The sequence below is a fragment of the Syngnathus floridae genome, unplaced genomic scaffold (genome assembly GCF_059516105.1).
Source record: "Syngnathus floridae isolate MCC-2025c unplaced genomic scaffold, RoL_Sflo_1.0 HiC_scaffold_42, whole genome shotgun sequence".
Classification (NCBI taxonomy): Eukaryota; Metazoa; Chordata; class Actinopteri; order Syngnathiformes; family Syngnathidae; genus Syngnathus; species Syngnathus floridae.
In genome coordinates, this window is record NW_028284071.1 from 1 (window position 1) to 65037 (window position 65037).

Consider the following 65037-nt stretch of genomic DNA (forward strand, 5'->3'; position numbering starts at 1 on the left):
TATATCGGCAAACCCTATTGGTACTGTTTAATTGGGTTAGTCGTGCAACATTTAAATGTAAATTGAATTCACAATCTAAATCCAATCACATATTCAGGAATACATTCATCTACATAAATCGCGATTCCCCTAAGTCCCGCCCCCCGGAAACACTCAAACTCCTGTCAATCACTCTAGCGGCTGTTTTTTCTGTAAACCCCCTATCTTCCAAACCCTCCCATCGCCCCAATCAACGATCAATATGAAACAAAATTCTCCTAAAACCCCTGGTATTATTAAAGTGTATAACCCGATTCCCTTCATTCGTAAAAGTAATTTATAACATTAATACGATCGTATATTCGTAACCAAATCCCCGTAAGCGTATCGTAGCTAATGTTTTGAGCGTTAGCTGTGTTTCCTTTATTGATATCCGGTCCCATTCATCCGGCAATTTAATATTTTCTCTTTTCGTTCTCTTTTAGCTTAGCATACTCCCGCACATCCTATACCAATAAATTCCAGCATAGCGTAGTACCGCATAACGTAGCTTTAGCAATTAAAAAGAATCGGAAGAATCTTCCACCTTACCTGGAAAGAAGGTCTTCCCCAGTACCCCTCTCCTGAGTCACAGCGCTACCGCCGAACGCCATCCCCCCACGAGCCTCAGCGAATTAACTGACGGCTCTCGTCATCCCATCACGTTCCCACCTCTATCAGACAAGCCCTAAAACATTCGGTAAACCCTATTGGTACCGTTTAATTGGGTTAGTCATGAAACATTTAAATGTAAATTGAATTCATCCTCTAAATCGAATCATATATTTAGAAATACATTCCTCTAACTAAATTGCCATCCCCCTAAGTCCCGCCCCCCGGAAACACTCGTAAACTCCTGTCAATCACTCTGGCGGCTCTTTTTTCCGTAATCACCCTATCTTACAAAACCTCACAACGCCCAAATAAACGATCAATATGCAATAAAATTTTCCTAAATCCCCTGGTATTATTAAAGTGTGTAATCCGATCCCCTTCATTCGTAGAATTAATTTATAACATTACTACGATCGTATATTCGTAACAAAATCCCCGTAAACGTATCGTAGCTAATGTTATGAGCGTTAGCTGTGTTTCCTTTATTGATATCCGGTCCCATTCATCCGGCAATTTAATATTTTCTCTTTTCGTTCTCTTTTAGCTTAGCATACTCTCACATATCCTATGCCAATAAAGGCTAGCATAGCGTAGTACCGTATAATTTAGCTTTAGCGATTAAAAAGGGTTCACCTGTTTTTCTCAAAAAGAATAGGAAGAATCTTCCACAGTACCTGGAAAGAAGGACTTCCCCAGTGCCACTCTCCTGAGTCACAGCGCCACCGCCGAAAGCCAACCCTTCCTTTCTCTTTTCTTTTCTCTCCCACGAGCCTCAGCGAAGCAACTGACGGCTCTCGTCATCCAATCACGTTCCCACATCTAACTGATAAGCACTAAGACATTCGGTAAATCCTATTGGTACCATTTAATTAAGTTAGTCGTGAAACATTTAAGTGTAAATTGAATTCATCATCTAAATCAAATTATATATTTAGAAATACATTCATCTACGTAAATCGCGATCCCCCTAGGTCCCGCCCCCCGGAAGTACTCGTACGCTCCTGTCAATTACTCTGCCGGCTCTTTTTTTCTAATCCCCCTATTTTCCCAAACCTCCCCTCGTCCAAATAAATAATTCACATGGAATAAAATTCTCCTCCACCCCCTGGTATCATTAAAGTGTGTTACCCGATTCCATTAATTCGTAGAATACGATCGTATATTCGTAACGAAATCACTATAAGCGTATCGTGGCTAATGTTATGAGCATTAGCGATGCGGAAGTACCCATAAGCCCCAGCAAAGCCCAATGGCGTCTCCCCTAGCCACTAATAGTACCGAAGCCGTTCCATAATTCATAAGAATTAAATAAATTGTAATTCCACCGCTTGCCACCGTTCCTTTATTTATACCCGGTCCCATTGATCCACCAATTTAATAGCGATCATTGAAATAGTTACCTATTTGGGGCGATATCGTCCTGCGCGTACTGCAGCTAACAAGCATTAGCAACCCCGAAGTACCCATAAGCCTTTGCGAAAAGTCATGGCGGCCCCCTTAATACAATATTATTATTAAACTTGCCCCTCGCAATCACCATAATAAAATCCATTTAGATCAGTATTGTTTACTTGCACCACCCGGTCCCCTCCGTCCGTAAAAAAACACACTCACTCACCTTAATCCGACTTTGCATTCGGAGTCAGTAGCCCCGTGTACAACGTAGCTAGTCAATATTAGCCAAACCGGAAGTTTCACACTCCCCATTGCGTCATGGCAACCCTCCGTCAACCATTCTGCAAATCAAAGTATCCGTTAGAACAAACCAGATTAAAATCACGTCTAGAGTTGAAAAACCTTTCCATACCACTTAATAGTGTTTTCCAACGTATTCATTTCTGAATTTAAAGGGTATCATTAATCCCCTAATATTTGCGTCTAGCCGAGCCCTATTCGTACCACCGCGATTTAGTGTGCCAAGGGCGCCCTCAAGCGTCCCATCACGTACTATGTTTTCCTTTTATGTGTTTGAAGAGAAATCCTTCTTTTTTTTATATTTTTTTCTTTTTCTTTTAAAGTTTGCTTAAAATCCAAAATATAATTCGATTATAGTTCCCCCTTTTTTTTGTTTTGCAATTTAATTAAATTTAATCGTAAATTTTTAGATTTGGTAGGATTAAAATTCATTCTGGAATCTCATTGCATTTAGGATCAAAATAAGGTTCAGTTTAGACTAATTTTGTTGAAATTTGGTACAATTTCCTAATTAATTTAGAGTTAAGGGTTAGGGTCAGAGGTCAAGGGTAGAATTAGGGTTTGGGTTAGGTTTCCTTTCTGAATCTGAATTTATGTAAGTTTTGTGAATTGATTAAGTGTTAGGATTTAATGTTAGAGTAGAGTCCAAATAAGAATGAAGATTAGAATTTGGTGTCCGAGTTGGGCACTTTATCTATGTTGTCAGGAAAACCAGCCAACCAGAGTTAGACTCTTTGACTAAATGGAAAGTGTCAGGAGCCCCCGGATGTGACGTACAATGTCATACCTCTGTCAGGGCTAAGTTCCTCATTCACCTTCAGTCCCGGTCCAAACTCCTTTCAGCCGTCTCCCAACACATAAACCTCCCCCACAAGAACTTAAACCCAGGAACAATTATGATATTTTCCCTAATTTCTATATATCGTTTTGGGAGGGCATTCCCTTTAAATTTTCTTAAACGTGTAAACTCTAACCCTAGAATTTCCATTTTAACCCAGATATTCAAGTGTTTTCCGTTTCCGTTGTTGTTAAATTGAGTCCCAGTGGATATTTAGTTTTCAGCCGCTTGACCCATCTCATTTCCGCGTTTTCCCTATCCCTTTGTGTCCAGCCCGCACAGTTTTCCAAAATCCGTATTCTCAAGTTACGTAACCCGTGCAGGCGGAAATGGCGTACTACATGAGTGTTACGCTTCTGGTTATGTGTGATCCTATAGCGGTGCGAATGCAGTCTGCTTCTGACATCATTTCGAGTCTGTCCCACATACATAACTCCACACAACCGACAGCTCATACAGTAGACCGCATTCCGCGTAGACAAGGCCTTACCCGTCTGTGTGAAGAAATGTTCTTTCTTCTGAGAGTCTGTTATCACTCCTATTGATCTCCTGGCTGCACGAGAGGACCCACTTTTCATTTTAGTGCTAACCAACAAATCTTTTAAATTTGGATTCCTTTTGAAGGCTGAAACCACCTTATGTTTCGCCTTCAGGTCAGTCAGCGCCGACGCTTCCAAATTCTGTTTAATTTTTCTGTGAACATTGACTGTGTAAGAGTTGTAAGTCGAAATTAGAGGAAGTACCATCTTTTTAACCCCCTGAGTGTCCCCTCTTCTTCCTTTTTTCCTTGTCTGTAGCTTAATCGTGCGAAGAAATGACCGAGAATAACCTCGTTGTTGTAATGACCTGAACAAGACTTTGGTCGCTTCTTCCCTATCTTCTGTGCGAGTGCAAATCCTCCCGAATCTCAAGAGTTGTGAATAAACCAAACCCCCAAACGTGTGTCTAGGGTGAAAACTCTTTTTGTGTAGTAGCGCATGAGTATCTGTGGATTTAAAAAATACTCTGACATCAAGTACCCCTGTTGTATGAAATTCCGGTCCCTTATATGTAGTTGTGTCAAGAAAATTTATTTCCCTCTCGCTAATCTGTGCCGTCAGCTTAATTGAAGGGTGGTGGCCATTTACGGTTTTAAGAAACACGTCAAATTCTTCCCTAGAATCTCCCCAAATTCCCCAAATATCATCTAAGAACCTCAGGTAAGCTATAGGTTTCTTAGAGCACTGTGTCAAGGCGTTCTCCTCCCATTCAGCCATATAGATATTGGCATAGGCTGGAGAGAAACGTTTCCCCATTGCTGTCCCCTTGACCTGTAAAAAATACTCATTGTCAAATTGAAAATCATTCTTAGTCAGATTGAGTTCCAGCAATGCCAAAATGTGTTCATCCGGGCGGCCCACAATCGGATTACGTGCCAAAACATTGCGTACCGCCTCTAAACCCTTAGCAGTTTCAATATTAGTATACAAGTTTTCAACATCCATGGAAAACAACCAACAGGTCTGTGGCAAGGTCAAGGTCCGTACTTTTGAAACAAAATCCTTAGTATCTTTGATGTAACTCGGATGTAGAATTGACAAGGGATTCAAGTAATAATCTACTAGCTCAGCCGAGCCGTAGGATTCGCTACTACAATCTGATACGATGGGACGTCCTGGCGGCATTTCATAGGGCCAGGGCCACGATGCCGGGTCTTTATGAATCTTGGGTAGGAGATAAAAGTATCTCGGACGTGACGGGGACGCTCCTGTTAAATACAAGAATTGTTTTTTAGTAATGTGGTGCTCTTTTCTCATTTGATCTAATATTGTGTGGACTAACTTTTCTGTATCCGGATAAATCGGTTTTTGGATCGAATGGTAATACTCCGTATTGCGAAGTTGTCGATGAGCCTCTCTCACGTAATTTTTCCGGTCCATAATGACCACCGCTGACCCTTTATCTGCTGGCTTAATAATCAATTCCTCTGCCGAACTTAATTCGTTCAGGGCTCTTCTTTCGCCCTCTGTCAAATTTGGCATCTCTCTTGGGACTTCCACTTGTTTTAGGACCGCTCTGTCTTTGTGTATTAATGCTTTCATCTCCCTAGGTACTTCATCATCCTTGGGCTCCCACATTGAAGCCGACTGGAATTTGGGTGGTGCTGCCGTCGTTGAAGTTCCAAAATAAGAGTCTAGTTTTAACCTTCTATGGTACTGTCGCACATGGGCCTTGGTGATCTTTCTCTGATCCGTCATCATGGTTGCGGTGGGGACGAATGTAAGCCCCTTCCCCAGAAGCTCCCTATGATCTTTCGTCAAACTAAAGGAGGTCGACAGGTTGACCACTGGATCAGTCAGGGTTATCTCCTTGAGTGGGGGGAGGCTTCTTGGCATAAAAAAGGTTTTCCACAAGGTCCACATCTCTTCAGCCGTGTCCGTTGTCCAATGGATGTTGTCCGGTCCTGTGGTAAACAGTCTTGATGGTAAGCGTTGAATCGAATGGCCCGTTTCCTCTATTATATCATTCAGTTCCCTAAGGTTGGCTTGGATCTCCAAAGGAAGTGATTGGGAATAATTAATTTTAGGAATGAATATTTTAGCATAAGGAAAAGTGGCCTTAGCTGCTCCCAGCAATCTGGCTATCTCCTTGGATATGAATATTGGGATGACCCTACCTCTATTGTTAAGGCCAAAGGATAAAATGACCCCTAGCACGTTGGGAGAGGTCGCAGTTCTGTTTCTGAGTAGGTGAATCCCATGGCTGATTTTAGCTCCCGGATAACAGTCCACTTGTACTTCACGGTCTTCGATTTTCGGCAATTTGGCTAAGTTTGAATCACCTACAATCAACCATCTTCTCTGGGGAAACAAAAACCAATTTGCCCTCTTATTCCCTTCATGTTCGTGTCTGGTGTACATCGATTGTGGTTCGGTTTGTGTGTCACGTGACTGGAAGGATGTTGTTTCCAGTAATTTCGGTCGTGGTGTCTCACTTCTCCTACTTGGTGTTTCTGACGCGTTAGGACCAGTAGGTTCCTGGTATTTCCTCATTATTCCCTCAATGCGCTTCATTAGAGTCTCTGTCGTCGGTTCGTGGAAAGCTGTCGAGTTCTCCTCTTGAGTCGGTGAAGGTAAGTCCTCCATCTGCTCGTCAAGGTAAGTCGTTTGGGGCGCCCTCCCTTCCTCCATGTGTTGGGCATCCCTCTGTTCCCCTGAGTGGTGGGTGAGCTTCCTACTCCTCTTTTTCTTTTTCTTCATCTTCTTAACTTCACCTTGTTGAGTGTGGTGGGTGAGTGTCTTACTTCTCTTTCTCTTTTTCTTAATCTTCTTAATCTTCTTAACTTCACCTTGTTGAGTGTCTTTTTTTAGGTAACTTGGTTCAACTGCGGAGCTGGACTTCTCAGGTGCCCTCTTCCTGGGCCTCCTTACCCGGCGTCTCATCCGCCTCCTCCCAGGCAGCAATGGGAGAGGTCCTGTCATTCCCAGCGATTCCAGCACTTTCACTGTTGCTGACCCCACTTGCGGGTTGACCACCCGGTAGCGTCTGAGGACCCAACGTTGGGCAACTTGCCACGCTCTTGATCCATCCACCAAAGGAAGGGAGCCTATTCTCTTTCTCAGGGATTGCTCCCCTTGTTCATAGTGCTCCTGTAAAATCTGAGAAGCGGACTCACCCCAGGTACGTGCAATATCGGTCAAACGCTTGGCTGTGTCCGGCTTAGGTTGACTGGGGGTCACTGCTTTCTCAAGTCGGTCCTGTAGACGACTCAGGTGTTGAGTTGTAGTTGTTGTACCTCTCTGTTCACACCGATTCCATGTGTTCCACTGAAACTTGTAGAGGCTAAAGATGGCTCTAACCAGGCTCCCAAACTCGTCTCTCTGCGTCATTTTTATCCTAGCCAATAACAAGAAAGTGAGAATTAGAGAAATCTAAAAGAGAGGGACCATGGATAGGCACTGGGAAATGGAACCATTTCAACCAAAACCCTGGGGTTTCTGACCCCACACATGGTCCTCTCCCTCTCCGACCCTTGACAGAAGGGGAGGAGGGACGGGAGGGAGAAGCTGTTTACCAAGAAAGTAAGAGTTAGAGAAAATTTAAGAAAAGAGAGATACCACGGAAAGGCAATGGGAAATGCGAGCATCTCAACCAAAGCCCGCAAAGCATGCGACCCGATAATTTGGCTTAAGGTAATACTGGGATGTCCGAAGGGCACTGGCTGGTTAGGTATTTTGAGTTTTACTCGCTAAACCTTCCCCAAAGGGTCCGCCGACCCTGTCGGTTAGATAGAAGGCAACGGAAGGCACGGGCCTACGCATGTCTCACCAGTAAACCTCGCCGTACCAGGTCACATAAAATCTGGATTGGGTACGAAGGACGGCGAAGTGAGACTGCACTTCTGCCAGAACCTCCCCCGAGTAGCTGAGGCGCCACCCAGGTCTTCGGCCAGCAAGATGGAAAAAATGAGAGAAGAAGAAAAAAATGAGAGAAGAAAAAAAAGCAACCTAAAGTCCTACCCTTGGATTACATTATGTCTATTCACTTTGAATCATTGTTTACCTCATATCTTGTTTTTATATTCAACCAACCGCTTTCTTAGAAGTTAGGGGTTAGGGTCCGCTAAAGAGTTCCTCCCCCGAAGGAGAGGAGCAAAGGCACAGTCCTCCTATCCTTACCTGCCACCCATAACCGGCTCCAAAGTATCCTACCCATTGCGGACACGCCAGCCATGTTGGCCCGGACGACTTTGGGCTTGAGAAAGATATTTCTTTTACCTTGAACTTGTGTTTGTGCTTATTGTATGTTTGATTTTGACTGTACTTACCCGATCTGGTCACCTCTGAGGAAAAAAAACCTAATTTAAAGTCCTAGCCTTGGATTACCTTTGTCTATTCCCTTTGAACTATTTTTGAACTAATATTTCGTTTTTATATTCAACCAACCATTTTCTTTAGAGGTTAGGGTTAGGGTTAGGGTTAGGGGTTAGGGTTAGGGTTAGGGGTTAGGGTTAGGGTTAGGGTTAGGGTTAGGATTAAGAAGGGAGTTCCTCCCCCGAAGGAGAGGAGCAAAGGCACGGTCCTACCATCCACGCCCACGTCCCACAACCAGCCCCAGAGCACACTGTACGTCGTGGCTGCGCCAGCCATGCTGGTCAGGCCTAATTGGGCTTAATAAACATGTACTTGCTTTGTAGTTGTTGTTTGTTTTTGTGTTTGTACTTTGCCTATCCGGTCGCCTTTGTTATATATGTAATAAATGAGTCTCGACTTGGCATGATAGATTGACAGCTGCATTTGCGGTCAAATTAGTCGTACCTCGCACTTAATTCATCGACTCCCCTATCTGGGTGGAGCGAGAGCATCTTGCTCTGTGCGGCATCCATGCGCTCTCCTATCTGGGTAGAGCGTGGGTAAATTATAATTTTGCGTCTAATTGTTTTCCTATCGGCGCTAGTTTGCCATTGACAACGTTTCGGCATCTTTTGTGCCTTCCTCAGGTCTGGCACACGGGAATTGCAGCTAAATTTAGTTTTATTGCATGTGGAGCTGTTTCCTCCTTCATTTTTGTTTCTTTTCTTGCAGGTACCGATTGGGCGTGAATATGTGATCTCGGCATAGGTAAGTATAACTGTGTTTCCTTTTTTCAGGTTTGTACCAAAAATGCACAAGAGCGAAAACAACAAGTTAATAAGCTAAAATAAGTAGATGGGAAATTATCCGGAACGAAACGCAAATTGCTGACATAAAACTATATAAGGACCGCTCAAAGCAGGAAACTCAGTCTCGATGCGGCCATGAAGGAGGAAACAGCTCCACATGCAATAAAACTAAATTTAGCTGCAATTCCCGTGTGCCAGACCTGAGGAAGGCACAAAAGATGCCGAAACGTTGTCAATGGCAAACTAGCGCCGATAGGAAAACAATTAGACGCAAAATTATAATTTACCCACGCTCTACCCAGATAGGAGAGCGCATGGATGCCGCACAGAGCAAGATGCTCTCGCTCCACCCAGATAGGGGAGTCGATGAATTAAGTGCGAGGTACGACTAATTTGACCGCAAATGCAGCTGTCAATCTATCATGCCAAGTCGAGACTCATTTATTACATATATAACAAAGGCGACCGGATAGGCAAAGTACAAACACAAAAACAAACAACAACTACAAAGCAAGTACATGTTTATTAAGCCCAATTAGGCCTGACCAGCATGGCTGGCGCAGCCACGACGTACAGTGTGCTCTGGGGCTGGTTGTGGGACGTGGGCGTGGATGGTAGGACCGTGCCTTTGCTCCTCTCCTTCGGGGGAGGAACTCCCTTCTTAATCCTAACCCTAACCCTAACCCTAACCCTAACCCCTAACCCTAACCCTAACCCCTAACCCTAACCCTAACCCTAACCTCTAAAGAAAATGGTTGGTTGAATATAAAAACGAAATATTAGTTCAAAAATAGTTCAAAGGGAATAGACAAAGGTAATCCAAGGGTAGGACTTTAAATTAGGTTTTTTTTCCTCAGAGGTGACCAGATCGGGTAAGTACAGTCAAAATCAAACATACAATAAGCACAAACACAAGTTCAAGGTAAAAGAAATATCTTTCTCAAGCCCAAAGTCGTCCGGGCCAACATGGCTGGCGTGTCCGCAATGGGTAGGATACTTTGGAGCCGGTTATGGGTGGCAGGTAAGGATAGGAGGACTGTGCCTTTGCTCCTCTCCTTCGGGGGAGGAACTCTTTAGCGGACCCTAACCCCTAACTTCTAAGAAAGCGGTTGGTTGAATATAAAAACAAGATATGAGGTAAACAATGATTCAAAGTGAATAGACATAATGTAATCCAAGGGTAGGACTTTAGGTTGCTTTTTTTTCTTCTCTCATTTTTTTCTTCTTCTCTCATTTTTTCCATCTTGCTGGCCGAAGACCTGGGTGGCGCCTCAGCTACTCGGGGGAGGTTCTGGCAGAAGTGCAGTCTCACTTCGCCGTCCTTCGTACCCAATCCAGATTTTATGTGACCTGGTACGGCGAGGTTTACTGGTGAGACATGCGTAGGCCCGTGCCTTCCGTTGCCTTCTATCTAACCGACAGGGTCGGCGGACCCTTTGGGGAAGGTTTAGCGAGTAAAACTCAAAATACCTAACCAGCCAGTGCCCTTCGGACATCCCAGTATTACCTTAAGCCAAATTATCGGGTCGCATGCTTTGCGGGCTTTGGTTGAGATGCTCGCATTTCCCATTGCCTTTCCGTGGTATCTCTCTTTTCTTAAATTTTCTCTAACTCTTACTTTCTTGGTAAACAGCTTCTCCCTCCCGTCCCTCCTCCCCTTCTGTCAAGGGTCGGAGAGGGAGAGGACCATGTGTGGGGTCAGAAACCCCAGGGTTTTGGTTGAAATGGTTCCATTTCCCAGTGCCTATCCATGGTCCCTCTCTTTTAGATTTCTCTAATTCTCACTTTCTTGTTATTGGCTAGGATAAAAATGACGCAGAGAGACGAGTTTGGGAGCCTGGTTAGAGCCATCTTTAGCCTCTACAAGTTTCAGTGGAACACATGGAATCGGTGTGAACAGAGAGGTACAACAACTACAACTCAACACCTGAGTCGTCTACAGGACCGACTTGAGAAAGCAGTGACCCCCAGTCAACCTAAGCCGGACACAGCCAAGCGTTTGACCGATATTGCACGTACCTGGGGTGAGTCCGCTTCTCAGATTTTACAGGAGCACTATGAACAAGGGGAGCAATCCCTGAGAAAGAGAATAGGCTCCCTTCCTTTGGTGGATGGATCAAGAGCGTGGCAAGTTGCCCAACGTTGGGTCCTCAGACGCTACCGGGTGGTCAACCCGCAAGTGGGGTCAGCAACAGTGAAAGTGCTGGAATCGCTGGGAATGACAGGACCTCTCCCATTGCTGCCTGGGAGGAGGCGGATGAGACGCCGGGTAAGGAGGCCCAGGAAGAGGGCACCTGAGAAGTCCAGCTCCGCAGTTGAACCAAGTTACCTAAAAAAAGACACTCAACAAGGTGAAGTTAAGAAGATTAAGAAGATTAAGAAAAAGAGAAAGAGAAGTAAGACACTCACCCACCACACTCAACAAGGTGAAGTTAAGAAGATGAAGAAAAAGAAAAAGAGGAGTAGGAAGCTCACCCACCACTCAGGGGAACAGAGGGATGCCCAACACATGGAGGAAGGGAGGGCGCCCCAAACGACTTACCTTGACGAGCAGATGGAGGACTTACCTTCACCGACTCAAGAGGAGAACTCGACAGCTTTCCACGAACCGACGACAGAGACTCTAATGAAGCGCATTGAGGGAATAATGAGGAAATACCAGGAACCTACTGGTCCTAACGCGTCAGAAACACCAAGTAGGAGAAGTGAGACACCACGACCGAAATTACTGGAAACAACATCCTTCCAGTCACGTGACACACAAACCGAACCACAATCGATGTACACCAGACACGAACATGAAGGGAATAAGAGGGCAAATTGGTTTTTGTTTCCCCAGAGAAGATGGTTGATTGTAGGTGATTCAAACTTAGCCAAATTGCCGAAAATCGAAGACCGTGAAGTACAAGTGGACTGTTATCCGGGAGCTAAAATCAGCCATGGGATTCACCTACTCAGAAACAGAACTGCGACCTCTCCCAACGTGCTAGGGGTCATTTTATCCTTTGGCCTTAACAATAGAGGTAGGGTCATCCCAATATTCATATCCAAGGAGATAGCCAGATTGCTGGGAGCAGCTAAGGCCACTTTTCCTTATGCTAAAATATTCATTCCTAAAATTAATTATTCCCAATCACTTCCTTTGGAGATCCAAGCCAACCTTAGGGAACTGAATGATATAATAGAGGAAACGGGCCATTCGATTCAACGCTTACCATCAAGACTGTTTACCACAGGACCGGACAACATCCATTGGACAACGGACACGGCTGAAGAGATGTGGACCTTGTGGAAAACCTTTTTTATGCCAAGAAGCCTCCCCCCACTCAAGGAGATAACCCTGACTGATCCAGTGGTCAACCTGTCGACCTCCTTTAGTTTGACGAAAGATCATAGGGAGCTTCTGGGGAAGGGGCTTACATTCGTCCCCACCGCAACCATGATGACGGATCAGAGAAAGATCACCAAGGCCCATGTGCGACAGTACCATAGAAGGTTAAAACTAGACTCTTATTTTGGAACTTCAACGACGGCAGCACCACCCAAATTCCAGTCGGCTTCAATGTGGGAGCCCAAGGATGATGAAGTACCTAGGGAGATGAAAGCATTAATACACAAAGACAGAGCGGTCCTAAAACAAGTGGAAGTCCCAAGAGAGATGCCAAATTTGACAGAGGGCGAAAGAAGAGCCCTGAACGAATTAAGTTCGGCAGAGGAATTGATTATTAAGCCAGCAGATAAAGGGTCAGCGGTGGTCATTATGGACCGGAAAAATTACGTGAGAGAGGCTCATCGACAACTTCGCAATACGGAGTATTACCATTCGATCCAAAAACCGATTTATCCGGATACAGAAAAGTTAGTCCACACAATATTAGATCAAATGAGAAAAGAGCACCACATTACTAAAAAACAATTCTTGTATTTAACAGGAGCGTCCCCGTCACGTCCGAGATACTTTTATCTCCTACCCAAGATTCATAAAGACCCGGCATCGTGGCCCTGGCCCTATGAAATGCCGCCAGGACGTCCCATCGTATCAGATTGTAGTAGCGAATCCTACGGCTCGGCTGAGCTAGTAGATTATTACTTGAATCCCTTGTCAATTCTACATCCGAGTTACATCAAAGATACTAAGGATTTTGTTTCAAAAGTACGGACCTTGACCTTGCCACAGACCTGTTGGTTGTTTTCCATGGATGTTGAAAACTTGTATACTAATATTGAAACTGCTAAGGGTTTAGAGGCGGTACGCAATGTTTTGGCACGTAATCCGATTGTGGGCCGCCCGGATGAACACATTTTGGCATTGCTGGAACTCAATCTGACTAAGAATGATTTTCAATTTGACAATGAGTATTTTTTACAGGTCAAGGGGACAGCAATGGGGAAACGTTTCTCTCCAGCCTATGCCAATATCTATATGGCTGAATGGGAGGAGAACGCCTTGACACAGTGCTCTAAGAAACCTATAGCTTACCTGAGGTTCTTAGATGATATTTGGGGAATTTGGGGAGATTCTAGGGAAGAATTTGACGTGTTTCTTAAAACCGTAAATGGCCACCACCCTTCAATTAAGCTGACGGCACAGATTAGCGAGAGGGAAATAAATTTTCTTGACACAACTACATATAAGGGACCGGAATTTCATACAACAGGGGTACTTGATGTCAGAGTATTTTTTAAATCCACAGATACTCATGCGCTACTACACAAAAAGAGTTTTCACCCTAGACACACGTTTGGGGGTTTGGTTTATTCACAACTCTTGAGATTCGGGAGGATTTGCACTCGCACAGAAGATAGGGAAGAAGCGACCAAAGTCTTGTTCAGGTCATTACAACAACGAGGTTATTCTCGGTCATTTCTTCGCACGATTAAGCTACAGACAAGGAAAAAAGGAAGAAGAGGGGACACTCAGGGGGTTAAAAAGATGGTACTTCCTCTAATTTCGACTTACAACTCTTACACAGTCAATGTTCACAGAAAAATTAAACAGAATTTGGAAGCGTCGGCGCTGACTGACCTGAAGGCGAAACATAAGGTGGTTTCAGCCTTCAAAAGGAATCCAAATTTAAAAGATTTGTTGGTTAGCACTAAAATGAAAAGTGGGTCCTCTCGTGCAGCCAGGAGATCAATAGGAGTGATAACAGACTCTCAGAAGAAAGAACATTTCTTCACACAGACGGGTAAGGCCTTGTCTACGCGGAATGCGGTCTACTGTATGAGCTGTCGGTTGTGTGGAGTTATGTATGTGGGACAGACTCGAAATGATGTCAGAAGCAGACTGCATTCGCACCGCTATAGGATCACACATAACCAGAAGCGTAACACTCATGTAGTACGCCATTTCCGCCTGCACGGGTTACGTAACTTGAGAATACGGATTTTGGAAAACTGTGCGGGCTGGACACAAAGGGATAGGGAAAACGCGGAAATGAGATGGGTCAAGCGGCTGAAAACTAAATATCCACTGGGACTCAATTTAACAACAACGGAAACGGAAAACACTTGAATATCTGGGTTAAAATGGAAATTCTAGGGTTAGAGTTTACACGTTTAAGAAAATTTAAAGGGAATGCCCTCCCAAAACGATATATAGAAATTAGGGAAAATATCATAATTGTTCCTGGGTTTAAGTTCTTGTGGGGGAGGTTTATGTGTTGGGAGACGGCTGAAAGGAGTTTGGACCGGGACTGAAGGTGAATGAGGAACTTAGCCCTGACAGAGGTATGACATTGTACGTCACATCCGGGGGCTCCTGACACTTTCCATTTAGTCAAAGAGTCTAACTCTGGTTGGCTGGTTTTCCTGACAACATAGATAAAGTGCCCAACTCGGACACCAAATTCTAATCTTCATTCTTATTTGGACTCTACTCTAACATTAAATCCTAACACTTAATCAATTCACAAAACTTACATAAATTCAGATTCAGAAAGGAAACCTAACCCAAACCCTAATTCTACCCTTGACCTCTGACCCTAACCCTTAACTCTAAATTAATTAGGAAATTGTACCAAATTTCAACAAAATTAGTCTAAACTGAACCTTATTTTGATCCTAAATGCAATGAGATTCCAGAATGAATTTTAATCCTACCAAATCTAAAAATTTACGATTAAATTTAATTAAATTGCAAAACAAAAAAAAGGGGGAACTATAATCGAATTATATTTTGGATTTTAAGCAAACTTTAAAAGAAAAAGAAAAAAATATAAAAAAAAGAAGGATTTCTCTTCAAACACATAAAAGGAAAACATAGTACGTGATGGGACGCTTGAGGGCGCCCTTGGCACACTAAATCGCGGTGGTACGAATAGGGCTCGGCTAGACGCAAATATTAGGGGATTAATGATACCCTTTAAATTCAGAAATGAATACGTTGGAAAACACTATTAAGTGGTATGGAAAGGTTTTTCAACTCTAGACGTGATTTTAATCTGGTTTGTTCTAACGGATACTTTGATTTGCAGAATGGTTGACGGAGGGTTGCCATGACGCAATGGGGAGTGTGAAACTTCCGGTTTGGCTAATATTGACTAGCTACGTTGTACACGGGGCTACTGACTCCGAATGCAAAGTCGGATTAAGGTGAGTGAGTGTGTTTTTTTACGGACGGAGGGGACCGGGTGGTGCAAGTAAACAATACTGATCTAAATGGATTTTATTATGGTGATTGCGAGGGGCAAGTTTAATAATAATATTGTATTAAGGGGGCCGCCATGACTTTTCGCAAAGGCTTATGGGTACTTCGGGGTTGCTAATGCTTGTTAGCTGCAGTACGCGCAGGACGATATCGCCCCAAATAGGTAACTATTTCAATGATCGCTATTAAATTGGTGGATCAATGGGACCGGGTATAAATAAAGGAACGGTGGCAAGCGGTGGAATTACAATTTATTTAATTCTTATGAATTATGGAACGGCTTCGGTACTATTAGTGGCTAGGGGAGACGCCATTGGGCTTTGCTGGGGCTTATGGGTACTTCCGCATCGCTAATGCTCATAACATTAGCCACGATACGCTTATAGTGATTTCGTTACGAATATACGATCGTATTCTACGAATTAATGGAATCGGGTAACACACTTTAATGATACCAGGGGGTGGAGGAGAATTTTATTCCATGTGAATTATTTATTTGGACGAGGGGAGGTTTGGGAAAATAGGGGGATTAGAAAAAAAGAGCCGGCAGAGTAATTGACAGGAGCGTACGAGTACTTCCGGGGGGCGGGACCTAGGGGGATCGCGATTTACGTAGATGAATGTATTTCTAAATATATAATTTGATTTAGATGATGAATTCAATTTACACTTAAATGTTTCACGACTAACTTAATTAAATGGTACCAATAGGATTTACCGAATGTCTTAGTGCTTATCAGTTAGATGTGGGAACGTGATTGGATGACGAGAGCCGTCAGTTGCTTCGCTGAGGCTCGTGGGAGAGAAAAGAAAAGAGAAAGGAAGGGTTGGCTTTCGGCGGTGGCGCTGTGACTCAGGAGAGTGGCACTGGGGAAGTCCTTCTTTCCAGGTACTGTGGAAGATTCTTCCTATTCTTTTTGAGAAAAACAGGTGAACCCTTTTTAATCGCTAAAGCTAAATTATACGGTACTACGCTATGCTAGCCTTTATTGGCATAGGATATGTGAGAGTATGCTAAGCTAAAAGAGAACGAAAAGAGAAAATATTAAATTGCCGGATGAATGGGACCGGATATCAATAAAGGAAACACAGCTAACGCTCATAACATTAGCTACGATACGTTTACGGGGATTTTGTTACGAATATACGATCGTAGTAATGTTATAAATTAATTCTACGAATGAAGGGGATCGGATTACACACTTTAATAATACCAGGGGATTTAGGAAAATTTTATTGCATATTGATCGTTTATTTGGGCGTTGTGAGGTTTTGTAAGATAGGGTGATTACGGAAAAAAGAGCCGCCAGAGTGATTGACAGGAGTTTACGAGTGTTTCCGGGGGGCGGGACTTAGGGGGATGGCAATTTAGTTAGAGGAATGTATTTCTAAATATATGATTCGATTTAGAGGATGAATTCAATTTACATTTAAATGTTTCATGACTAACCCAATTAAACGGTACCAATAGGGTTTACCGAATGTTTTAGGGCTTGTCTGATAGAGGTGGGAACGTGATGGGATGACGAGAGCCGTCAGTTAATTCGCTGAGGCTCGTGGGGGGATGGCGTTCGGCGGTAGCGCTGTGACTCAGGAGAGGGGTACTGGGGAAGACCTTCTTTCCAGGTAAGGTGGAAGATTCTTCCGATTCTTTTTAATTGCTAAAGCTACGTTATGCGGTACTACGCTATGCTGGAATTTATTGGTATAGGATGTGCGGGAGTATGCTAAGCTAAAAGAGAACGAAAAGAGAAAATATTAAATTGCCGGATGAATGGGACCGGATATCAATAAAGGAAACACAGCTAACGCTCAAAACATTAGCTACGATACGCTTACGGGGATTTGGTTACGAATATACGATCGTATTAATGTTATAAATTACTTTTACGAATGAAGGGAATCGGGTTATACACTTTAATAATACCAGGGGTTTTAGGAGAATTTTGTTTCATATTGATCGTTGATTGGGGCGATGGGAGGGTTTGGAAGATAGGGGGTTTACAGAAAAAACAGCCGCTAGAGTGATTGACAGGAGTTTGAGTGTTTCCGGGGGGCGGGACTTAGGGGAATCGCGATTTATGTAGATGAATGTATTCCTGAATATGTGATTGGATTTAGATTGTGAATTCAATTTACATTTAAATGTTGCACGACTAACCCAATTAAACAGTACCAATAGGGTTTGCCGATATATTTTTTTAGTGCTTATCAGTTAGATGTGGGAACGTGATTTTATGACGAGAGCTGTCAGTTGCTTCGCTGAGGCTCTTGGGAGGAGGTGCTCGGCGGTAGGACTGTGACTCGGGGGAGGGGCATTGGGGAAGAATTTGGCTTCCGGTTAATATGGAAGATTCTTCCGATTCTTTGAGAGTAACAGGTGAAACTTGTTTAATCGTCAAGACTAGGCTATGCTGGACTACGCTATGCTAGACTTTATTGAGATAAGATATGCGGGAGCGGGCGAAGCAAAACTATACCAGGTTAGCCCTAAACTGTGTTTTACCAGACTTGGGGCATGCCATACAAAGGAATACAAAGGTTTTGTACATATGTTTAACGGTTGAACAAATCAGCACAACAAAAGGACTAACAGACTGACCAATTGATTTATGCTGTCTGCGGTAAAGCTGGACAGTTGACTAGACAATTACTGAGATTTCGATTGAGGATGTAGACACACTCCGGGGCTTGATCGACCCCGGCGGGGCCTCCCTTGGGCGAGGGTGTCTGGTGATAATGGCCGAAACACTCTGTGACCCCAAGGTCCACTACTGATGACGTGTCTACAAAATTATGACGTTCAAATTACCCAGGACAATAAGGACGACTTAATGGGACCCCTTTTGAAGAAAGTGGTTGGTTGAGTATAGAAACAAGATATTGGGTCAAGAATGCTGCAAGGTTGGTAGACGTGATGTGGTCCAGGGGTGGGACTTTCTTCTCTCGTGTCTCGCTGTTTTTTTGTCTTGCTGGCTGGAGTCCCCGGGGGGGGGGCGCCTCGGCTGCTCCGGGGAGGGTTCTGGTTGAGGTGCGGTCTCGCTTCGCTGTCCTTCGTTCCGGAGTTTGTGCGACTCCGGTGCGGCGGGGTTTGTTGAGGGGGACACGCGTCGACCTGTGCCCTCCGCGGCCTTCTGTCTGGCCGGCTGGGTCGGCGGACCCTTTGGGGAATGTGTAGCGAGTAAACCTTATAGACCTAGTCCTAACCCCTAATCCCTAAACCTAACCCCTAATCCCTAAACCTAACCCTTAATCCCTAGATCTAACCCCTGATCCCTAAACCTAATCCCTAAACCTAACCCTAAACCTAACCCCTAATCCCTAAAAAGAGGAAACTAACCCCTAATCCCTAAACCTAACTCCTAATCCCTAAACCTAACCCCTAACCCCTAATCCCTAACCTTAACCTCTAAAGAAAATGGTTGGTTGAATATAAAAACGAAATATTAGTTCAAAAATAGTTCAAAGGGAATAGACAAAGGTAATCCAAGGGTAGGACTTTAAATTTGGGTTTTTTTCCTCAGAGGTGACCAGATCGGGTAAGTACAGTCAAAATCAAACATACAATAAGCACAAACACAAGTTCAAGGTAAAAGAAATATCTTTCTCAACCCCAACGTCGTCCGGGCCAACATGGCTGGCGTGTCCGCAATGGGTAGGATACTTTGGAGCCGGTTATGGGTGGCAGGTAAGGATAGGAGGACTGTGCCTTTGCTCCTCTCCTTCGGGGGAGGAACTCTTTAGCGGACCCTAACCCCTAACTTCTCAGAAAGCGGTTGGTTGAATATAAAAACAAGATATGAGGTAAACAATGATTCAAAGTGAATAGACATAATGTAATCCAAGGGTAGGACTTTAGGTTGCTTTTTTTTCTTCTCTCATTTTTTTCTTCTTCTCTCATTTTTTCCATCTTGCTGGCCGAAGACCTGGGTGGCGCCTCAGCTACTCGGGGGAGGTTCTGGCAGAAGTGCAGTCTCACTTCGCCGTCCTTCGTACCCAATCCAGATTTTATGTGACCTGGTACGGCGAGGTTTACTGGTGAGACATGCGTAGGCCCGTGCCTTCCGTTGCCTTCTATCTAACCGACAGGGTCGGCGGACCCTTTGGGGAAGGTTTAGCGAGTAAAACTCAAAATACCTAACCCTAACCCTAACCCTAACCGTGCCCCCTTCCCAACCAATCGGATTTGCTATACGCGAAAACGACGCCAATGGAAAGAGCTTCTGCCCAAATTTAAATCCGTGGGCGTGGCTCGCAGCAGGAAGTAGGAAAATGGCGGCGATGTTGACAAAGACACAGCGGATGGTAACATACAACTAACAAGAGAAATATTTTTATTTTCTGCTTGCAACTGGACCGTCCAGAGCGTACACGGTAAGTACAACTCATCGTTTTTAAAAAGAAGTACTTTTGTTGCCCTGAAAAGCGAGTGAGCGTGGCGTTTGTGGGGGACGTCGAATTTCGACGATTCTTTCTGGTCAACGGTTGTAAATGATTGTGTTGATTAAAAAAGAAAACTTGATGTAACTCTACTTTTAACTGCCGTTTCAGATAGATTTGGAATTGCATCACATCCAATTTTGCCTAGAGCGTACACGGTAAGTAACACTCGTTGTGTTTAAGGAGATTTACGTTTGTAATAGCAGAAGTGTAGCCGCGTTGCGTTGTACGTGTGAATGTTGGTCCAGGCGAAATGTTAATGTTTAATTTCATTCCTTTAGGTTCCACGGTGTTTGTTGGCTGCAAGTTTTCCACTGCAAGAAGAGGCTCATATCATTGACCAGGAGCGAGCTACAATGGTGAGTAGCCATAACATTTATGTTAAACACTTCCTATTTCATGTCTAACAGTACTTGATTTAACAAATAACCATAAATAAATACAGTGTGGGCACTGAAGTTAACATATGTGATTATACTGCCTAATCTGTCACCGAGTAGATTGTTGCAAAGTAATATAAGATCCAAAGTTGTAATTCAGAATAGTTTTCAAAAGAAGGCCATTAGAATTATATACAAGTCTGATTACCCTGAACAAGCTATTAATTAAATCACAAATTCTTCAATTCAAAGATTTGGTAGATTATCAGACAAATAATGTCTAACAGTAATTGATTTAACACATCACGATAAGTAGATTGAGTGTGGGCACTCTCAAGTTAACATATGTGATTATACTGCCTAATCTGTTACAGAGTATGTTGTTGCCAAGTAATGTAGAATAGATCCAAAGTAGTAATCCAGAATAGTTTTGAAGAGGCCATTAGAATGATAAACAAATCTGATTACCTTGAACATAATAACAAGCTAAGTGTTTAATATGTCCTATGAAGTCAAAATTGGGCACCATCATGTGGTGAAATTTGGAATGGCATCACATCCAATTTTGCCTGGGAACAAACAGATTACATAAATCTTAGTTTTGAATAAGCCACTCCTTCTCAAACAAGTAAACTCTGCCCATTTTGCGCAGTAGATGTTCTGTTAATATCTAGTATTTATACAAAGTCATAATTTAAATTGCTTTCAACCTTCATTCATCGGTTCAACCAACATTACTCGCTCTTATTACCAACTTGTATTGATTTAACTAAGCGTTTAATACTTCCTATCAGGTCTCAAATCGAGATTTGGCAAAATACAATTTCAGCAAATCCAATTTTGCCAGGGAACAAAAATAGATTAAATAAACTAAATAAGTCCTCTTCCCATTAAATAAATCAGAAAAGTCTGTCTTGTAACCAGTCCTCTTCAAACAAGTAAAGTCTGCCCATTTTGTGCCGTAGATTTTGTGTCTATGCCTAGTATTTAAACAAAATCATAATTTAAACGACTTCTTTCCTTCATTCACTTTGGAAATTTGGAATTGCAGCAAATCGAATTTTGCCAGGGAACAAAAATAGATCAATTAAACTAAATAAGTCTTCTTCCCATTAAATAAATTAAAAAAGTCTGTCTTGTAACCAGTCCTTTTCAAACAAGTAAAGTCTGCCCATTTTGTGCCGTCGATTTTGTGTTTATGCCTAGTATTTATACAAAATCATAATTTAAAGGACTTCATTCCTTCATTCACTTTGGACATTTGGAATTGCAGCACATCAAATTTTGCCTGGGAAGAAAAGTAGATTAAATAAATTTAATAAGTCTTACTACTTCCCATTAAATAAATTAAATACGTCTTACTTGTTTCCACTCCTTTTCAAAACAGTAGTTTAAAACGAGGGCCCTTCACTCAATCTTTAACCTCAACCCCGCACGTTGTGTTGTATCTGTGAATGTTGGTTGTGGCCAAATGATAGTTTTCTTTCATTCGTTTAGGTTCCAAGAAAACTTGATGTAACTCTACTTTTAACTGCCGTTTCAGATAAGCGGGTATTACGTCGCAGTCATGTGCCGCGGATATGACGTAATTGCCGGAACCTCCGCCAAAATTCAAATCTGTTGGCGCGATGGCCGTGAGCCACTGAGCAGCGACGATTATCAACAGAAATATCTTTATTTTCTGCTTGCAACTGGACCGTCTAGAGCGTACACGGTAAGTAACACTCATTGTGTTTAAGGAGATTTACGTTTGTAATAGCAGAAGTGTAGCCGCGTTGCGTTGTACGTGTGAAAATTGGTCGAGGCGAAATGTTAATGTTTAATTTCATTCCTTTAGGTTCCACGGTGTTTGTTGGCTGCAAGTTTTCCACTGCAAGAAGAGGCTCGTATCATTGACCAGGAGCGAGCTACAATGGTGAGTAGCCATAACATTTATGTTAAACACTTCCTATTTCATGTCTAACAGTACTTGATTTAACAAATAACCATAAATAAATACAGTGTGGGCACTGAAGTTAACATATGTGATTATACTGCCTAATCTGTCACCGAGTAGATTGTTGCAAAGTAATATAAGATCCAAAGTTGTAATTCAGAATAGTTTTCAAAAGAAGGCCATTAGAATTATATACAAGTCTGATTACCCTGAACAAGCTATTAATTAAATCACAAATTCTTCAATTCAAAGATTTGGTAGATTATCAGACAAATAATGTCTAACAGTAATTGATTTAACACATCACGATAAGTAGATTGAGTGTGGGCACTCTCAAGTTAACATATGTGATTATACTGCCTAATCTGTTACAGAGTATGTTGTTGCCAAGTAATGTAGAATAGATCCAAAGTAGTAATCCAGAATAGTTTTGAAGAGGCCATTAGAATGATAAACAAATCTGATTACCTTGAACATAATAACAAGCTAAGTGTTTAATATGTCCTATGAAGTCAAAATTGGGCACCATCATGTGGTGAAATTTGGAATGGCATCACATCCAATTTTGCCTGGGAACAAACAGATTACATAAATCTTAGTTTTGAATAAGCCACTCCTTCTCAAACAAGTAAACTCTGCCCATTTTGCGCAGTAGATGTTCTGTTAATATCTAGTATTTATACAAAGTCATAATTTAAATTGCTTTCAACCTTCATTCATCGGTTCAACCAACATTACTCGCTCTTATTACCAACTTGTATTGATTTAACTAAGCGTTTAATACTTCCTATCAGGTCTCAAATCGAGATTTGGCAAAATACAATTTCAGCAAATCCAATTTTGCCAGGGAACAAAAATAGATTAAATAAACTAAATAAGTCTTCTTCCCATTAAATAAATCAGAAAAGTCTGTCTTGTAACCAGTCCTCTTCAAACAAGTAAAGTCTGCCCATTTTGTGCCGTAGATTTTGTGTCTATGCCTAGTATTTAAACAAAATCATAATTTAAACGACTTCTTTCCTTCATTCACTTTGGAAATTTGGAATTGCAGCAAATCGAATTTTGCCAGGGAACAAAAATAGATCAATTAAACTAAATAAGTCTTCTTCCCATTAAATAAATTAAAAAAGTCTGTCTTGTAACCAGTCCTTTTCAAACAAGTAAAGTCTGCCCATTTTGTGCCGTCGATTTTGTGTTTATGCCTAGTATTTATACAAAATCATAATTTAAAGGACTTCATTCCTTCATTCACTTTGGAAATTTGGAATTGCAGCACATCAAATTTTGCCTGGGAAGAAAAGTAGATTAAATAAATTTAATAAGTCTTACTACTTCCCATTAAATAAATTAAATACGTCTTGTTTCCACTCCTTTTCAAAACAGTAGTTTAAAACGAGGGCCCTTCACTCAATCTTTAACCTCAACCCCGCACGTTGTGTTGTATCTGTGAATGTTGGTTGTGGCCAAATGATAGTTTTCTTTCATTCGTTTAGGTTCCAAGAAAACTTGATGTAACTCTACTTTTAACTGCCGTTTCAGATAAGCGGGTATTACGTCGCAGTCATGTGCCGCGGATATGACGTAATTGCCGGAACCTCCGCCAAAATTCAAATCTGTTGGCGCGATGGCCGTGAGCCACTGAGCAGCGACGATTATCAACAGAAATATCTTTATTTTCTGCTTGCAACTGGACCGTCTAGAGCGTACACGGTAAGTAACACTCATTGTGTTTAAGGAGATTTACGTTTGTAATAGCAGAAGTGTAGCCGCGTTGCGTTGTACGTGTGAAAATTGGTCGAAGCGAAATGTTAATGTTTAATTTCATTCCTTTAGGTTCCACGGTGTTTGTTGGCTGCAAGTTTTCCACTGCAAGAAGAGGCTCGTATCATTGACCAGGAGCGAGCTACAATGGTGAGTAGCCATAACATTTATGTTAAACACTTCCTATTTCATGTCTAACAGTACTTGATTTAACAAATAACCATAAATAAATACAGTGTGGGCACTGAAGTTAACATATGTGATTATACTGCCTAATCTGTCACCGAGTAGATTGTTGCAAAGTAATATAAGATCCAAAGTTGTAATTCAGAATAGTTTTCAAAAGAAGGCCATTAGAATTATATACAAGTCTGATTACCCTTAACATAACAACAAGCTATTAATTAAATCACAAATTCTTCAATTCAAAGATTTGGTAGATTATCAGACAAATAATGTCTAACAGTAATTGATTTAACACATCACGATAAGTAGATTGAGTGTGGGCACTCTCAAGTTAACAGATATGATTATACTGCCTAATCTGTTACAGAGTATGTTGTTGCCAAGTAATGTAGAATAGATCCAAAGTAGTAATCCAGAATAGTTTTGAAGAGGCCATTAGAATAATAAACAAATCTGATTACCTTGAACATAATAACAAGCTAAGTGTTTAATATGTCCTATGAAGTCAAAATTGGGCACCATAATGTGGTGAAATTTGGAATTGCATCACATCCAATTTTGCCTGGGAACAAACAGATTAAATAAATCTTTGTTTTGAATAAGCCACTCCTTCTCAAACAAGTAAACTCTGCCCATTTCGCGCAGTAGATGTTCTGTTAATATCTAGTATTTATACAAAGTCATAATTTAAATTGCTTTCAACCTTCATTCATCGGTTCAACCAACATTACTCGCTCTTATTACCAACTTGTATTGATTTAACTAAGCGTTTAATACTTCCTATCAGGTCTCAAGGCAAGATTTGGCAAAATACAATTTCAGCAAATCCAATTTTGCCAGGGAACAAAAATAGATTAAATAAACTAAATAAGTCTTCTTCCCATTAAATAAATCAGAAAAGTCTGTCTTGTAACCAGTCCTCTTCAAACAAGTAAAGTCTGCCCATTTTGTGCCGTAGATTTTGTGTCTATGCCTAGTATTTAAGCAAAATCATAATTTAAACGACTTCTTTCCTTCATTCACTTTGGAAATTTGGAATTGCAGCAAATCGAATTTTGCCAGGGAACAAAAATAGATCAATTAAACTAAAGTCTTCTTCCCATTAAATAAATTAAAAAAGTCTGTCTTCTAACCAGTCCTTTTCAAACAAGTAAAGTCTGCCCATTTTGTGCCGTCGATTTTGTGTTAATGCCTAGTATTTATACAAAATCATAATTTAAAGGACTTCATTCCTTCATTCACTTTGGAAATTTGGAATTGCAGCACATCAAATTTTGCCTGGGAAGAAAAGTAGATTAAATAAATTTAATAAGTCTTACTACTTCCCATTAAATAAATTAAATACGTCTTACTTGTTCCCACTCCTTTTCAAAAAAGTAGTTTAAAACGAGGTCCCTTCACTCAACCTTTAACCCTATTTATTCACCTTCTAGGCTAAGTGTTAAAGGCTAAGTGTTAAAGGCTAAGTGTTAAAGGCTAAGTGTTAAAGGCTAAGTGTTAGAGGCTAAGTGCCAGAGGCTAGGCGCCAGAGGCGAGTTTTTGTGGGCTGAAGTTTTAGTGGGGTTAGTGTGAATACAATCCAAAAGAATACAACAGAATACAATACAATAGAATATAATACATAGATTAAATTCAATAGCTCTTACTACTTCCCATTAAATAAATTAAATACGTCTTACTTGTTCCCAATCCTTTTCAAAAAAGTAGTTTAAAACGAGGGCCCTTCACTCAACCTTTAACCTCAACCCCGCACGTCACATTGTGTTGTATCTGTGAATGTTGGTTGTGGCCAAATGATAGTTTTCTTTCATTCGTTTAGGTTCCACGGTGTTTGTTGGCTATGTTTTCCACTGTCAGAAGGATGAAAATACAAAGTACAACGCTTGGACGTGGGCGAAGACGTCACCGGTGAGTCCTTCCTTCCTATTTATTTACCTTCTAGATGCTAGAGGCTAAGTGTTAGAGGCTAAGTGTTAGAGGCTAAGTGTTAAAGGCAACACAATACGAACAACACAACACAATACGAACAACTCAACACAATATGAACAACACAATATGAACAACACAACACAATACGAACAACACAACACAATACGAACAACACAACACAATACGAACAACACAACACATTACGAACAACACAACACAATACGAACAACACAACGATACTGCACTGAACAACACGATACCGCACTGAGAAACACGATACCGCACTGAACAACACGATACCGCACTGAACAACACCATGCCGCACTGAACACCATGCCACACTGAAAGACACCATGCCGCACTGAACGACACCATGCCGCACTGAAAGACACCATCCCGCACTGAACACCATGCCGCACTGAACAACACCATCCTGCACTGAACAACACCATCCCGCACTGAACAACACCATGCCGCACTGAACAACATTATGCCGCACTGAACATTATGCCGCACTGAACAACACCATGCCGCACTGAACAACACCATGCCGCACTGAACAACATTATGCCGCACTGAACAACACCATGCCGCACTGAACAACACCATCCTGCACTGAACAACACCATTCCGCATTGAACACCATGCCGCACTGAACAACACCATCCCGCACTGAACACCATCCCGCACTGAACAACACCATGCCGCACTGAACAACATTATGCCGCACTGAACAACATTATGCCGCACTGAACAACACCATGCCACACTGAACAACACCATGCCGCACTGAACAACACCATGCCGCACTGAACATTATAACGCACTGAACAACACCATCCCGCACTGAACAACACCATGCCGCACTAAACAACATTATGCCGCACTGAACAACATTATGCCGAAATGAACAACACCATGCCGCACTGAACAACACCATGCCGCACTGAACAACACCATGCCGCACTGAACAACACCATGCCGCACTGAACAACACCATGCCGCAATGAACAACACCATCCCGCACTGAACAACATTATGCCGCACTGAACAACATTATGCCGCACTGAACAACATTATGCCGCACTGAACAACATTATGCCGCACTGAACAACATTATGCCGCACTGAACAACATTATGCCGCACTGAACAACACCATGCCGCACTGAACAACACCATGCCGCACTGAACAACACCATGCCGCACTGAACAACACCATGCCGCACTGAACAACACCATGCCGCACTGAACAACACGATCCCGCATTGAACAACACCATGCCGCACTGAACAACACCATCCTGCACTGAACAACACCATCCCGCACTGAACAACATTATGGCGCACTGAACAACATTATGCCGCACTGAACAACACCATGCCGCACTGAACAACACCATGCCGCACTGAACAACACCATGCCGCAATGAACAACACCATCCCGCAATGAACAACACCATGCCGCACTGAGCAACACCATGCCGCACTGAACAACACCATGCCGCACTGAACAACACCATTCCGCACTGAACAACACCATGCCGCACTGAACAACATTACGCTGCACTGAACAACACCATGCCGCACTGAACAACACCATGCCGCACTGAACAACACCATGCCGCACTGAACAACACCATGCCGCATTGAACAACACCATGCCGCATTGAACAACACCATGCCGCACTGAACAACACCATCCTGCACTGAACAACACCATGCCGCATTGAACAACACCATGCCGCACTGAACAACACCATCCTGCACTGAACAACACCATCCCGCACTGAACAACACCATCCCGCATTGAACAACACCATCCTGCACTGAACAACACCATGCCGCACTGAACAACACCATGCCGCACTGAACAACACCATTCCGCACTGAACAACACCATGCCGCACTGAACAACACCATCCTGCACTGAACAACACCATCCCGCACTGAACAACACCATCCCGCATTGAACAACACCATCCTGCACTGAACAACACCATCCTGCACTGAACAACACCATGCCGCACTGAACAACACCATGCCGCACTGAACAACACCATGCCGCACTGAACAACACCATGCCGCACTGAACAACATTATGCCGCACTGAACAACATTATGCCGCACTGAACAACATTATGCCGCACTGAACAACACCATGCCGCACTGAACAACACCATGCTGCACTGAACAACATTATGCCGCACTGAACAACACGATCCCGCATTGAACAACACCATCCCGCACTGAACAACACCATGCCGCACTGAACAACACCATGCCGCACTGAACAACATTATGCCGCACTGAACAACATTATGCCGCACTGAACAACATTATGCCGCACTGAACAACATTATGCCGCACTGAACAACACCATGCCGCACTGAACAACACCATGCCGCACTGAACAACACCATGCCGCACTGAACAACACCATGCCGCACTGAACAACACGATCCCGCATTGAACAACACCATGCCGCACTGAACAACACCATCCTGCACTGAACAACACCATCCCGCACTGAACAACACCATGCCGCACTGAACAACATTATGCCGCACTGAACAACATTATGCCACACTGAACAACACCATGCCGCACTGAACAACGCCATGCCGCACTGAACAACACCATCCCGCACTGAACAACACCATGCCGCATTGAACAACACCATGCCGCACTGAACAACACCATCCTGCACTGAACAACACCATCCCGCACTGAACAACACCATCCCGCACTGAACAACATTATGGCGCACTGAACAACATTATGCCGCACTGAACAACACCATGCCGCACTGAACAACACCATGCCGCACTGAACAACACCATGCCGCACTGAACAACATTATGCCGCACTGAACAACATTATGCCGCACTGAACAACACCATGCCGCACTGAACAACACCATGCCGCACTGAACAACACCATGCCGCACTGAACAACACGACGTCGCACTGAACAACACGACGCCGCACAGAACAACACGACGCCGCACAGAATAACACAATACCGCACAGAACAACACAATACCGCACAAACAGTTTTAGATATTACGTCGCAGTCATGTGACGCGGACATGACGTCAATAGGCGGAACTCACGGCAAAATTATAATCCGTGGGCGTGGCTTGCAACAGGAAGTAGGAAAGCGGCAATTCTGGCAAACAAGACACAGCGGTTAGTAACACGATGACTAACAAGGCAAATATTTTTGTTTTCAGCTTGCAACTTGACCGTCTAGAGCGTACAAGGTAATTACAACTGGGTTTTTTTAGCCCTGAAAAGCGAGGGAGTGTGGCGTTTGGGAGGAATGTCGAACTCGGCGTCTGCTTCCAGCCACAGACGCCAAATTTCGACGATTATTTCGACTGGTCAACGGTTGTAAATTATTGCGTTGACTAAAAACTTTATTTAACTCTACTCTTAACTTTGCCGTTTCAGATATGCGGGTATTACACCGCGGAAATGACGTCAATAGGCTGAACTCTCGCCAAAATTCAAATCTGTGGGCGCAATGGCCTTGAGCGAGACACCGGATACAAACACGACGATTATCAACAGAAATATCTTTATTTTCTGCTTGCCAGTGGACCGTCTAGAGCGTACACGGTAAGTACAACTCATTGTGTTTAAAAAGATTTACGTTTGTGTAGTTTGCGTTGCGTTGTATCTGTGAATGTTGGTTGAGGCTAAATGTTAATGTTTAATTTCATTCCTTTAGGTTCCACGGTGTTTGTTGGCTGTATGTTTTCCACTGCAAGAAGAGGCTCGTATCATTGACCAGCAGGAGCTACAATGGTGAGTACCCCTTTCGTCTTCCATTTATGTTAAACACTTCCTATTTCATGTCTAACAGTACTCGATTTAACAAATAACCATAAATAAATACAGTGTGGGCAGTCAAGTTAACATATGTGATTATCCTGCCTAATATGTTTATCACAAATATGTCACTAATCACTAATATGTTTATTTGTTTATCACAACACCTTTGGACCTTCAGCAATCGATTATTTCCCTTCATCTACATAGAGACAGAACGATGGTGTCTTAAACATCTCATTCATTTCACCAAATAACTTCACGCAGGTGGATAACGGCCGTCTCGGTCACGCTATGTTGCGTGATGCAGTTTTGAGGAACCAAATGCATTTATTCAATGAATAAGTCAAGCTAGTTCTATGTTTATGATGTTGTAAGTTACGGTACCGATTGAAGTTGAGTTCGAAGCCAGTGGAAAACAGCGCTGCGTTTGTGCTCTCCAGGTACAAATGTTGTGATCTCTGACTGACGACCGGGCGAGACTCGAGTAAGAGATGTCCAAACGAGCTCCGGCAGGGCGGGCCAAGGCGGAGCGAACGGACGCCCTTCAGGCCGCCAATGACGAGCTGAGAACCAAACTGATGGACGTCCAGTTAGAACTTCAGCAGGAGAAGAACAAGGTGAAAACCTCAACAGACAGACACTGCCTGCCTCCCTGCCTGCCTCCCTGCCTGCCTCCCTCCCTCCCTCCCAGTTTTCCCGATGTAGATTAGACATGCGTGTGCCATGACTGTGTCAGCCTACATCAACAAATGCACCGAGGACGTCAGCACCACTAAGAATATCATCACCCGGGGCAACCAACGACCCTGGATGACTGAGGAGGTACGTCAAACGCTACGAGCGCGGAACTCTGCCTTCAAGTCTGGCGACAAGGAGACACTGAGGACAGCGAGAGCCAACTTGAACCGTGCCATCAGGATAGCGAAGCGAGACCGCAGTCGAAAATTTCAGGATCGTTTCCACGACGTCAAAAACATCAGGAGTATGTGGCAAGGCATACGGGCGATTACAGACTACAACTCACCCTCCCCCCCCCCGGTGGGTGTAGTTGATGCTGACTTTCTAAATGGTCTAAATAACTTCTTTGGGAGGTTCGAGGCACTAAACGGCACTCCAGCAGTTAAAACTGTCCCCCATCAGGAAGAGGAGGTACTCTGCCTTGACTCCGCCGATGTGTTGAAGACCCTGAGGAGAGTCAACCCCTGTAAGGCCCCTGGCCCCGACAACATTCCTGGGCGTGTGTTCAGGGAATGTGCAAGTCATCTGGCTGGGGTCATCACAGACATTTTTAACACCTCGCTGGGCCAAGCCACAGTGCCGGCGTGCTTTAAGACTGCCTCCATCATTCCGGTGCCGAAGAAACCTCAAATCACCTCATTTAATGATTACCGGCCTGTTGCACTGACTCCGGTTATGATGAAGTGCTTCGAAAGGCTGCTTAAAGGTCACATCGTTTCCAGACTCCCCCTATTATTTGACCCGTTCCAGTTTGCCGACCGGCAAAACCGCTCCACTCAGGACGCCATCTCCTCCGTTCTTCACCTGAGCCTGGCTCACCTGGAGGAGAAGAACACCCATGTGCGGATGCTGTTCCTGGACTTCAGCTCAGCGTTTAACACCATCATCCCACAGCATCTGGTAGGAAAATTGGAACACCTGGGCTTCAACACCCCCCTTCGCAACTGGCTGCTAGACTTCCTCACCAACAGACCTCAGTCAGTCCGGGTCGGACAGAACACCTCTGATGTCATCACTCTCAGCACAGGCTCCCCTCAGGGCTGCGTCCTGAGCCCCCTGCTGTTCACCCTGATGACACACGACTGCGTCCTCAGGTTCACCACCAATCACATCGTGAAGTCAGCAGACGACACAACGGTGGTGGGGCTCATCAGAGACAACAACGACCTGGACTACAGAGAGGAGGTGGAGCAGCTGGTGGGCTGGTGCAGAGAAAACAGCCTGATCCTGAATGAGGAGAAGATGAAGGAGATCATCGTCGACTTCAGGAGAAAACAGCCTCACCACGCTCCACTGATCATCAACAGCTCAGCTGTGGAGGTGGTCAGCACCACCAAATTCCTGGGGGTCCACATCACAGAAGACCTCACCTGGACTATGAACACTACGGCACTGGTCAAGAGGGCACAGAAGCGCTTGTACTTACAGCGGAGGATGAGGAGAGCCCACCTGCCCCCACCCATCATGAGGACGTTCTACAGGAGCACCATAGAGAGCATTCTGACAAGCTGTCTCTCTGTGTGGTGTGGAGGCTGCACCGCCTCCGATTGGAAGAACGTGAGGAGAGTGGTGAGGACAGCAGAGAGGATCATAGGGGCTCCTCTTCCCTCCATTCAGGACATTTCATCTCAGCGCTGCATGTCCCGTGCCCGTAACATCATCAATGACCCATCACACCCCCACCATGGACTGTTCTCCCTGCTGCCCTCTGGGAAGAGGTTTGCAGCATCCGCTGCAGGTCCACCAGGTTCTGCAACAGCTTTTTCCCTGCTGTCATCAGACTGTTGAACACTAGAACTGTTGAGCTCTAAACTGAACTCTGCATCACACATTCACAGAACTGTACTTTATGACACTACGGACCTCTATCTTGCACTATCTCGCACTACCAACTTTACTGAACTTGTATAAACCCTTTAAATAGAAGTTTAATACATGGTTTAGCATTCCTCTGCACACTCTTGAATACTGTTTTGCCTACTTGCACTATTGCATAATTATCACTGCTGCACTTTATACTTATTTTTAATATATATATATATATATATATATATATAGTATATGTATATATATATATATTTTCATAGGATATGTTACTTCTATTCAACTGCAATATCACTACTTTGTTGTAAGACGTATGCAACGGAATTTCGTTTTGTATGCACCATGTGCAGACAAGATGACAATAAAGTTTGTCTAAGTCTAAGTCATGTCAGGTCAGCTGTCTGGAGAGAGAGAGAAGTCAGGACCTGCGGGCGGAGCACCACCGTGCCACCGCCGCCATGACGGAACTCAAAAGCAAACTCCATGAGGAGAAGCAGAAAGAGTTAGCCATTACCAGGGAGACATTACTGCGGCAGCATGAAATGGAGCTGATGAGAGTGATCAAAATCAAAGATGGAGAGATCCAGCGACTGAATGCCTTGGTCCTCAGCCTGAGGGACGGCTCCATGGACAAGGTGATCCGCTCTATCCGTGTCTGACTATCCGCACGCCACGTCGGGCTTCGATGCGGCCGCTACCGTATTGTGTAGCTTGTCCCCAGTAAGCGTCGCGGCGCTCCGTTGCGGTCTCAACGGCCCGGTGTGGCGCAATGTCTGCTCAGGTGAGGAGGGGGGGCGCTTTGCTGGCGGAGGTGGAGGAGACGCGGCGGTGTCGGGAGACCGAGCGGTGTCGCCTCCACCAGGAGCGCGGAAGAAGCCCTGGCAGCGGCCCAGCAGGCCTGGCAGTCCCGAGCGGCCGAGCTCCGATCGGCTCATCACCAGCATCGGGAGGAGCTGAGCCGAACCAAGAGAGACTGCGAGAGGGAGATCCGCCGACTGGTAGGACTGATCAGATGCGCGGTGCGTGGCTATGTTCCCAATTTCGTTGTATACCTGCAGTGCAATGACACCTAAGGCATTCTATTCTATTCTATTTCACAAGAAGAAAATGTCCGGTTGCTCGCTTCGCTTTTGTCACAGCAAAGGTGTTCTAGTCGATTCAAGAAAAAAATTGGCCGGTTGCTCTCTTTGTTTTTGTCACAATTCTGGCAAATGAGTTTGCCCGCCTGCCTGAGCGCTCCCCGTTTGTACATCCAGACGGATGAGATCAAGCTGAAAGACAGAGCGGTTAGTGTTTTGGATGAAGCCCTGGGGCCGGCCACGTCCACCGCCTTCAGCTGCAGACTCAGGCTGCCGAGCAGCAGATCGCTGCCCTGAGGGATTCCCAAAGGGCAGGCCTAAACTACCCTGGAAGTGGGGTCAACGCCGCTACTAGCAATCCTCTTCATTGCGTAAGCCACCTCATCACACACTTGCAGTACGCATGACTTAGTTCGTTGCTGGAGGAAGGTAGCACAAAAACAGTTTTGAACTTTGAACGAGTGCTTGTGTGTGTGTGTTGCGGGGCGTTTTCAGTCTCAGGAGGATCGGGACACGCGACGGTTTCATCTGAAAATCGCTGAGCTCAGCGCAGTCATCAGGAAACTGGAGGATCGAAACGCCCTGCTTTCTGAAGAGCGCAATGAACTGGTAATTTATTGACGGCACGCTTGAAGGTTTGCGCTACGTTTGATGCGCGCCATCCAGCGATGCACCCATTGCGCTTGCTTATTAGTTGAGCGGCGCGGCGAGTCGGTTGCCTGGTAGATGTCTTTTATTGGGAGCCAAAGCCACGATTCCGTTCAAACCGATGCAAAAGGAATGGATACGTTCTGGCCCGCGTGTTGTGCGTCTTTCACATCCCGCACTTCATGCTTGCAGCTAAAGCGACTGAGAGAAACAGAAAGCCAGTTTCTGCCACTCCTGTACAAAAACAAACGCCTGAGCAGGAAGAATGAAGAACTCTCGCTGGTGCTGTGTCGCCTTGAAAACAAAGTGCGCTTTGTCACCCAGGAGAACGAGGAGATGGCAAGCTTGGTAAGTCGACGCGGACAACGGCGGCGTGCCAACAGAGTCCACTGCATTTGTGTTCCACAGAGAAGGCCTAGTTCGCTCAATGACCTGGACCGCGGTTGCGGCCAGCAGGACGGTGAAATGGAGTTCCTTCAAGTTGTGGAGCAGCGGCACATCATCGACGACTTGTCCAAGGTCTTCAGGCAGGCGACTCGGTGCACGTACGGCAGCGCCGCGCTCGCTCGCTGTCGCCAGGAAACCTTTTCCGTCCAAAGCTTGGCCGGCGGCCGCCATCCAAAAAATTGGCCCCTTAAATTCCGACCTTTCAAGCAGGAGCATTGTGCGCACGCGTTTGAACACGCTTTAGACTTGTTTTGCCGTTTTCAGCAGCTCAAAGCTCCCGTTTTGTCAGCGCCTTTGCCACTCGCTGTGCGCTGAAAACGACGGACTTGCCCGGCTGCTCAGCCCGTCAACCATGAGCCGCGAGCGCGACGTCATTGTCCGTAGGCAGCTAGTGGCAAAATGCACCCTGTTAGAGTTGCGCTCGCTCCAACTTATTTTGCAAGAACCACACGGGAGACAAGTAAGTTCTTTTGGACACCTGCAGGTGGAGAGTCCATCCGTTGTACGAATGAAGTCTGACTCTCGGCTCCTGCACGAGCATTTTAATTACCGTATTTGCCGGTGTACAGGTCGACTCGGTGTATAAGTCGACCCCCTAAAATTCGACGGAAATTTACGATTTTATGATATATCCTTTGTATAAGTCGAGCTCAATTGTTGCATTATATTAAACTTCAAAATTCAATATGCGAAATTTATTGACGAAATGTGTTCAAATTCCGGGAGGCCGTGCGCATGCGGCTGTTTATAAGCACCGCGGAGGAGATCGCGGCCGGCGAGCTCGCGCACGCCGCCCGGCACCAACGGGAGGCCGGAAATAGCTCCAAGCCGAGCGGATTGGCACTTTATAAGCACCGCGGAGGTGGTCGCGGCGCCTCATTGGACTTCCAGCGGCCGGCGAGCTCGCGCACCCGCCCGGCACATCCGGGAGGCCGTGCGCACGAGCCAAGTGGCCGAAAATAGCCCCCGCCGAGCGGATCGGCTGTTTATAAGCACCGCGGAGGAGGTCGCGGCGCCTCATTGGACTTCCAGCGGCCGGCGAGCTCGCGCACCCGCCCGGCACATCCGGGAGGCCGTGCGCACGAGCCAAGTGGCCGAAAATAGCCCCCGCCGAGCGGATCGGCTGTTTATAAGCACCGCGGAGGTGGTCGCGGCGCCTCATTCGACTTCCAGCGGGCCGCGCACTCGCGCACGCCGCCCGGTTCAAATTTTCTAAGTGCAACGCACAATGAGATGCATGAGAAACGGCCTTGGTTACCATCACATTTGAAGCGATGAATACGAAGTTAAATTTTATGACTCGGTGTATAAGTCGAGGTCGATTTTTTTCGGTCGATTTTGGATCGAAAAAGGTCGACCAATACACCGGCAAATACGGTAAGAGAAACAGGGTGGGTGTAAGAGTGGATTGAATAGAGGAAGCCCTTGACCTCTAGTCAAAACATAGCAAGGGGTGTTTTACGACTTTGTGTAGGAAGGGATAAGCGATAGGGATAAATAAGGGATAAATAATATTATTTATTACAGGTTGCAGTCAAAGTCAAAGCAACATAATGATACGATAAAGATAATCTGGAAAACCCTGACACACCCTGTAGTTGTCACTTTTGGAAAAGACGAGCGTCCCTCCAATCATCGCCGGTGACGTGTTTTTCAGGCTCTGGAGACAGGAGCTCATGTCAGAAATGTCATTGTGAGTCGCGTTTGTTTCTGCGCCGGAGCCGTTCGTTCCCTTTGCATCCAAAGAATCTCAAAGGCGGATTATTTGTGTCGACAGGAGAGAGATTTGCTGCTACGATACCGACGTCGAGAATCTCTGAGGAGGAACAAAGCGTGAGGTCCTGCAAGGTGAGTCTGTTTGTTTGCGGCTGCTTGGTGTTGCGCAAGATGAAATGGCCTTTTTCTCGCTATCGTTCCTCTCGTCGATTCATCGTGAGGTGTCGCTTCAGTTTGTTCAGAGAGATGTTTGCTTCCGCGCCCGCAGGTCATCGAAACATTTTACGGCTACGACGAAGACGTGTTGGTGGACTCGGACGGATCGTCCTTGTCTTTTCGCACCGACAGAACCCCCGACACGGAACCCGAAGAGGTAGCCCGCCATTTCTGCCAGCGTATTGGCACCAAACATTCCTCTTAAGCCTGGAATCGGACTCGTCTTTGCGTCGCGGGTGCTTTGTCGCCGGTCTGACTGATTCTGGTACTAGTGCTGTGTTGCATTGGTGTGTGCATGAAGAGGCGGAGCTTCGCTACCGCCAGCTGACGCAAGAATATCAAGCGCTGCAACGAGCCTACGCTCTGCTAGCCCAGACCAGCGAAGGGGACTACGACGCCGAGAAGGAGATCAAGGTGGCGCCCCTTCCCGCAACCCCCGGCCGGGTCGCAGCCTCCCCGTTCTCACCCAGCCTCGGGTGTTCTCTGGTCTGAAAGGAGGAGGAGGAGCCTCCCTCCTCCTCCTTTCAGACCAGAGAAAAGCTGATGGTAGAAATGGGTCACTATCAAAGCAGAGTAGCAGATCTGGAGTCAGCGCTGAAGCAACAAGGACAGGTAAGCTCATCAATGAGCACACCTTTTTCTTAGACAAATTAGCTACATTCTTCAGTCACTCATTCGTCTGGCATTACTGGACCAACCCCCCCCCGAACGTGGCTGGGAAAATGCGGAGAAAAGCAAATGTCATTTTCCAGTCAACCAAAGAATTTGTGGATGAAAATGACACAACATTCCAAAGCTGTCCACGCGTTTGTCTCTTCTAGAATGTCAAGTGGGTGGAGGAGAAGCAGCTGCTGCGTCAGAGCAATCAGCAGTTGGCCGAAAAGGTGACGGAAAGAAAGGCGCTGGGCGGAGTCGCTTGGCGTCACACCCGACGGGAAGCCCCGCAGATGAGGTCTGACTGTCTTTTCAAGTCAGGCGGATGGAGGCAGAAGAAGCGCGTCTGAAAGAGCACATCCAGGATATCCGAGACCAAAACGAACTGCTTGAGTTCCGCATCCTGGAGCTGGAGGTGGGAAGACTCGCACAAGCGTGTTGAGGCCAGAGATGTGACGGACGGACGGACGGACGGACGGATGCATGCCTCTGCTTTTCAGGAGAGGGAGTGGCGCTCCCCCGTCTTGAAGTTTCTGCAAGTCCGTTTCCCAGACGGCCTCAGCCCTTTGCAGATCTACTGCGAGGCCGAGGGCGTGAGCGTACGTAAGGCGTCCCTCGCAACCCTAACCTTAACCCGAGGTCCCAGAACACCTTACATTGCTCCTTGCGCCTTTCCCCCGGACATCGTCATCAGTGATCTGATGAAGAAGCTGGACATCCTGGGCTATAACGCCGTAAGTGTATGTCGAACTCCTTATGTTCGCACTCCACGAGACTCGGCGGCTCAAATGTGACTTTTGGAAGGCTTTGCGCTGAAAGAAGCTTGTTGACGCTGTGCCTTTGGGCTCTTCTATGTTCTGCAAGCAGAAGGGCTACCTGGATGAAGAGTTGGACTTCAGGAAGTGTTCCATGGACCAGGCTCATAAGGTAAGCCTCCCTCAAATCTCCCGCCGGACCACTGATGGACGAGGATTGCGGCCCAGAGGATCCTGGAGCTGGAGGCCATGTTGTACGAGGCGCTACCGCAGCGGGACTGCCCCGCCACGGACGGCGAAAAAGCCAGCCACGCTGGCGTGAATGACGTGCTGACGGCGGATCAGAGAGAAGAGCTTAGGAGCGCCGTGGACCAATGGAAGCGAGCCCTGATGTGCGAGTTGAGGGAGCGCGACGCTTGCATCCTCCAAGAGAGAATGGATCTGCTGCACAGCGCGCAACAGGTAAGGGCCCAAAGCCAGCCCGGCACTTACTTGCACGCTTACTGGCTTTTGAATGCCACTTTCCATTTGTCCGTCCTAGAGGAACAAAGAGCTGAAAGAATTCATCGAAGCTCAGAAGAGACAAATCAAACAATTGGAGGAGAAGTTTCTGTTTCTCTTTCTATTCTTCTCCTTGGCCTTCATTCTGTGGCCCTAACACCAGCTGGTGAGTGAGCTCCATCGGCACCGCACTCGACACCTCCGATACACTGCCAGCCGGTCTCAGACGTTGGCAGACGCTCCGATGCCAACGTATACCCCCCGCCACGGTGACAGAGGCACCGCGTCACACCGGCGCTCATCCAATCAGAAGGCAGGAAAAGCAAATTCACATGCAGGGCACTTTTGAACCAGAAAAGAGCGCCACAAAAAACGGTTGTTGCCCCAAACGCGCACTAAAAAGGGTCAGAATAACAAGAGTCCCACTGGCCAGCCGGGGCCACCCGTCCAGCTGTTTCTTCAGGGGGGAAAAAAATTGGAGTCACCGGTGAGTACATTTTGCATTTAGCTCTGCTTTTCTGCTTCTGTCTTCAAGTGTGTGGCATCCTGCGATCAAAGATTCAGCCAACCCCAAAGCGGTTGACCTCAACGTCCCACCACCATGCCTACCAGAGCAGGTGACGTGATGCTTTGGACATCCTTCCGTCTCAGATGCCCAAAAGTACTCTTTGCCACATCTGCGGCAATACGGTGTCTTTTCAAAGGTGCAAATAAATCCAGCATGGGCGGAACACGCACGTCTTCGGTTTTTCCCGCTTTGTTTGTGTGACAGCTGTTGTGAAAATTTTATACAAATAAAGTTGTATAGTACAGGTTTGGCCAAGCCGCAACTCCCGAACCGCATGCGGCTCTTTTATGTTCATATCAACATTTGTGTGTGTGTGTGTGTGGGGGGGGGGGGGTTGTGCGTGTTGGCTTCACTTGAGTTCAATTTGGTATTTTGGTCAAAAGCGCATGTGGTGAAATTCCACAAAGTAGGATGGGCAAACACATTTCTTTAAACTATGAGTGTCAATTGGGCTCTCGAAATGGCAGGGAAAAGATGCACAGCAAAACGAAAATACGTAGATGAACGCAGGACGTTTTAATCAGAGTGGGAAAGTTTCTATTTTTTGTTGAAAGTGATGGCAAACCATTCTGCCTGATATGTCAGACCTCAGCGCATTTCAAAGATTCAAATCTTCAGCGCCATGCACTTCAGCTCACTCCATGCTAACATTGATCAGGCGTCGAACCCGCAACATCATGCTTAAGAGGTGGCCATGCTAACCAGTGCGCCATTATGTCAACGCATAATAACTAAGTCTACTGATCAAAACAGCGGTTACTATATGACGTCGCTACGTCGTGGTCACGTGACGCAGACAAGACGTCAATGGACGTGGGCAGAGTTAACTTGTTTAAAAGGGAGTGGGCAGAAGAAATATTTAATTTATTTAAATCTATTTTGAGTGCACACCATTATGCCAATGCATAACAACTGTAAATCTACTAAACAAAACAGCGGTTGCTATATGACATCTGCCACGTCGTGGTCACGTGACATACGTGACGTCGATGGGCGTAACTTTCGCCGGAATTCAAATCCGCGGGGAGAGTTAACTTGTTTAAAAGAGAGTGGGCAGAAGAATTATTTAATTTATTTAAATCTATTTGGTGTGTGCGCCATTATGTCAATGCATAACAACTGTAAGTCTACTAAACAAAACAGCGGTTGCTATATGACGTCTGCCACGTCGTGGTCACGTGACGCGGACGTGACGTCGACGCCTACTTTACATCCCACCGATCACAGGACCCCCTCGGCTGCATAACCGTGCCCCCTTCCCAACCAATCGGATTTGCTATACGCGAAAACGACGCCAATGGAAAGAGCTTCCGCCCAAATTTAAATCCGTGGGCGTGGCTCGCAGCAGGAAGTAGGAAAATGGCGGCGATGTTGACAAAGACACAGCGGATGGTAACATACGACTAACAAGAGAAATATTTTTATTTTCTGCTTGCAACTGGACCGTCCAGAGCGTACACGGTAAGTACAACTCATCGTTTTTAAAAAGAAGTACTTTTGTTGCCCTGAAAAGCGAGTGAGCGTGGCGTTTGTGGGGGACGTCGAATTTCGACGATTCTTTCTGGTCAACGGTTGTAAATGATTGTGTTGATTAAAAAAGAAAACTTGATGTAACTCTACTTTTAACTGCCGTTTCAGATAGATTTGGAATTGCATCACATCCAATTTTGCCTAGAGCGTACACGGTAAGTAACACTCGTTGTGTTTAAGGAGATTTACGTTTGTAATAGCAGAAGTGTAGCCGCGTTGCGTTGTACGTGTGAATGTTGGTCCAGGCGAAATGTTAATGTTTAATTTCATTCCTTTAGGTTCCACGGTGTTTGTTGGCTGCAAGTTTTCCACTGCAAGAAGAGGCTCGTATCATTGACCAGGAGCGAGCTACAATGGTGAGTAGCCATAACATTTATGTTAAACACTTCCTATTTCATGTCTAACAGTACTTGATTTAACAAATAACCATAAATAAATACAGTGTGGGCACTGAAGTTAACATATGTGATTATACTGCCTAATCTGTCACCGAGTAGATTGTTGCAAAGTAATATAAGATCCAAAGTTGTAATTCAGAATAGTTTTCAAAAGAAGGCCATTAGAATTATATACAAGTCTGATTACCCTGAACAAGCTATTAATTAAATCACAAATTCTTCAATTCAAAGATTTGGTAGATTATCAGACAAATAATGTCTAACAGTAATTGATTTAACACATCACGATAAGTAGATTGAGTGTGGGCACTCTCAAGTTAACATATATGATTATACTGCCTAATCTGTTACAGAGTATGTTGTTGCCAAGTAATGTAGAATAGATCCAAAGTAGTAATCCAGAATAGTTTTGAAGAGGCCATTAGAATAATAAACAAATCTGATTACCTTGAACATAATAACAAGCTAAGTGTTTAATATGTCCTATGAAGTCAAAATTGGGCACCATCATGTGGTGAAATTTGGAATTGCATCACATCCAATTTTGCCTGGGAACAAACAGATTAAATAAATCTTAGTTTTGAATAAGCCACTCCTTCTCAAACAAGTAAACTCTGCCCATTTCGCGCAGTAGATGTTCTGTTAATATCTAGTATTTATACAAAGTCATAATTTAAATTGCTTTCAACCTTCATTCATCGGTTCAACCAACATTACTCGCTCTTATTACCAACTTGTATTGATTTAACTAAGCGTTTAATACTTCCTATCAGGTCTCAAGGCAAGATTTGGCAAAATACAATTTTAGCAAATCCAATTTTGCCAGGGAACAAAAATAGATTAAATAAACTAAATAAGTCTTCTTCCCATTAAATAAATCAGAAAAGTCTGTCTTGTAACCAGTCCTCTTCAAACAAGTAAAGTCTGCCCATTTTGTGCCGTAGATTTTGTGTCTATGCCTAGTATTTAAACAAAATCATAATTTAAACGACTTCTTTCCTTCATTCACTTTGGAAATTTGGAATTGCAGCAAATCGAATTTTGCCAGGGAACAAAAATAGATCAATTAAACTAAATAAGTCTTCTTCCCATTAAATAAATTAAAAAAGTCTGTCTTGTAACCAGTCCTTTTCAAACAAGTAAAGTCTGCCCATTTTGTGCCGTCGATTTTGTGTTAATGCCTAGTATTTATACAAAATCATAATTTAAAGGACTTCATTCCTTCATTCACTTTGGAAATTTGGAATTGCAGCACATCAAATTTTGCCTGGGAAGAAAAGTAGATTAAATAAATTTAATAAGTCTTACTACTTCCCATTAAATAAATTAAATACGTCTTACTTGTTCCCACTCCTTTTCAAAACAGTAGTTTAAAACGAGGGCCCTTCACTCAATCTTTAACCTCAACCCCGCACGTTGTGTTGTATCTGTGAATGTTGGTTGTGGCCAAATGATAGTTTTCTTTCATTCGTTTAGGTTCCAAGAAAACTTGATGTAACTCTACTTTTAACTGCCGTTTCAGATAAGCGGGTATTACGTCGCAGTCATGTGCCGCGGATATGACGTAATTGCCCGAACCTCCGCCAAAATTCCAATCTGTTGGCGCGATGGCCGTGAGCCACTGAGCAGCGACGATTATCAACGGAAATATCTTTATTTTCTGCTTGCAACTGGACCGTCTAGAGCGTACACGGTAAGTAACACTCATTGTGTTTAAGGAGATTTACGTTTGTAATAGCAGAAGTGTAGCCGCGTTGCGTTGTACGTGTGAAAATTGGTCGAGGCGAAATGTTAATGTTTAATTTCATTCCTTTAGGTTCCACGGTGTTTGTTGGCTGCAAGTTTTCCACTGCAAGAAGAGGCTCGTATCATTGACCAGGAGCGAGCTACAATGGTGAGTAGCCATAACATTTATGTTAAACACTTCCTATTTCATGTCTAACAGTACTTGATTTAACAAATAACCATAAATAAATACAGTGTGGGCACTGAAGTTAACATATGTGATTATACTGCCTAATCTGTCACCGAGTAGATTGTTGCAAAGTAATATAAGATCCAAAGTTGTAATTCAGAATAGTTTTCAAAAGAAGGCCATTAGAATTATATACAAGTCTGATTACCCTGAACAAGCTATTAATTAAATCACAAATTCTTCAATTCAAAGATTTGGTAGATTATCAGACAAATAATGTCTAACAGTAATTGATTTAACACATCACGATAAGTAGATTGAGTGTGGGCACTCTCAAGTTAACATATATGATTATACTGCCTAATCTGTTAGAGTATGTTGTTGCCAAGTAATGTAGAATAGATCCAAAGTAGTAATCCAGAATAGTTTTGAAGAGGCCATTAGAATAATAAACAAATCTGATTACCTTGAACATAATAACAAGCTAAGTGTTTAATATGTCCTATGAAGTCAAAATTGGGCACCATCATGTGGTGAAATTTGGAATTGCATCACATCCAATTTTGCCTGGGAACAAACAGATTAAATAAATCTTAGTTTTGAATAAGCCACTCCTTCTCAAACAAGTAAACTCTGCCCATTTCGCGCAGTAGATGTTCTGTTAATATCTAGTATTTATACAAAGTCATAATTTAAATTGCTTTCAACCTTCATTCATCGGTTCAACCAACATTACTCGCTCTTATTACCAACTTGTATTGATTTAACTAAGCGTTTAATACTTCCTATCAGGTCTCAAGGCAAGATTTGGCAAAATACAATTTCAGCAAATCCAATTTTGCCAGGGAACAAAAATAGATTAAATAAACTAAATAAGTCTTCTTCCCATTAAATAAATCAGAAAAGTCTGTCTTGTAACCAGTCCTCTTCAAACAAGTAAAGTCTGCCCATTTTGTGCCGTAGATTTTGTGTCTATGCCTAGTATTTAAACAAAATCATAATTTAAACGACTTCTTTCCTTCATTCACTTTGGAAATTTGGAATTGCAGCAAATCGAATTTTGCCAGGGAACAAAAATAGATCAATTAAACTAAATAAGTCTTCTTCCCATTAAATAAATTAAAAAAGTCTGTCTTGTAACCAGTCCTTTTCAAACAAGTAAAGTCTGCCCATTTTGTGCCGTCGATTTTGTGTTAATGCCTAGTATTTATACAAAATCATAATTTAAAGGACTTCATTCCTTCATTCACTTTGGAAATTTGGAATTGCAGCACATCAAATTTTGCCTGGGAAGAAAAGTAGATTAAATAAATTTAATAAGTCTTACTACTTCCCATTAAATAAATTAAATACGTCTTACTTGTTCCCACTCCTTTTCAAAACAGTAGTTTAAAACGAGGGCCCTTCACTCAATCTTTAACCTCAACCCCGCACGTTGTGTTGTATCTGTGAATGTTGGTTGTGGCCAAATGATAGTTTTCTTTCATTCGTTTAGGTTCCAAGAAAACTTGATGTAACTCTACTTTTAACTGCCGTTTCAGATAAGCGGGTATTACGTCGCAGTCATGTGCCGCGGATATGACGTAATTGCCCGAACCTCCGCCAAAATTCAAATCTGTTGGCGCGATGGCCGTGAGCCACTGAGCAGCGACGATTATCAACGGAAATATCTTTATTTTCTGCTTGCAACTGGACCGTCTAGAGCGTACACGGTAAGTAACACTCATTGTGTTTAAGGAGATTTACGTTTGTAATAGCAGAAGTGTAGCCGCGTTGCGTTGTACGTGTGAAAATTGGTCGAGGCGAAATGTTAATGTTTAATTTCATTCCTTTAGGTTCCACGGTGTTTGTTGGCTGCAAGTTTTCCACTGCAAGAAGAGGCTCGTATCATTGACCAGGAGCGAGCTACAATGGTGAGTAGCCATAACATTTATGTTAAACACTTCCTATTTCATGTCTAACAGTACTTGATTTAACAAATAACCATAAATAAATACAGTGTGGGCACTGAAGTTAACATATGTGATTATACTGCCTAATCTGTCACCGAGTAGATTGTTGCAAAGTAATATAAGATCCAAAGTTGTAATTCAGAATAGTTTTCAAAAGAAGGCCATTAGAATTATATACAAGTCTGATTACCCTGAACAAGCTATTAATTAAATCACAAATTCTTCAATTCAAAGATTTGGTAGATTATCAGACAAATAATGTCTAACAGTAATTGATTTAACACATCACGATAAGTAGATTGAGTGTGGGCACTCTCAAGTTAACATATATGATTATACTGCCTAATCTGTTAGAGTATGTTGTTGCCAAGTAATGTAGAATAGATCCAAAGTAGTAATCCAGAATAGTTTTGAAGAGGCCATTAGAATAATAAACAAATCTGATTACCTTGAACATAATAACAAGCTAAGTGTTTAATATGTCCTATGAAGTCAAAATTGGGCACCATCATGTGGTGAAATTTGGAATTGCATCACATCCAATTTTGCCTGGGAACAAACAGATTAAATAAATCTTAGTTTTGAATAAGCCACTCCTTCTCAAACAAGTAAACTCTGCCCATTTCGCGCAGTAGATGTTCTGTTAATATCTAGTATTTATACAAAGTCATAATTTAAATTGCTTTCAACCTTCATTCATCGGTTCAACCAACATTACTCGCTCTTATTACCAACTTGTATTGATTTAACTAAGCGTTTAATACTTCCTATCAGGTCTCAAGGCAAGATTTGGCAAAATACAGTTTCAGCAAATCCAATTTTGCCAGGGAACAAAAATAGATTAAATAAACTAAATAAGTCTTCTTCCCATTAAATAAATCAGAAAAGTCTGTCTTGTAACCAGTCCTCTTCAAACAAGTAAAGTCTGCCCATTTTGTGCCGTAGATTTTGTGTCTATGCCTAGTATTTAAACAAAATCATAATTTAAACGACTTTTTTCCTTCATTCACTTTGGAAATTTGGAATTGCAGCAAATCGAATTTTGCCAGGGAACAAAAATAGATCAATTAAACTAAATAAGTCTTCTTCCCATTAAATAAATTAAAAAAGTCTGTCTTGTAACCAGTCCTTTTCAAACAAGTAAAGTCTGCCCATTTTGTGCCGTCGATTTTGTGTTAATGCCTAGTATTTATACAAAATCATAATTTAAAGGACTTCATTCCTTCATTCACTTTGGAAATTTGGAATTGCAGCACATCAAATTTTGCCTGGGAAGAAAAGTAGATTAAATAAATTTAATAAGTCTTACTACTTCCCATTAAATAAATTAAATACGTCTTACTTGTTCCCACTCCTTTTCAAAAAAGTAGTTTAAAACGAGGTCCCTTCACTCAACCTTTAACCCTATTTATTCACCTTCTAGGCTAAGTGTTAAAGGCTAAGTGTTAAAGGCTAAGTGTTAAAGGCTAAGTGTTAAAGGCTAAGTGTTAGAGGCTAAGTGCCAGAGGCTAGGCGCCAGAGGCGAGTTTTTGTGGGCTGAAGTTTTAGTGGGGTTAGTGTGAATACAATCCAAAAGAATACAACAGAATACAATACAATAGAATATAATACATAGATTAAATTCAATAGCTCTTACTACTTCCCATTAAATAAATTAAATACGTCTTACTTGTTCCCAATCCTTTTCAAAAAAGTAGTTTAAAACGAGGGCCCTTCACTCAACCTTTAACCTCAACCCCGCACGTCACATTGTGTTGTATCTGTGAATGTTGGTTGTGGCCAAATGATAGTTTTCTTTCATTCGTTTAGGTTCCACGGTGTTTGTTGGCTATGTTTTCCACTGTCAGAAGGATGAAAATACAAAGTACAACGCTTGGACGTGGGCGAAGACGTCACTGGTGAGTCCTTCCTTCCTATTTATTTACCTTCTAGATGCTAGAGGCTAAGTGTTAGAGGCTAAGTGTTAGAGGCTAAGTGTTAGAGGCTAAGTGTTAAAGGCAACACAATACGAACAACACAACACAATACGAATAACTCAACACAATATGAACAACACAATATGAACAACACAACACAATACGAACAACACAACACATTACGAACAACACAACACAATACGAACAACACAACGATACTGCACTGAACAACACGATACCGCACTGAGAAACACGATACCGCACTGAACAACACGATACCGCACTGAACAACACCATGCCGCACTGAACACCATGCCACACTGAACAACACCATCCCGCACTGAACAACACCATGCCGCACTAAATAACACCATGCCGCACTGAACAACACCATGCCTCACTGAACGACACCATGCCGCACTGAAAGACACCATGCCGCACTGAACGACACCATGCCGCACTGAAAGACACCATCCCGCACTGAACACCATGCCGCACTGAACAACACCATCCTGCACTGAACAACACCATCCCGCACTGAACAACACCATGCCGCACTGAACAACATTATGCCGCACTGAACATTATGCCGCACTGAACAACACCATGCCGCACTGAACAACACCATGCCGCACTGAACAACATTATGCCGCACTGAACAACACCATGCCGCACTGAACAACACCATGCCGCACTGAACAACACCATGCCGCACTGAACAACACCATGCCGCACTGAACAACATTATGCCGCACTGAACAACACCATCCTGCACTGAACAACACCATCCTGCACTGAACAACACCATTCCGCATTGAACACCATGCCGCACTGAACAACACCATCCCGCACTGAACAACATTATGCCGCACTGAACAACATTATGCCGCACTGAACAACACCATGCCGCACTGAACAACACCATGCCGCACTGAACAACATTATAACGCACTGAACAACACCATCCCGCACTGAACAACACCATGCCGCACTAAACAACATTATGCCGCACTGAACAACATTATGCCGAAATGAACAACACCATGCCGCACTGAACAACACCATCCTGCACTGAACAACACCATGCCGCATTGAACAACACCATGCCGCACTGAACAACACCATCCTGCACTGAACAACACCATCCCGCACTGAACAACACCATGCCGCACTGAACAACACCATGCCGCACTGAACAACACCATGCCGCAATGAACAACACCATCCCGCACTGAACAACATTATGCCGCACTGAACAACATTATGCCGCACTGAACAACATTATGCCGCACTGAACAACATTATGCCGCACTGAACAACATTATGCCGCACTGAACAACATTATGCCGCACTGAACAACATTATGCCGCACTGAACAACACCATGCCGCACTGAACAACACCATGCCGCACTGAACAACACCATGCCGCACTGAACAACACCATGCCGCACTGAACAACACGATCCCGCACTGAACAACACCATGCCGCACTGAACAACACCATCCTGCACTGAACAACACCATCCCGCACTGAACAACACCATGCCGCACTGAACAACATTATGCCGCACTGAACAACATTATGCCGCACTGAACAACACCATGCCGCACTGAACAACACCATGCCGCACTGAACAACACCATGCCGCAATGAACAACACCATCCCGCACTGAACAACACCATGCCGCACTGAACAACACCATGCCGCACTGAACAACACCATCCCGCACTGAACAACACCATGCCGCACTGAACAACACCATTCCGCACTGAACAACACCATGCCGCACTGAACAACATTACGCTGCACTGAACAACACCATGCCGCACTGAACAACACCATGCCGCACTGAACAACACCATGCCGCATTGAACAACACCATGCCGCATTGAACAACACCATGCCGCACTGAACAACACCATCCTGCACTGAACAACACCATGCCGCATTGAACAACACCATGCCGCACTGAACAACACCATCCTGCACTGAACAACACCATCCCGCACTGAACAACACCATCCCGCATTGAACAACACCATCCCGCACTGAACAACACCATGCCGCACTGAACAACACCATGCCGCACTGAACAACATTATAACGCACTGAACAACACCATCCCGCACTGAACAACACCATGCCGCACTAAACAACATTATGCCGCACTGAACAACATTATGCCACAATATGAACAACACAATATGAACAACACAACACAATACGAACAACACAACACATTACGAACAACACAACACAATACGAACAACACAACGATACTGCACTGAACAACACGATACCGCACTGAGAAACACGATACCGCACTGAACAACACGATACCGCACTGAACAACACCATGCCGCACTGAACACCATGCCACACTGAACAACACCATCCCGCACTGAACAACACCATGCCGCACTAAATAACACCATGCCGCACTGAACAACACCATGCCTCACTGAACGACACCATGCCGCACTGAAAGACACCATGCCGCACTGAACGACACCATGCCGCACTGAAAGACACCATCCCGCACTGAACACCATGCCGCACTGAACAACACCATCCTGCACTGAACAACACCATCCCGCACTGAACAACACCATGCCGCACTGAACAACATTATGCCGCACTGAACATTATGCCGCACTGAACAACACCATGCCGCACTGAACAACACCATGCCGCACTGAACAACATTATGCCGCACTGAACAACACCATGCCGCACTGAACAACACCATGCCGCACTGAACAACACCATGCCGCACTGAACAACACCATGCCGCACTGAACAACATTATGCCGCACTGAACAACACCATCCTGCACTGAACAACACCATCTTGCACTGAACAACACCATTCCGCATTGAACACCATGCCGCACTGGACAACACCATCCCGCACTGAACAACATTATGCCGCACTGAACAACATTATGCCGCACTGAACAACACCATGCCGCACTGAACAACACCATGCCGCACTGAACAACATTATAACGCACTGAACAACACCATCCCGCACTGAACAACACCATGCCGCACTAAACAACATTATGCCGCACTGAACAACATTATGCCGAAATGAACAACACCATGCCGCACTGAACAACACCATCCTGCACTGAACAACACCATGCCGCATTGAACAACACCATGCCGCACTGAACAACACCATCCTGCACTGAACAACACCATCCCGCACTGAACAACACCATGCCGCACTGAACAACACCATGCCGCACTGAACAACACCATGCCGCAATGAACAACACCATCCCGCACTGAACAACATTATGCCGCACTGAACAACATTATGCCGCACTGAACAACATTATGCCGCACTGAACAACATTATGCCGCACTGAACAACATTATGCCGCACTGAACAACATTATGCCGCACTGAACAACATTATGCCGCACTGAACAACACCATGCCGCACTGAACAACACCATGCCGCACTGAACAACACCATGCCGCACTGAACAACACCATGCCGCACTGAACAACACGATCCCGCACTGAACAACACCATGCCGCACTGAACAACACCATCCTGCACTGAACAACACCATCCCGCACTGAACAACACCATGCCGCACTGAACAACATTATGCCGCACTGAACAACATTATGCCGCACTGAACAACACCATGCCGCACTGAACAACACCATGCCGCACTGAACAACACCATGCCGCAATGAACAACACCATCCCGCACTGAACAACACCATGCCGCACTGAACAACACCATGCCGCACTGAACAACACCATCCCGCACTGAACAACACCATGCCGCACTGAACAACACCATTCCGCACTGAACAACACCATGCCGCACTGAACAACATTACGCTGCACTGAACAACACCATGCCGCACTGAACAACACCATGCCGCACTGAACAACACCATGCCGCATTGAACAACACCATGCCGCATTGAACAACACCATGCCGCACTGAACAACACCATCCTGCACTGAACAACACCATGCCGCATTGAACAACACCATGCCGCACTGAACAACACCATCCTGCACTGAACAACACCATCCCGCACTGAACAACACCATCCCGCATTGAACAACACCATCCCGCACTGAACAACACCATGCCGCACTGAACAACACCATGCCGCACTGAACAACACCATTCCGCACTGAACAACACCATGCCCACTGAACAACACCATCCTGCACTGAACAACACCATCCCGCACTGAACAACACCATGCCGCATTGAACAACACCATCCTGCACTGAACAACACCATCCTGCACTGAACAACACCATGCCGCACTGAACAACACCATGCCGCACTGAACAACACCATGCCGCACTGAACAACATTATGCCGCACTGAACAACATTATGTCGCACTGAACAACACCATGCCGCACTGAACAACACCATGCTGCACTGAACAACATTATGCCGCACTGAAAAACACCATGCCGCACTGAACAACACCATCCCGCACTGAACAACACCATGCCGCATTGAACAACACCATGCCGCACTGAACAACACCATGCTGCACTGAACAACATTATGCTGCACTGAACAACACGATCCTGCATTGAACAACACCATGCCGCACTGAACAACACCATCCTGCACTGAACAACACCATCCTGCACTGAACAACACCACCCCGCACTGAACAACACGATCCCGCATTGAACAACACCATCCCGCACTGAACAACACCATGCCGCACTGAACAACACCATTCCGCACTGAACAACACCATGCCGCACTGAACAACACCATGCCGCACTGAACAACACCATGCCGCACTGAACAACACCATCCCGCACTCAACAACACCATGCCGCATTGAACAACACCATGCCGCACTGAACAACACCATCCCGCACTGAACAACACCATCCCGCACTGAACAACACCATGCCGCATTGAACAACACCATGCCGCACTGAACAACACCATCCCGCACTGAACAACACCATGCCGCACTGAACAACACCATGCCGCACTGAACAACATTATGCCGCACTGAACAACACCATGCCGCACTGAACAACACCATGCCGCACTGAACAACACCATGCCGCACTGAACAACACCATGCCGCACTGAACAACATTATGCCGCACTGAACAACACCATGCCGCACTGAACAACACCATCCCGCACTGAACAACATTATGCCGCATTGAACAACACCATCCTGCACTGAACAACACCATGCCGCACTGAACAACACCATGCCGCACTGAACAGCACCATGCCGCACTGAACAACACCATGCCGCACTGAACAACACCATCCTGCACTGAACAACACCATCCCGCACTGAACAACACCATGCCGCATTGAACAACACCATGCCGCACTGAACAACACCATCCTGCACTGAACAACACCATGCCGCACTGAACAACACCATGCCGCACTGAACAACACCATGCCGCACTGAACAACATTATGCCGCACTGACTCATTGAACAACACCATGCCGCACTGAACAACACCATCCTGCACTGAACAACACCATCCCGCACTGAACAACACCATGCCGCATTGAACAACACCATGCCGCACTGAACAACACCATCCCGCACTGAACAACACCATGCCGCACTGAACAACATTATGGCGCACTGGACAACATTATGCCGCACTGAACAACACCATGCCGCACTGAACAACACCATGCCGCACTGAACAACACCATGCCACACTGAACAACACCATGCCGCACTGAACAACATTATGCCGCACTGAACAACACCATGCCGCACTGAACAACACCATGCCGCACTGAACAACACGATCCCGCATTGAACAACACCATCCTGCACTGAACAACACCATGCCGCACTGAACAACACCATGCCGCACTGAACAACACCATGCCGCACTGAACAACACCATGCCGCACTGAACAACACCATCCCGCACTGAACAACACCATCCCGCACTGAACAACACCATGCCGCATTGAACAACACCATGCCGCACTGAACAACACCATCCTGCACTGAACAACACCATGCCGCACTGAACAACACCATGCCGCACTGAACAACACCATGCCGCACTGAACAACATTATGCCGCACTGAACAACATTATGCCGCACTGAACAACATTATGTCGCACTGAACAACACCATGCCGCACTGAACAACACCATGCCGCACTGAACAACATTATGCCGCACTGAACAACACGATCCCGCATTGAACAACACCATCCCGCAGTGAACAACACCATGCCGCATTGAACAACACCATGCCGCACTGAACAACACCATGCTGCACTGAACAACATTATGCTGCACTGAACAACACGATCCTGCATTGAACAACACCATGCCGCACTGAACAACACCATCCTGCACTGAACAACACCATGCCGCACTGAACAACATTATGCCGCACTGAACAACACCATGCCGCACTGAACAACACCATGCCGCACTGAACAACACCATCCCGCACTGAACAACACCATCCCGCACTGAACAACACCATGCCGCATTGAACAACACCATGCCGCACTGAACAACACCATCCCGCACTGAACAACACCATGCCGCACTGAACAACATTATGGCGCACTGGACAACATTATGCCGCACTGAACAACACCATGCCGCACTGAACAACACCATGCCGCACTGAACAACACCATGCCGCACTGAACAACACCATGCCGCACTGAACAACATTATGCCGCACTGAACAACACCATGCCGCACTGAACAACACCATGCTGCACTGAACAACATTATGCTGCACTGAACAACACGATCCTGCATTGAACAACACCATGCCGCACTGAAAAACACCATGCCGCACTGAACAGCACCATTCCGCACTGAACAACACCATGCCGCACTGAACAACACCATCCTGCACTGAACAACACCATCCAGCACTGAACAACACCATGCCGCATTGAACAACACCATGCCGCACTGAACAACACCATCCCGCACTGAACAACACCATGCCGCACTGAACAACATTATGGCGCACTGGACAACATTATGCCGCACTGAACAACACCATGCCGCACTGAACAACACCATGCCGCACTGAACAACACCATGCCGCACTGAACAACACCATGCCGCACTGAACAACATTATGCCGCACTGAACAACACCATGCCGCACTGAACAACACCATGCCGCACTGAACAACACCATGCCGCACTGAACAACACCATGCTGCACTGAACAACATTATGCTGCACTGAACAACACGACGCCGCACAGAACAACACGACGCCGCACAGAATAACAATACCGCACAGAACAACACAATACCGCACAAACAGTTTTAGATAATATTACGTCGCAGTCATGTGACGCGGACATGACGTCAATAGGCGGAACTCACGGCAAAATTATAATCCGTGGGCGTGGCTTGCAACAGGAAGTAGGAAAGCGGCAATTCTGGCAAACAAGACACAGCGGTTAGTAACACGATGACTAACAAGGCAAATATTTTTGTTTTCAGCTTGCAACTTGACCGTCTAGAGCGTACAAGGTAATTACAACTGTTTTTTTTTAGCCCTGAAAAGCGAGGGAGTGTGGCGTTTGGGAGGAATGTCGAACTCGGCGTCTGCTTCCAGCCACAGACGCCAAATTTCGACGATTATTTCGACTGGTCAACGGTTGTAAATTATTGCGTTGACTAAAAACTTTATTTAACTCTACTCTTAACTTTGCCGTTTCAGATATGCGGGTATTACACCGCGGAAATGACGTCAATAGGCTGAACTCTCGCCAAAATTCAAATCTGTGGGCGCAATGGCCTTGAGCGAGACACCGGATACAAACACGACGATTATCAACAGAAATATCTTTATTTTCTGCTTGCAAGTGGACCGTCTAGAGCGTACACGGTAAGTACAACTCATTGTGTTTAAAAAGATTTACGTTTGTGTAGTTTGCGTTGCGTTGTATCTGTGAATGTTGGTTGAGGCTAAATGTTAATGTTTAATTTCATTCCTTTAGGTTCCACGGTGTTTGTTGGCTGTATGTTTTCCACTGCAAGAAGAGGCTCGTATCATTGACCAGCAGGAGCTACAATGGTGAGTACCCCTTTCGTCTTCCATTTATGTTAAACACTTCCTATTTCATGTCTAACAGTACTCGATTTAACAAATAACCATAAATAAATACAGTGTGGGCAGTCACGTTAACATATGTGATTATCCTGCCTAATATGTTTATCACAAATATGTCACTAATCACTAATATGTTTATTTGTTTATCACAACACCTTTGGACCTTCAGCAATCGATTATTTCCCTTCATCTACATAGAGACAGAACGATGGTGTCTTAAACATCTCATTCATTTCACCAAATAACTTCACGCAGGTGGATAACGGCCGCCTCGGTCACGCTATGTTGCGTGATGCAGTTTTGAAGAACCAAATGCATTTATTCAATGAATAAGTCAAGCTAGTTCTGTGTTTATGATGTTGTAAGTTACGGTACCGATTGAAGTTGAGTTCGAAGCCAGTGGAAAACAGCGCTGCGTTTGTGCTCTCCAGGTACAAATGTTGTGATCTCTGACTGACGACCGGGCGAGACTCGAGTAAGAGATGTCCAAACGAGCTCCGGCAGGGCGGGCCAAGGCGGAGCGAACGGACGCCCTTCAGGCCGCCAATGACGAGCTGAGAACCAAACTGATGGACGTCCAGTTAGAACTTCAGCAGGAGAAGAACAAGGTGAAAACCTCAACAGACAGACACTGCCTGCCTCCCTGCCTGCCTCCCTGCCTGCCTCCCTCCCTCCCTCCCAGTTTTCCCGATGTAGATTAGACATGCGTGTGCCATGACTGTGTCAGCCTACATCAACAAATGCACCGAGGACGTCAGCACCACTAAGAATATCATCACCCGGGGCAACCAACGACCCTGGATGACTGAGGAGGTACGTCAAACGCTACGAGCGCGGAACTCTGCCTTCAAGTCTGGCGACAAGGAGACACTGAGGACAGCGAGAGCCAACTTGAACCGTGCCATCAGGATAGCGAAGCGAGACCGCAGTCGAAAATTTCAGGATCGTTTCCACGACGTCAAAAACATCAGGAGTATGTGGCAAGGCATACGGGCGATTACAGACTACAACTCACTCTCCCCCCCCCCGGTGGGTGTAGTTGATGCTGACTTTCTAAATGGTCTAAATAACTTCTTTGGGAGGTTCGAGGCACTAAACGGCACTCCAGCAGTTAAAACTGTCCCCCATCAGGAAGAGGAGGTACTCTGCCTTGACTCCGCCGATGTGTTGAAGACCCTGAGGAGAGTCAACCCCTGTAAGGCCCCTGGCCCCGACAACATTCCTGGGCGTGTGTTCAGGGAATGTGCAAGTCATCTGGCTGGGGTCATCACAGACATTTTTAACACCTCGCTGGGCCAAGCCACAGTGCCGGCGTGCTTTAAGACTGCCTCCATCATTCCGGTGCCGAAGAAACCTCAAATCACCTCATTTAATGATTACCGGCCTGTTGCACTGACTCCGGTTATGATGAAGTGCTTCGAAAGGCTGCTTAAAGGTCACATCGTTTCCAGACTCCCCCTATTATTTGACCCGTTCCAGTTTGCCGACCGGCAAAACCGCTCCACTCAGGACGCCATCTCCTCCGTTCTTCACCTGAGCCTGGCTCACCTGGAGGAGAAGAACACCCATGTGCGGAGGCTGTTCCTGGACTTCAGCTCAGCGTTTAACACCATCATCCCACAGCATCTGGTAGGAAAATTGGAACACCTGGGCTTCAACACCCCCCTTCGCAACTGGCTGCTAGACTTCCTCAGCAACAGACCTCAGTCAGTCCGGGTCGGACAGAACACCTCTGATGTCATCACCCTCAGCACAGGCTCCCTTCAGGGCTGCGTCCTGAGCCCCCTGCTGTTCACCCTGATGACACACGACTGCGTCCTCAGGTTCACCACCAATCACATCGTGAAGTCAGCAGACGACACAACGGTGGTGGGGCTCATCAGAGACAACAACGACCTGGACTACAGAGAGGAGGTGGAGCAGCTGGTGGGCTGGTGCAGAGAAAACAGCCTGATCCTGAATGAGAAGATGAAGGAGATCATCGTCGACTTCAGGAGAAAACAGCCTCACCACGCTCCACTGATCATCAACAGCTCAGCTGTGGAGGTGGTCAGCACCACCAAATTCCTGGGGGTCCACATCACAGAAGACCTCACCTGGACTATGAACACTACGGCACTGGTCAAGAGGGCACAGAAGCGCTTGTACTTACAGCGGAGGATGAGGAGAGCCCACCTCCCCCCACCCATCATGAGGACGTTCTACAGGAGCACCATAGAGAGCATTCTGACAAGCTGTCTCTCTGTGTGGTGTGGAGGCTGCACCGCCTCCGATTGGAAGAACGTGAGGAGAGTGGTGAGGACAGCAGAGAGGATCATAGGGGCTCCTCTTCCCTCCATTCAGGACATTTCATCTCAGCGCTGCATGTCCCGTGCCCGTAACATCATCAATGACCCATCACACCCCCACCATGGACTGTTCTCCCTGCTGCCCTCTGGGAAGAGGTTTGCAGCATCCGCTGCAGGTCCACCAGGTTCTGCAACAGCTTTTTCCCTGCTGTCATCAGACTGTTGAACACTAGCTCTAAACTGAACTCTGCATCACACATTCACAGAACTGTACTTTATGACACTACGGACCTCTATCTTGCACTATCTCGCACTACCAACTTTACTGAACTTGTATAAACCCTTTAAATAGAAGTTTAATACATGGTTTAGCATTCCTCTGCACACTCTTGAATACTGTTTTGCCTACTTGCACTATTGCATAATTATCACTGCTGCACTTTATACTTATTTTTAATATATATATATATATATATATAGTATATGTATATATATATTTTTTCATAGGATATGTTACTTCTATTCAACTGCAATATCACTACTTTGTTGTAAGACGTATGCAACGGAATTTCGTTTTGTATGCACCATGTGCAGACAAGATGACAATAAAGTTTGTCTAAGTCTAAGTCTAAGTCATGTCAGGTCAGCTGTCTGGAGAGAGAGAGAAGTCAGGACCTGCGGGCGGAGCACCACCGTGCCACCGCCGCCATGACGGAACTCAAAAGCAAACTCCATGAGGAGAAGCAGAAAGAGTTAGCCATTACCAGGGAGACATTACTGCGGCAGCATGAAATGGAGCTGATGAGAGTGATCAAAATCAAAGATGGAGAGATCCAGCGACTGAATGCCTTGGTCCTCAGCCTGAGGGACGGCTCCATGGACAAGGTGATCCGCTCTATCCGTGTCTGACTATCCGCACGCCACGTCGGGCTTCGATGCGGCCGCTACCGTATTGTGTAGCTTGTCCCCAGTAAGCGTCGCGGCGCTCCGTTGCGGTCTCAACGGCCCGGTGTGGCGCAATGTCTGCTCAGGTGAGGAGGGGGGGCGCTTTGCTGGCGGAGGTGGAGGAGACGCGGCGGTGTCGGGAGACCGAGCGGTGTCGCCTCCACCAGGAGCGCGGAAGAAGCCCTGGCAGCGGCCCAGCAGGCCTGGCAGTCCCGAGCGGCCGAGCTCCGATCGGCTCATCACCAGCATCGGGAGGAGCTGAGCCGAACCAAGAGAGACTGCGAGAGGGAGATCCGCCGACTGGTAGGACTGATCAGATGCGCGGTGCGTGGCTATGTTCCCAATTTCGTTGTATACCTGCAGTGCAATGACACCTAAGGCATTCTATTCTATTCTATTTCACAAGAAGAAAATGTCCGGTTGCTCGCTTCGCTTTTGTCACAGCAAAGGTGTTCTAGTCGATTCAAGAAAAAAATTGGCCGGTTGCTCTCTTTGTTTTTGTCACAATTCTGGCAAATGAGTTTGCCCGCCTGCCTGAGCGCTCCCCGTTTGTACATCCAGACGGATGAGATCAAGCTGAAAGACAGAGCGGTTAGTGTTTTGGATGAAGCCCTGGGGCCGGCCACGTCCACCGCCTTCAGCTGCAGACTCAGGCTGCCGAGCAGCAGATCGCTGCCCTGAGGGATTCCCAAAGGGCGGGCCTAAACTACCCTGGAAGTGGGGTCAACGCCGCTACTAGCAATCCTCTTCATTGCGTAAGCCACCTCATCACACACTTGCAGTACGCATGACTTAGTTCGTTGCTGGAGGAAGGTAGCACAAAAACAGTTTTGAACTTTGAACGAGTGCTTGTGTGTGTGTGTTGCGGGGCGTTTTCAGTCTCAGGAGGATCGGGACACGCGACGGTTTCATCTGAAAATCGCTGAGCTCAGCGCAGTCATCAGGAAACTGGAGGATCGAAACGCCCTGCTTTCTGAAGAGCGCAATGAACTGGTAATTTATTGACGGCACGCTTGAAGGTTTGCGCTACGTTTGATGCGCGCCATCCAGCGAGGCACCCATTGCGCTTGCTTATTAGTTGAGCGGCGCGTCGAGTCGGTTGCCTGGTAGATGTCTTTTATTGGGAGCCAAAGCCACGATTCCGTTCAAACCGATGCAAAAGGAATGGATACGTTCTGGCCCGCGTGTTGTGCGTCTTTCACATCCCGCACTTCATGCTTGCAGCTAAAGCGACTGAGAGAAACAGAAAGCCAGTTTCTGCCACTCCTGTACAAAAACAAACGCCTGAGCAGGAAGAATGAAGAACTCTCGCTGGTGCTGTGTCGCCTTGAAAACAAAGTGCGCTTTGTCACCCAGGAGAACGAGGAGATGGCAAGCTTGGTAAGTCGACGCGGACAACGGCGGCGTGCCAACAGAGTCCACTGCATTTGTGTTCCACAGAGAAGGCCTAGTTCGCTCAATGACCTGGACCGCGGTTGCGGCCAGCAGGACGGTGAAATGGAGTTCCTTCAAGTTGTGGAGCAGCGGCACATCATCGACGACTTGTCCAAGGTCTTCAGGCAGGCGACTCGGTGCACGTACGGCAGCGCCGCGCTCGCTCGCTGTCGCCAGGAAACCTTTTCCGTCCAAAGCTTGGCCGGCGGCCGCCATCCAAAAAATTGGCCCCTTAAATTCCGACCTTTCAAGCAGGAGCATTGTGCGCACGCGTTTGAACACGCTTTAGACTTGTTTTGCCGTTTTCAGCAGCTCAAAGCTCCCGTTTTGTCAGCGCCTTTGCCACTCGCTGTGCGCTGAAAACGACGGACTTGCCCGGCTGCTCAGCCCGTCAACCATGAGCCGCGAGCGCGACGTCATTGTCCGTAGGCAGCTAGTGGCAAAATGCACCCTGTTAGAGTTGCGCTCGCTCCAACTTATTTTGCAAGAACCACACGGGAGACAAGTAAGTTCTTTTGGACACCTGCAGGTGGAGAGTCCATCCGTTGTACGAATGAAGTCTGACTCTCGGCTCCTGCACGAGCATTTTAATTAAGAGAAACAGGGTGGGTGTAAGAGTGGATTGAATAGAGGAAGCCCTTGACCTCTAGTCAAAACATAGCAAGGGGTGTTTTACGACTTTGTGTAGGAAGGGATAAGCGATAGGGATAAATAAGGGATAAATAATATTATTTATTACAGGTCGCAGTCAAAGTCAAAGCAACACAATGATACGATAAAGATAATCTGGAAAACCCTGACACACCCTGTAGTTGTCACTTTTGGAAAAGACGAGCGTCCCTCCAATCATCGCCGGTGACGTGTTTTTCAGGCTCTGGAGACAGGAGCTCATGTCAGAAATGTCATTGTGAGTCGCGTTTGTTTCTGCGCCGGAGCCGTTCGTTCCCTTTGCATCCAAAGAATCTCAAAGGCGGATTATTTGTGTCGACAGGAGAGAGATTTGCTGCTACGATACCGACGTCGAGAATCTCTGAGGAGGAACAAAGCGTGAGGTCCTGCAAGGTGAGTCTGTTTGTTTGCGGCTGCTTGGTGTTGCGCAAGATGAAATGGCCTTTTTCTCGCTATCGTTCCTCTCGTCGATTCATCGTGAGGTGTCGCTTCAGTTTGTTCAGAGAGATGTTTGCTTCCGCGCCCGCAGGTCATCGAAACATTTTACGGCTACGACAAAGACGTGTTGGTGGACTCGGACGGATCGTCCTTGTCTTTTCACACCGACAGAACCCCCGACACGGAACCCGAAGAGGTAGCCCGCCATTTCTGCCAGCGTATTGGCACCAAACATTCCTCTTCAGCCTGGAATCGGACTTGTCTTTGCGTCGCGGGTGCTTTGTCGCCGGTCTGACTGATTCTGGTACTAGTGCTGTGTTGCATTGGTGTGTGCATGAAGAGGCGGAGCTTCGCTACCGCCAGCTGACGCAAGAATATCAAGCGCTGCAACGAGCCTACGCTCTGCTAGCCCAGACCAGCGAAGGGGACTACGACGCCGAGAAGGAGATCAAGGTGGCGCCCCTTCCCGCAACCCCCGGCCGGGTCGCAGCCTCCCCGTTCTCACCCAGCCTCGGGTGTTCTCTGGCTCCTCCTCCTCCTTTCAGACCAGAGAAAAGCTGATGGTAGAAATGGGTCACTATCAAAGCAGAGTAGCAGATCTGGAGTCAGCGCTGAAGCAACAAGGACAGGTAAGCTCATCAATGAGCACACCTTTTTCTCAGACAAAATAGCTACATTCTTCAGTCACTCATTCGTCTGGCATTACTGGACCAACCCCCCCCCGAATGTGGCTGGGAAAATGCGGAGAAAAGCAAATGTCATTTTCCAGTCAACCAAAGAATTTGTGGATGAAAATGACACAACATTCCAAAGCTGTCCACGCGTTTGTCTCTTCTAGAATGTCAAGTGGGTGGAGGAGAAGCAGCTGCTGCGTCAGAGCAATCAGCAGTTGGCCGAAAAGGTGACGGAAAGAAAGGCGCTGGGCGGAGTCGCTTGGCGTCACACCCGTCGGGAAGCCCCGCAGATGAGGTCTGACTGTCTTTTCAGGTCAGGCGGATGGAGGCGGAAGAAGCGCGTCTGAAAGAGCACATCCAGGATATCCGAGACCAAAACGAACTGCTTGAGTTCCGCATCCTGGAGCTGGAGGTGGGAAGACTCGCACAAGCGTGTTGAGGCCAGAGATGTGACGGACGGACGGACGGACGGACGGACGGATGCATGCCTCTGCCTTTCAGGAGAGGGAGTGGCGCTCCCCCGTCTTGAAGTTTCTGCAAGTCCGTTTCCCAGACGGCCTCAGCCCTTTGCAGATCTACTGCGAGGCCGAGGGCGTGAGCGTACGTAAGGCGTCCCTCGCAACCCTAACCTTAACCCGAGGTCCCAGAACACCTTACATTGCTCCTTGCGCCTTTCCCCCGGACATCGTCATCAGTGATCTGATGAAGAAGCTGGACATCCTGGGCTATAACGCCGTAAGTGTATGTCGAACTCCTTACGTTCGCACTCCACGAGACTCGGCGGCTCAAATGTGACTTTTGGAAGGCTTTGCGCTGAAAGAAGCTTGTTGACGCTGTGCCTTTGGGCTCTTGCAGAATCTCACCAACGAGGAGCAGGTGGTCGTGATTCACGCCAGGACCCTTCTCACCCTAGCCGAGAAGGTAACGCGCACGTCCACGCACGCTCTCGCATTCTGCTTATGTGACAGCAGCCTTTCCTCAGTGGTTAGAATACATCAAAGTGACCAAGTCAGCACTTCAACAGAAGATGTTGGACATTGAAAGTGAGAAGGTAGACAGACACGCGACATCAGCCAAGGGGAACTCCGGCAATGTGCCCCAACAATTCTGACCTTGAGCTGTGCTAGGATATGTTCTGCAAGCAGAAGGGCTACCTGGATGAAGAGTGTGACTTCATGAAGTGTTCCATGGACCAGGCTCATAAGGTAAGCCGCCCTCAAATCTCCCGCCGGACCACTGATGGACGAGGATTGCGGCCCAGAGGATCCTGGAGCTGGAGGCCATGTTGTACGAGGCGCTACCGCAGCGGGACTGCCCCGCCACGGACGGCGAAAAAGCCAGCCACGCTGGCGTGAATGACGTGCTGGCGGCGGATCAGAGAGAAGAGCTTAGGAGCGCCGTGGACCAATGGAAGCGAGCCCTGATGTGCGAGTTGAGGGAGCGCGACGCTTGCATCCTCCAAGAGAGAATGGATCTGCTGCACAGCACGCAACAGGTAAGGGCCCAAAGCCAGCCCGGCACTTACTTGCACGCTTACTGGCTTTTGAATGCCACTTTCCATTTGTCCGTCCTAGAGGAACAAAGAGCTGAAAGAATTCATCGAAGCTCAGAAGAGACAAATCAAACAATTGGAGGAGAAGTTTCTGTTTCTCTTTCTATTCTTCTCCTTGGCCTTCATTCTGTGGCCCTAACACCAGCTGGTGAGTGAGCTCCAGCGGCACCGCACTCGACACCTCCGATACACTGCCAGCCGGTCTCAGACGTTGGCAGACGCTCCGATGCCAACGTATACCCCCCGCCACGGTGACAGAGGCACCGCGTCACACCGGCGCTCATCCAATCAGAAGGCAGGAAAAGCAAATTCACATGCAGGGCACTTTTGAACCAGAAGAGAGCGCCACAAAAAACGGTTGTTGCCCCAAACGCGCACTAAAAAGGGTCAGAATAACAAGAGTCCCACTGGCCAGCCGGGGCCACCCGTCCAGCTGTTTCTTCAGGGGGGAAAAAAATTGGAGTCACCGGTGAGTACATTTTGCATTTAGCTCTGCTTTTCTGCTTCTGTCTTCAAGTGTGTGGCATCCTGCGATCAAAGATTCAGCCAACCCCAAAGCGGTTGACCTCAACGTCCCACCACCATGCCTACCAGAGCAGGTGACGTGATGCTTTGGACATCCTTCCGTCTCAGATGCCCAAAAGTACTCTTTGCCACATCTGCGGCAATACGGTGTCTTTTCAAAGGTGCAAATAAATCCAGCGTGGGCGGAACACGCACGTCTTCGGTTTTTCCCGCTTTGTTTGTGTGACAGCTGTTGTGAAAATTTTATACAAATCAAGTTGTATAGTACAGGTTTGGCCAAGCCGCAACTCCCGAACCGCATGCGGCTCTTTTATGTTCATATCAACATTTGTGTGTGTGTGTGTGTGGGGGGGGGGGGGTTGTGCGTGTTGGCTTCACTTGAGTTCAATTTGGTATTTTGGTCAAAAGCGCATGTGGTGAAATTCCACAAAGTAGGATGGGCAAACACATTTCTTTAAACTATGAGTGTCAATTGGGCTCTCGAAATGGCAGGGAAAAGATGCACAGCAAAACGAAAATACGTAGATGAACGCAGGACGTTTTAATCAGAGTGGGAAAGTTTCTATTTTTTGTTGAACGTGATGGCAAACCATTCTGCCTGATATGTCAGACCTCAGCGCATTTCAAAGATTCAAATCTTCAGCGCCATGCACTTCAGCTCACTCCATGCTAACATTGATCAGGCGTCGAACCCGCAACATCATACTTAAGAGGTGGCCATGCTAACCAGTGCGCCATTATGTCAACGCATAATAACTAAGTCTACTGATCAAAACAGCGGTTACTATATGACGTCGCTACGTCGTGGTCACGTGACGCAGACAAGACGTCAATGGACGTGGGCAGAGTTAACTTGTTTAAAAGGGAGTGGGCAGAAGAAATATTTAATTTATTTAAATCTATTTTGAGTGCACACCATTATGCCAATGCATAACAACTGTAAATCTACTAAACAAAACAGCGGTTGCTATATGACATCTGCCACGTCGTGGTCACGTGACATACGTGACGTCGATGGGCGTAACTTTCGCCGGAATTCAAATCCGCGGGGAGAGTTAACTTGTTTAAAAGAGAGTGGGCAGAAGAATTATTTAATTTATTTAAATCTATTTGGTGTGTGTGCCATTATGTCAATGCATAACAACTGTAAGTCTACTAAACAAAACAGCGGTTGCTATATGACGTCTGCCACGTCGTGGTCACGTGACGCGGACGTGACGTCGACGCCTACTTTACATCCCACCGATCACAGGACCCCTCGGCTGCATAACCGTGCCCCCTTCCCAACCAATCGGATTTGCTATACGCGAAAACGACGCCAATGGAAAGAGCTTCCGCCCAAATTTAAATCCGTGGGCGTGGCTCGCAGCAGGAAGTAGGAAAATGGCGGCGATGTTGACAAAGACACAGCGGATGGTAACATACGACTAACAAGAGAAATATTTTTATTTTCTGCTTGCAACTGGACCGTCCAGAGCGTACACGGTAAGTACAACTCATCGTTTTTAAAAAGAAGTACTTTTGTTGCCCTGAAAAGCGAGTGAGCGTGGCGTTTGTGGGGGACGTCGAATTTCGACGATTCTTTCTGGTCAACGGTTGTAAATGATTG

The 65037-nt window shown here is 45.8% G+C and overlaps 2 protein-coding genes, 1 long non-coding RNA gene and 1 pseudogene across 5 annotated transcripts; 3 read left to right on the top strand and 1 right to left on the bottom strand.

Annotated features, from left to right (window-relative positions):
• Positions 1 to 4720: 4720 nt before the first annotated feature.
• On the bottom strand, positions 4721 to 8008 carry LOC148378457 (uncharacterized). The gene is made up of 2 exons (XM_088367884.1): positions 4988 to 8008; positions 4721 to 4913 (listed from the first exon to the last, which is right to left on the bottom strand). The coding sequence occupies exons 1-2, from the start codon at positions 7033 to 7035 to the stop codon at positions 4862 to 4864; spliced, it is 2100 nt and encodes a 699-aa protein (XP_088224010.1). The 5' UTR covers positions 7036 to 8008; the 3' UTR covers positions 4721 to 4861.
• Positions 8009 to 9541: 1533 nt separating this feature from the next.
• Positions 9542 to 15363, top strand: LOC148378458 (uncharacterized). 2 transcript variants are annotated; one of them, XR_015855852.1, is made up of 3 exons: positions 9542 to 12665; positions 12740 to 15212; positions 15284 to 15363. XR_015855852.1 is itself a non-coding variant. In XM_088367883.1 (2 exons), exon 2 carries the CDS (start codon positions 12823 to 12825, stop codon positions 14320 to 14322), a length of 1500 nt encoding a protein of 499 aa, XP_088224009.1. In that variant the 5' UTR covers positions 9542 to 12665; positions 12740 to 12822; the 3' UTR covers positions 14323 to 15355. The 2 variants fall into 2 exon arrangements, 1 of the variants encoding a protein (XP_088224009.1); XM_088367883.1 differs by having other exon boundaries at positions 12740 to 15355.
• A 21723-nt stretch (positions 15364 to 37086) lies between these two features.
• On the top strand, positions 37087 to 37965 carry LOC148378459 (uncharacterized). The gene is made up of 4 exons (XR_015855865.1): positions 37087 to 37204; positions 37414 to 37476; positions 37568 to 37661; positions 37747 to 37965. It is a non-coding gene; the product is annotated as an uncharacterized LOC148378459 (long non-coding RNA).
• A 17420-nt stretch (positions 37966 to 55385) lies between these two features.
• Positions 55386 to 63738, top strand: LOC148378460 (janus kinase and microtubule-interacting protein 3-like; annotated as a pseudogene). Its single transcript, XR_015855851.1, has 20 exons — positions 55386 to 55511; positions 57834 to 58070; positions 58341 to 58439; positions 58698 to 58891; positions 59016 to 59129; positions 59361 to 59687; positions 60442 to 60477; positions 60562 to 60617; positions 60747 to 60874; positions 61003 to 61130; positions 61223 to 61306; positions 61516 to 61578; positions 61665 to 61763; positions 61853 to 61949; positions 62031 to 62086; positions 62207 to 62272; positions 62334 to 62402; positions 62479 to 62556; positions 62613 to 62846; positions 62926 to 63738. The product of XR_015855851.1 is annotated as a janus kinase and microtubule-interacting protein 3-like (transcript).
• Positions 63739 to 65037: the final 1299 nt, after the last annotated feature.

Excerpts from the sequence above, each read along its gene's own strand:
- LOC148378458 (XM_088367883.1), top strand. The coding sequence starts at position 12,823 with ATGCCGCCAGGACGTCCCATCGTATCAGATTGTAGTAGCGAATCCTAC.
- LOC148378457 (XM_088367884.1), bottom strand. The coding sequence starts at position 7,035 with ATGACGCAGAGAGACGAGTTTGGGAGCCTGGTTAGAGCCATCTTTAGC. Across the intron at positions 4,914-4,987 it reads ATTTATCCGGATACAGAAAA|GAGCGTCCCCGTCACGTCCG; the intron begins GTTAGTCCACAC and ends TGTATTTAACAG.